This window comes from Pollicipes pollicipes, unplaced genomic scaffold (assembly GCF_011947565.3).
Source record: "Pollicipes pollicipes isolate AB1234 unplaced genomic scaffold, Ppol_2.1 Scaffold_4295;HRSCAF=5057_pilon_pilon_pilon, whole genome shotgun sequence".
Lineage (NCBI taxonomy): Eukaryota > Metazoa > Arthropoda > Thecostraca > Pollicipedomorpha > Pollicipedidae > Pollicipes > Pollicipes pollicipes.
Window position 1 is genome coordinate 36,584,303 of NW_023596461.1, and position 69,319 is coordinate 36,653,621.

The window sequence follows — 69,319 nt, forward strand, 5'->3', positions numbered from 1 at the left end:
AAAACATTACTAGCCCCATTTCCATCTACACTCAACGTGCACGGGGTCATGAATATCTCTGCAGAGCCCAGAAACCCCTTGAAAATACCCTGAGGTCTATCGCTTTGGAAACAACTCAACAACTGTAAAAGGAATAGCACCGGTGCGTTGTTTTTGATGTCATCTAACACCACCTCCCTTCTGTCAATTATTGCCTCCAACAAAATACAGAAATCATATTGCTTTCTGGTAGCTTTCCCGGCTGCTGCCCGAGTGAAGGAAGTTAAAAATGAAAACAACACACAAAATCATGCCGGTGGAAATCCATTGGGCCAAAGCCGGCGAATTTGTGTGTATAACGGCCCCTTTGTCAGCCTCTGCATCTCTCACTCGTTACCAAGACTCTGAAAGAAAGCCGCGCGGCGCAGACCACCGTGGGACAAGCATGAGGTTCTGCATGGCGTACCTTGCAAACAATATGACAAGTTCGGCGTTCGGCATCTGCCTTTCCTGGCATATACACACGTACACGCACGAACGCACGAATACTACACACACATGTATAATATATATATATATATATATATATATATATATATATATATATATATATGTGTGTGTGTGTGTGTGTGTGTGTGTGTGTGTGTGTGTGTGTGTGTGTGTGTGTGTGTGTGTGTGTGTGTGTGTGTGTGTGTGTGTGTGTGTGTGTGTGTGTGTGTGTGTGTGTGTGTGTGTGTGTGTGTGTGTGTGTGTGTGTCCCTAGACAACATGATCTCAATCAAGTACGCGCATGTGTCACTTCATTAATGCAAAAATGCACTATGCGTGGGCAAATGCATCATATTTTTCAATTTTTTGTGCGTTCGTTTGACTACTAAAATCATACATTTTCATACTTCAGCAAGTCATAGATAGTTTGCCAGTTCGCTCCGTTGAATACGCTCTGCCTTCTGTGAAGATCACATCACGATGTAATTCCCACGTATATCACATCACCGCTGCATCTACACAGAACTTGTCCTCTGCTTGAATCCACACGCGAGTGGATTACACAAAATGACTCTTCTGTGTATAGCACGTCATGGATAGATCTACACAGGGCGTCTTCTCTGCTTAAATCCACTCGCGAGTGGAATTACACGGATTGGCGCCTCTGTGTATATCACGTCATGAGTGCAACTACATAGAACAGCTCGTCTGCTTTAATCCACTCCGGAGTGTATATACACAAAATGGCGCTCCCGTGTAAATCCACTCAGATCTGAGCCGATTTACTCCTGAAGCCACACTTGTGTAGATGCACTAACAAGTAGATTTACACACAAGTGCGTTTCTGTGTAAAGAGAAACTCAGATCTGGGTCGATTTGCACAGGAGTGGCATTCTGTGCAAGTCCACTTCGTGGTTGATTCAAGCAGAGTAGCTATTCTGACTAGGTGTACTCATGAGTCCATTTACACGCGTCCGACGAAAAGTCTCGGCATCATCGTTGGCCGACGCATGACGTCACAGGTCACGTGATTTTGTGGTCATTAACGTCACGTAGGGCAGCTACTGGGCCATGATTGGTGCTTACAAACATGCTGACGACAGATCAAACGCGGCCCGTATTAAAATGCGCGGTAACTTGCTGCGAAATTATGACGCCATCATTAAGAAAGGAAACAGCAGCCAAGTGTTCATTACCTTTCGATCTAAGGTGTCCCTTTTACGTAAAAGCTGATGTATGAATTGAATTAAGCAATGACGTAGTTCCTCAAAACAATGGAGGGGAACCGAACAGGGGAACAATCCCTAAAACCACTCAAACACACGCTAAAAAAACGTACTTTGCCATGAACTTGCCCCACTTCTTTGTCAAAGTCGGGAAGTAAACCATCTTCCAAACCGAAAACGAAGGACACCGCTGAAACAAGAAGCAGCAGAAAAATTCACCTCGGTTTCGGCTAATATCGTTTGTTTCCCGAATCTTGCCAGTCGGCGCAAGTCCTAGCAAGATTTGGCAGCCTTTTGGCCTTTTGGGAGCTAATAGTCATGCGCCAAGGCCGTAAGCATTGCGAAGGCAACCAACTCAATCCAGAACGTTATACTCTTAAAAAAGCAAAGATTTATAGCACCAAAGTTTGTTTTCAACATATATATTTATAATTGGCTTGTAATACAATTGTTAAATATGTTAATTCTACGTATATACATGAAACTAGTTTCTTTCCAACGTCGTTTACTGTTCGTTATTGAAACCTTGGTTGACTCGGGCGTGACTCATTGCTCTGTCGTGTTATTGCGTAGTCTTGTTGGGGGTGTCGTCGTGAGGCGTAGGGTAATCATACAGAAAATTGTCTGCGTTTGGGTTCTTGTACCAGGTCGCGTCGAGATATCGCTGCACATTGCATTGTGCTAGTTTATTTCCTAGGAAAAGGGTTAAAGAATGAAGTGGCAGTATAAGGAAGAGCACCCATTTGAGAAGAGGCGCGCTGAAGGCGAGAAGATTCGGAAGAAGTACCCGGACAGGGTTCCAGTGAGTGGTTGTTGTGTTTGCGCGGTATCGATGGTGTCATCATAGTCGAAGCTAGCTCTCCCATGGTTGGAACGGAATTGGACAGACTTCGATTTATGGCGCTGCTGGTCAAGGTCAAATCCCGCTCACAGAGTTGTTGAAAACAAAGGAGTTGGGGTCCGGCACATACTCATCAAGGAGCTTAACTCCCCTTAAATGGGCTTGAACTGTGTTTTATCAAGTCATAATGTTGCAAGCTTTAATTGCATCATAGTAACTGTGCACTCCAAATTATAGTGTATGCCTCCCATTGGACTAGTCCCATTAATGCATGCATAAGCTCATTGGTACCTCCTGTTTGTAGTTGCACCTCCCCATTTAAAGCCCAAGATTTTGCAGAAAATTTGTGGTATTCAAAAGAGCTGCTGGTGAAAAAGTTGGATGAATTGTAATTAAAAGCTGTATGCTTGACCCGATTTAAGGAATTATTTTTTGACCAGGTGAACACTAGATGCATTCTAAGGCTAGCATAAGATTTAGGAGCTGTGACCATGGACTGGACTATGTAGCCACATGGCTTGGTACCACAGAAAGTGTGGGGTTACAGTAAATAAACCCTCATTCTTTGGTACACCATGACCTGTCATAAGCACCCTTCCCCTCTCTGTGTGATATAGGTTATGGATATCCTTTTACTACCCTAGGTCAGTTGTCTAGCTTTGTTGCATGATGGCAGGGCCTAAGGGCAAGGAATGGTAGTATGCTTGACATGAGACCAGCACATTAGTCCTGACAGGCTTTTAAACAAATACTGTTTGATGTTGGATAGGTTATTAGGTATGCATGCCCCTGCATATCCCATAGGGAGCATGCCTGTTTCCACATTATGTCAGGGGGAATGAAGTTAAGGTTATTAGTATTTGCTATCAGTATTTTTCTCTACTTTGTTTCAGCAACAAGTTTAAAGCCATCTCTAGGCAGCTTCATTTGCTATCTCATATATTGATGTTTCAAGAGTGTTTTCAGGATAGGTCATTGTTATGCAACTTGCATTGTGGCACGTTACAGATTCTGGCATGTATGAATATTTGACCTGGTTTAGGTCAGAGCATGTCACTATACAGTTGTGTGGTTCTCTATGGTATGCTGGTTCATGTCATACCATCAGACTGCAGAGCCCTGGATGTGTATGTTACCAGTATGCTGTCAAGGCATTTAGAGCATAGTTTTGAGTTTTCAAGGCATGAAATTGTCTTGCTATTCCTGTAGCAACCTGCAAGAGTTGGTGACAGCTAAGTTGCAGATATGGAGGTGTGTCCCCCATAAATTGCACTTATGCTCCATTAAATTGCTCCATGAAGTCGACTCACAATTAAAAGGTGTGTCTGATGCAAAGGCCATCATGTGTGACGTTAGTGTCATGTTGAAATGCTTTGATGAAACTTTGTCCTTTAACATGCTCCCAGGTGCCTGGCTAGATACCCTTCACTCAGGTAGGGGGTCAATTTGACTATCCCTGAGATCTTGGGAGCTAAGAAAGCTAGAGACACCAAATTGAAATGTGTTGTCCTGCATGATAACTCACTTAGGTTAAAGTTTGAGATTGGACAATGCCATGTTGTTGTCCAAGGTTCTTTAGGTTTTCCCATGCATCATATCAACTTGAAAGCAATGGCACATTTGCTAATAACTGCAAAAGCCTAGTTTTCCAACAATCTCACACCTGCAAGAGAGCAGTATTTGAAACAGTGGGGAGGTTTTCAGGACAAGTCTGCCATATTTCACGTAATTGTGTGTGTCATTGGGGCTTTACAATGCACTCAGCTGCTGAGGCTATATGGCGTCGCCTGCCTCTGACCCTGGCAGTAAGGACGGGCACCGCGGGGAATCGAACCCCGTACCTCTGGTTTCCCAGACGCGCAGTAGCCAACGCAGACGCGTTAACCACTACACTACCGGCACCCTATTTCACCTAATTGACATTTCAGGTCATTGTAGAGAAAGCACCAAAGGCCAGGATAGGCGACCTGGACAAGAAGAAATATTTGGTGCCCTCGGATCTGACGGTTGGGCAATTCTATTTCCTGATTAGAAAGCGGATCCACCTGCGTCCAGAAGACGCGCTGTTCTTCTTCGTGAACAACGTGATCCCTCCAACCTCGGCCACGATGGGGTCCCTGTATCAGGTAAGGAACGTGGCGAGAGCGGCGCGCGGGTTTGTATTCCGACAGATGACGGCGAGACCCGAACGCTCTGCGTAGCAGCCTCCGTTGGGTAACGGAATTTGCTTAGGCCTTGAGTCGGGATCGTTTATTATGCGTAAAGTGCCGCAAATTTTCCATACCGTCCTTGAGTCATTCAATATGCACACTTTAGGTGCCACAGGTCACTGGTTTAAACATGGTTTGCAGTTGATCAATCATCGCGAACTGTCAATGATATCTTGCGTGATACCGCAGTATGATACGATTTGAATTAAATTTGTTTACAGACGTGGGAACATCAGTTTACAAACATTCCACGGTCAGTTAACTTCAGCGAAAGTGCAAGCAACTGCTTATGCTTTTCAAAATGTCATTGTGATAGGTGCTGATTTGTTTCAGGAGCATCATGAGGAGGACTTTTTCCTATACATCGCTTACAGCGATGAGAGCGTCTATGGCCTGTAGGTGCGCTCTGTGTGCGTTGGCCCTGGCGTACGTGCTCAGGAACCACGAACATGGGCCGTTCGTGCTCGATGGTCGTGCGCGCGCGGACTTGAGTGTGCCAGATTGAGCAACGAGGGAAAGATGGCCGGAATGTTGTGTTTCTTTCGTCGGTAAGTTCCCAAACCGCGCATATAATGTAAGCTCCCGGACTGATGTTCGCGGCACTGTTCGCTGGTTTTGATTGACACTTCGGATTTCGTCTTTGGGTATCTTTGGAAACATTTGGTTCACATATGGAAGACAATTCATCGCCGTGTAAGAATCGAGGCATGTTTATTCCCGCACAGAGGTCAGCGTGGGCTGTGGTTGCTGATCGCGCTATTTTAGAAATGACTGCTTAATCCAGATGCGTGTTAGATTAGGATCGTGTACCATTTTAGTATACCAGTAGATCTGATAGATTGACGTTCGAATGATTCGAACATAACTTGGTTGGCGTCTTTCTGCGCGGTGTGATCATGGTGCATTTTGGGATGAATTGGCCCAATGTATATCCCGTGTTGCTTTCCTTCTGGACATATTTTCAGTGTCCGCATCGGCGGGCGTTTCTTTGCTTTCTTGTGCGTATGATTGGTGCGAGTTTCGAGGTCACTGTTGACTCGACATCAAATTGTGCTGGGTTGCTGAGTTAATGCGGCAAATACACATACAAAATCGCCTTCTAGTTCGAACTCGTATAAGGGTTGCTCAGAACTAGCGTCCGAAATGCGGTTTCAGTCCATGGAAGGCGGTGGTGGCAGCCAGAGGACCGTTTCATGACCAGAGCTCCAAGAAATTACACGATCCTGCTCAATGTACAGGGCAAGATGGGGCGGGCCTCGCAAATTCCTGGGATGTCAAAGCCGATCATCTGCCGAAGTCGAGGTCGCACATTACGACGTAGCAAGACGTCACAAGTTGTACATGACCGGTGCAAGTGGTCATGTAGGGCGTCCGTACGCCTTTGCGTACGGAGGAAGCCTTAACGACACTTGGTACGGAAGCGCAGTGTGTTCAAAACTTTAACGAACGTCCTTAACAAGTTGTCCGGTTCGAAATATGGTGGGTGGACAGTGCGGGTGCGCGGGGACTGGACGAGTTTACGATACTACTGAACGGTTAAAACAATAGTCTAGAAGGGAGAGGGGGCGATTAGGGCTGTCAATGATTCGACATGACAGAAATGTCTCCTCACTCTACGTTCGCAACGCCTAAAATTTTGCCAGTTTGCGATTTCTGTTCGACTGAAGAGACTAATGTGCTCCATGATAAATGTTCCGCTATGTACCGCGCGCAGAATTCAGAGTACTTTTCGAAGCTCTAAGACGTTGGGACACTGCCTTTCACGGAGTTGGACTAAATGGTGTGTATGTTTTGCTCTCAAATCAGTGGAAATTTTGTCAGAAGTTCGAACTGACCCATCGATTACTCCTGCATACATATGAGAATAGTGTTCCTAAAGCCCGCATCGATGTTGAAAATGGAGATAGTTGGAGAGGACTTTTAGCTTGCGAATGCGCTGGAAGTTATACAAAATTAATAATAAAAAGTTGGAAAGCATGGATTGTTGACCGATGATAAGGGTCGATTTCCTGGTATCGTGTAAGTGTGGCTACTTCGAGTGATACGCATGTCAGGAATTATGGGATGTTCTCAGGGTGGAAGTTGTGTTGGTGACGAAATCGTATTGCAGTGTACGCCTGTGTCCTTGGAAATATGAAGTACCTTTATGATTTGCGGCGATTGGTGTCGATTGTGCAATTCTGTATTTATGGTAGGATGCGAAATTACAACGGTGATCTTGACGTTGCTAAGTAACCGCCGCACAAATAGACGACTCCTGGCAACAAGAAGTATATGTGGTTCATCGGGCGAATATGTCCACATTTCGACACATTTAGCTGAAACGGACACGAATTCCGATAGCCCAAAGACAGTTAAAATTGAGAGGGTCACCTCCTTCCCTCCGCCCTCCTTGACGAATACCGCGGAGCCAAGCGTCCTGTCCCTAAGCGCAGTAAGTGGCGTCTTTCGGGATACGGAGCGCCATCTTACCAGGTCCACGTGCGGTGGTGGCGCCATCTGACATCAATAACTGCACCGCGGGCGTATCGCTTCCCGCCGACCGAAATTCAGAAGCTATGCGCCGAGGGCAACCAATAGAGAGATCATGTTCTTTTGTAACTAGTCGCGACACTTTCACATAAGTTTACTGGTAGTTAAATACATCCGGGGTATGAGGAAGAGGTATCATGGAGAGTGGACACGCAAACCAGCAACACCAGATACAACCACCAGAGTACGTGGGTGGAACTTTCATCTTTTTGTGGGGCCATGCCCCCACGCCATCGCAGCGGCGGGCTCCAATTGCACGTCAGTCTTGATCCCAGAAACAAACTTGAAGCGGTGGATTGTATTTGGGCCTCTCCATCACACGTATGGATCCCCTAATACCTGTTACGAATCCCCCCCCCAAAAAAAAACGTCTGCAAAGCGTCACGCCCAACCGACAAAGCAAAGTTCTCTAGGAACCCACTAAACATGATCGACCTGGCACCGGACGGTCGTGTCATTAGGACTGTATGACGTGCAATGATCTTGTGCAAACATTACTGGCTTTTTGACAGGAGGTATGATTGGCTGGTATTCTGCAGCAGCACAAATTTGCTAGTGCTTCATCATCCAAGCAACAAGCTCTGAGATTTGAACTTAAATCTAGGAGAAAAGTGTACATTTGGGCTGGAATTGGATTCCGATAGGCTTCACTCCATCGATTTACATGGTATGTTACAGAATCACAGCTGGTTCACTTCTGCACAGAAAACACCTGACTCCATATGATTCAGCAAAATCTCTTGAGTATTTACATGGTTGATGATGAGAGTCAATCTGCCCTGTTAGTATGGATGTGAAGGGTATGGTTAGGACTGGGAGACTACAGGTGTCAAGGCCCCAAAATTGCAACTTACTACCTGTGTTACACAGAAAAAAGTTGTCTTCTGGATAGTATTCATTAATATTAAATGTCCTGGATTCAGGAAGTAATTCAACTGCAATTTTCAACAACTGTGACCACTGAACCAAATTTGCATGCAGCCCCATTCACCTTTAACTTGATTCAGAAGTGATTCCACAATGGGCCTGATGCTAGCTTAGCACTCTGTATACCAAGGCATCTGTGCAAGCCATTTGGTCAATGAACAGCATGAAAAAAGGAAAGTGGGATGTCAGACATGACCCTCTATTGTCACTGTCTGCTTGAAAAAACATAACATACATACATACATGACACCCTAAGCTCTCAGCTTGCTTCAATCCCTGATGCAGGGAAACACTAAAACTGATAGCAAGCAAACCAATACCAGCCATGCTCTGCAAGCCCTTTCATAATGTTATTTGAACTTGTAGATTGTTTTGCCATTGTTATCAATCTATGATCTAGTACTCTTCATAGAAACTTGGGAAGGCAGAAGTTAAACTTAAGTTAGCTAAACAACAATTCCAGGCAGATTTGCCAGCATAGAGGCTTATCACATCAAGACCACCACAAGAATATGTTTGGACACACATTGGAGGCCACTTCATGCTACATTTGCATGCTATATATTGGACTGATACAACAAAGAGGAACAAACATACATTTGGTTACCAAGGGCCAAAAAGGCAACAACCACACATATATTGCCAATGGTAGGTACAGGGCCTCCTGCTAGGCTATGACAACAGTGTTATCATTTTAGCTGTTTAAAGATCATCCAGATCATTGAGTGACCTTCCACACAGTTTATGAGTCATAAGGTTCACAATTTTCAACCACATTTTACAATCCATTGATGGCCACAAGCCATAATCACAATGGTATGCACTCAAACAAAAATAAACAATATGAAACAGCAAAATGATGCATTTTGAACTCTACAGTTTTAAAGATGTAAAACTGGCTGGAAGCCTGGGAGGGTGTACACAATCACACAGAACTAATTCAAACTGAATCCTTATTAATGAAGTGATAGCTTCTCTGAAATTTTAATCATAAGCTTTGAGTTTGAGAAAATATCCACGATATTTTTAAGATCGTTGGGGTGATGCTGAATTCTGCATGATTCTGTGAGTTTCTTCCTCTATGACATTGGAATGTATTGCACCAGCATGTAGAAAAGACTATAAATTACAATGGAAGCACCACCTCCCTGAAAGATAAACAAACCGGAGGGTGCTTCCTGTGCTAATTTGAACATCTTCAGTGCGCAGTAAATGTCAAATCATCCAGCTGGGCAACAGCTGATGATGAAAACTATCATCAAGAGCTCTATTAAATAAAACAAATGTGCTTATTGAGTTCGCTTACTTCGGTGGCTTGTGGCGATGACTAAGTGTTATGACTGAACATTGCTACACTTACATTATACACCAGTGATATCACTAATATAATCACACACCCTAGAACCGACCACGCCATAAACGTGCGCGCGCAGTTGGCTCTCAGCCGACGATCGCCGTCACCCCACGCCTGCGCCCAATCCCCTCCCCGCCAGCCAGACTCCGCCCGGCTCGCGCCCAGGACAGGGCAGTTGTCATCGAACGGAGGGCAACGGGTCTGCCGCACGCTGTGCACCGAGTGCATCGGAATTTTTGCTCGGTCCTCAGCCTTCATTTGGTGCTGAGGCCGCAGAGGGTCGCACACTCGTCGGTGTCAGAAGTCGTCTGGCGGAAGTCCGACGCTGGAAGGCTGAGCAGATCGGGCATCGATCTGTCGCTGTCAGGGGCAGTTCGCCAATATCTGTGGGGGCGCCCGTGAGCAGTCAGCGCGGCTACCATGCAGGCGGCAGCAACGATTGTTCGGAGACTTGTCTCCACCAGGTGGGTCAAGGTGTTCAGGATGCGTGTTTTTACCCACCGTGCAGCGTCCACCAAGAAAGAATGTCCCCCCCCCCCCATTGAACGGAATTTACCGCGCTTTGGAGCGGCAGATACTCTTCCTCGTTGTCTTATAGTTCTGGAAGAGGTCTGGGCGGGCTGTGCACGCATTTGTGACCAGCCATGACAATGTACGATGTACGATGCGTCACAAAAACCGCGCGCGGGAAGTTGAAGCCCTGGGCAACTGGTTATCTCTCTTGACCGTGCAAGTCTTGGAAGGGGGCGGGGAAAGTGCTTTATAAAGGGTGAAAAGCCGACCCCAAAAAATAATGGGACCTGCTTCACGTTATTAAGCGCAGCCCCAATTTCTGTCGTGTTTTACCGAGTAACGCCGGGGGGCGTTGACATTGAGGCCTGCATGGATTGAGCACTGCGGAGGTCCTTTATCTCTCGCGCACTGGGTTATCTGTGTGTGAAATGATGTTGAGCCGTTGCATTTGCCGGTTATGGACTGTCGGGCGTTTCGTTCTAACCTGGGGTTCTCACCGACTACCGTTCTGCCGACACGGGGCCGCCCCCCCCCCCCCCCCTGATGCAGGAGGCCCTCTGATCGGAGCAGTTGGCACCGCGTCGACGCGGGTGCCCCCACTGACACAAAAAGATCTTGCCGTCACAGGCAACTTGACAATTTGCATAGGGACCCAGTTCGGTTTGTCAGGCTCCCTGGTCGAAGCGGGTTGAAGGGTCCTCCATGCGTCACGGGGTAAAAAAGCACGCTACCTGTCTGACCCGAGGCTCTGGTATGGTCCTATCGTGAACTCTCACTGTTATTTCTTACGTCTCCTGGTATTGTTGTAGGGCTCTGACCAACGAAAGAGGCCCTTTGACGAGAGGTTCCGTCACTGTCTGTCTTACAAACAAATACAAACCTGGCCGACTCGGGCCCTTTACCCACACATCCCCTCTCAAGGTTCTTCGAGCTCTTGAGTGACGTAGGGCTCTCATCTTATCGGGGTGGGGGTATCACTGTCTTAATTCGGTTGGGTGGAGGTGTGAGCAACCTTTTTGTGAAAAGCTTAGAATGGGGTGAAATTCACAGAAAAAAGCATTTTAGTAAATCTTGGTAAGGGATTACTTTGATAACCCCTGTTGCTGATTGTGTTTGTATTGTAACCACCATATCCACGGTTATGCGTTAAATACGCTAGGACTGTTGGAGAAGGCATGCATTAACATGCGCTCGGATGGGGGAGGGGGTCAAACTGACCCCCCCGAAGGTTTTTCCTGAATGGTTTCCGAACGGCGTGGCGCAGCCGCGCCAAATTTTGCATAGGTGCACGAAATTAAATAGCGGATCGTTTGACATTAGATGCACCTTGTAAGGTCGCTGACCCATGGCATGTCAAAGTCAGGCTATGGTCTCAGCGAAGTCCGTTCCAAGGGAATCGTTCAATCTGATGCAACAACGGAGTGTTAAACGAAGCCATACGTCTCTGAGATGCTTTGTTAGCCAACACAGCTATTGAATGAGCAAATTACGTTGACCTTAGGCCAGGTATGAAGGTCAGACCAAGGTCATAACCAACCTGTTTTATTACTCCAGGTCTTGCTGTATGGGGTAGTCTATGATGCTCATTTCGAATTTATTGATAGCAGGAGCCGCATTATACATCTTCCATGGACTTCGTAGAAGTCAGAATAGGTCATTGACCTAAAAGGACCCAGGCCAACATTTGGTTTTTAGAAACATATCACCTTGCATAATCTTTGTCGCTTATTCAAATGCAAAACTCAGAGCAGTCTTGTATGATTTTGGTCACCATGGCCTTCAAAAGGCCAAACAAGGTCACCGCCCCTAGATGAGCATGTGACCTTTTGCTTAGAAACAGCTATCTTGGTTCTAGGGGGGGGGAGGGCACTTTGGAGACCAACCTGAAATTTGGCCTTGTTTGACCTTATTTGACCCGAAGGTCATGACACGGAACCGTAAACTTTGACCTAAGCGAGTTCACGTACAGGCCAATACACCCTGTAAATTTGGTGTCTCTAGCATTTATGTTCCCGAGATCTCAGGCAGGGGTCAAATTGACGCCCCCCCCCCCCCCACCCGAGCGAAGGGTATCTAGCCGGCCACCCGGGCGCGTGTTAACTTTAATATGGACCACTCTGTACTTTTAAAAGCTGCTACGTGCTGCAGTCCTTTCTTGTTCGTATCAATCCAGATGTCATCACCTGACACAAAACTTGTCAAACATTTGCAGACTGGCCTGATATATGCAGGAGGTAACGCGACAAAAACATTACGTATATACAGATACCATTTGGTACAAAATTAGATGGTGCCAATAGAAATTTGCTTAGGTATCTGTTACCTAGTATACCAATGGTTCAGATAGTTTTTCTTTTTTATTTAGCACAGTATTCCGTCTGCTCACAAGCATCGAGGCGGCTCAGAGGAGATTTGGGCTCAAATCAGCATTTGGGGGGGGGGGGGCTGAACCCCCCCTCAAGTATGCAAAGTGACGCCCCTGTGTTGCACCAAGGGCCCGCCCTGTGCAAGAGATGCTCTGATGCTCTCGGGCTCCGCCCTGGAATCTGTTCTAGGGCCTTGGCCCTTGAGGGCCCGGCTCTGTTGGCCGGGCTGTGTCCCACTTGTCGGGCACGTTTCAAAAACATGCTGTAGTGAAACCTCAGGACCAGGTACGCCTAATAATAAAACACTGATTAGTGCTATTGCAGCACCATCATGACATGATAAAGACATGAATTCTAATTATTTTCCACCCAAAATACGCCGTCAACGTTTTACAATAGCACTACGCTTCTCCCCTGCAATCGCAACAGCCGTCGGCATGATAATGGCATAATCTGCTGGGGCGCTGTCGGCTGTTACTGAATGACGTTAGTACAAACGAATGTTTGGGATTGGCACAGCGGATGGCAAGGGCCCGTCACCGAGAAATGCATTTTTTGAAGGTTTGGGCCAGTGCGTCACTTTAGACCACTTTATTCGGTTTTTCTGATACTCTTTTTCCTGAGCCAGAGTGCGCTTTGAAAAGAGTCATTGTAATAAGCGGCAAGGAGAAGTAAAAGCCATGGTATAACGTTTTGTTGAATGTTCGAGATAATAGCTTCCTGTTCATATATATTTTTGTTCATGTATCCTCTTCTTCGTATATCTTTTGTGGCTCTTCATGTTCGCATATAGTTTTGTTTAAACAGTGCTTCAAGCTTTCGCAACATTTATCACACCAACAGTTCGACGCATTCGTGTGCTGCGAGCATAACAGAGCACACACGTTGGTAAAGCAAAGCAAATGAGGTGTATTTCCTTGATATTGGTGAGCAGGGAGTCCAGCGAGTTTTTTGCGCAGTAGCGGCTTCCTCAAATCGAAATTCTCAGCTATTCAGAAGTATTTCGAGAATACTGGCATTGCTGATAAATCGTACGTGTCGGATCTAAGAATAAGTGAAAGGTACAACAAATGTGGCATACTCGTTTAATACGGCCTCCAGTCAGCCATTCGGGGCCTTGATCTCGGTCCAGAGGGATTCTGAAGTCCCTTGGTATCTAAGGGAAAGGGCAGCAAGTACCTCGTGTACTCACAAACCTCACCCCTGCGTCCGCGTTCATTGTTATAAGCTAAGGTATTACATATTGTTACAACCAAAACCGCATTGCTGCCGTTCATATAGCGATCATAAAGCTGGCACGTAAGGACGTGTCCGGCGTTAGGTCTGTTTTGCGTCATACACGTCGTCCCACAGAGGAAGTTACTTATGCGGACCTGCAGCGAACTTGCAGGAACAAGGAAAACTCCAGGTTTTCACCGCGCTCTGGCATTGGCTTACAGTATCACCCGCTTGTAGATGGCGCTGCGGTCACGTGCATGTCAAGGTCGCCGATTCAAAGCTCCCGTCCGGTGGAAATCGACGGTCTTTTCATCCTCGCGTAAACCTAACACACAGCTTGCTAGCAGCTCCATAGCCACTAGCTGTGTGGACTTTCCATGTTTTCAGCACTTGTTCAGAGCAGGTCACCAAGGACTCAAATCTGAGCACGGAATTGCGTTGCCTCATGCGTTGTTTCGGTTTGGCCTTCTGCGACAACTCCCAAACTCATGTGTCCGTTTCAGTATCATTTCTATAGTCCTTTATTACCATTTGAAATCACGGCAAACCGAAGGATAACGTGTTGGCGTTAAGCTTGAACCTTTTAATGGTATTGATTTCTGACATCAAAGTTTGCACTAAGCAGTGCTTATTTGTAACCCGTGCCCACGTCATTCCACCGTGAAATTCCAACTCGACGGCATAATTTTGTGGCTATTATTGAACGTAGCGTAATGCACGCCACGGTTGAAAAAACACGCCGCGTATGCCAGATGGTATTGATTTCTGCAACCGCTCCTTAAGCGGCTCATATGATAACAAAGTTTCGATCCCCGGCATTACGTTTAAGACGCCACCGGGTTACATCATATATGTGAACCCCTCTCGTTATTCACTTGGAGCATCAGCTTTTGCTAAGCTGGAACTTTCGCAGTATTCCACGAGTGGTATAACCAGAACGTGCTTTGAAATCGCGAATGATGCACGTCGCCGTTGGTCATAGTTTCCCCTGATCCACGTCGCCGTTTGTCATAGTTTTCCCTTATCCGCGTTGCCGTTTATTACAGTTTCTCCTGATTCGCGTGGCCGTTTGTTATAGATTGCTTGATCCACGTCGCTGTTTGCTTGTTTCCCTGATTTATGAAGTCCAACGACGTGAAAAATTTTGTCGGCGTTGGCAGAAATATCATGAGCTCTAAGCCGGTCTTTATTTTTCTTTCTTCCTTTAGATATTACTATTGAATCTCTAAGACCGGGCCGGGTTTTGGTATGCGAGTGAGGGTACCGGCAGTGTAGTGGTTAATGCGTCTGCGTCAACCAATGCACGTCTGGGAAACCAGAGGTACGGGGTCCGATACCCCGCGGTGCCCGCCCTTCCTGCCAGGATGATAGGCTGGCGACGTCATATAGCCTCAGCAGCTGAGTGCGTCGTAAAGCTCCAAAGACATGGCATGCGAGTGAAATTGTTCCGTCACTTCCTTTATGCACGGAAAGCGAATAAAAGGTATTTTGAGCTGGATGAGATCCATGCATTTGAACAGCACTCGTGTTGAGGCTTAAGACTGTAAACTGTGTGGCCAATCGTAGTTGTTTTGCGATTAGATTATCAGTTTCGCACATTTTTGACATGCTGGGTTGGCACACGTATCGTACTGTTTGATAAGCGTCCCCATTCATTTGTAAGATTCTTCATCGCATTGCTTCACAATGTTTACGTCGCAGCTCTATGAATGATACAAATTTGTTCATCCGGCACTTTTGTAATACGTCTGAGCGCTCCGTCAGTATGTCGACATATTCATGTTAAAATGAATTATTATGTGCTTTACTCTCATAGGAAACCAAGGCGATGATAGGCGCCAAGCCCACCTAATACGAGCCATTTTTGTGTGTGAAATGTGTGTCGAGGAGCTCCAACGCATTTGTCAGTAACGGAGTGTGTGTTTGCTGAACAGGAGCTCGCGTGGAGCGCGCTGCATCACCTCTGTGGTGCAGGACCCAGGCATCCCCGACTTCGACGTCAAGAACGAGCCATTGCTGGGTAAGTCAGCGCGGTAGGCGGCTGCACGCGGCCAGCGTACAGAGCTCGCGCCCCAAGCCTGCCGTGGGGGTGGGGCAGTGACCGGAGCCCAATGGCAGTCGGCTGACCAAGCAAACCCTCCCCCGAAAGTCACAAATCTTATGCGGAAACGCGTCTTTTCACTTGTTGAATGACACTTTCCAGGAGCCACCAATCGCGGTGCGGTGGAGGTGCAGGCGTCACACAAGCTCGGAGAGCACTCTTGGTTTGAGGTCACCAGGAGCGAGGCCTGGGTAACGGTGCGAGCCGCCAACAGGTCTTGAAAAAACACAGCCGGGGGCGCAGTGAGAGGTGCGCAGCGGCCGTCGTACGGCCCGCCCACCGGGGCGTGGTCCACGCCCAGGCCGTCTGAGACCGGTCCCTATCATCAGCCAATCCGACAGCGCGCACATGACTTCCATTCGTGGCCACCGTCGACACGGCCCTGGGCATCGGCGTACTCTGATCAGACGACCTATGACGACCTGTTGGACCGGTTCGACGGACGGCTGATCCAGTATGCGAGGCGCTATGTTTGGAAAGTCCTGAGTACTGGATGATACGGGTTGCTTTGGGTGGAAAACAAGCCTGTGTGTATAACAGCAGTGTTTTCCAACTGTTTTGGTTTATGTTGCCCTGAAAATGTGTTGAATTCTGCCCTTCCCCCGATTAAAACAACTGGTATAAGTGATGCATATTTTTGCTTCTTATTCTGCACAGGGCCACAAAAGCTGATAGGTTCGGGGAATTATTCTCCACAGCAGTTGTATACGGGCAACGCTAATGGAACCATATAACTAAATTTTCAGTATCTCAAGTTTTATTTCATGTCATGTGAAACATTGTTGTTGTTTTTTTTGGTTACTCGAGCAGATATTTTTGGCTCACTGCATCTGATGCATGACAGTGCATGTAGCAATGCCATCTTCCAGTCACCGCCCATCGCCTGGCGCTGCTTGGGCGCTAATCGTGTTTGACACGGTTTGGCTACATCGCGACCCCCCGCCCCTCAGACACTCGTATTCTGCCGTTGGGGCATCCCGCCCGGTTGGGAACGCCTGCATTAAAGTATTGCCTATGTTTCGCTCATGTTTTCCTGCAGTTATTGTAAGGCGGCTAGAGTTCTCCTCTGCTGCCACTTTCTCATGGTAAGACATTACCAGTGCGTACTCAGGGCTCGCCCGCCCGGTAGTGCAGCACCATTTCCGAAGCCATCAGTGCGCGGCGGTAGGCACATAAAGCCTGGGCTGTTCGTGAGGCATGCATGTTCCGTATCGCTTCATACCTGTGCTGATGTTTGCGTTCCTGAGACCGTAATGCTCCATCGCAAGAGAACAGCCCAGGGTTGGTGTATCCCTGGAAAACGGTCACAATGCTCTAGCCCTAGAGAACGGCCGGGTGGGTCTACCCTTAGAGGACGGGTCCCGTGAGAACCATGATGTTTGGTTTTCGGAGTACGGTCGTGCACTTTGCACAACATGTGAGTCGACATGGCTGTGAAAAGCCATGGTCGATTGCCATTTTCCCCGCCCACAGGTGCACGAAAGACATATGGCTGTGTTGCTTTGTCTACAGTTGCCCGACCTTCAGTCAGCCGCTGCAGCCGTGCTGCTCCGTCAGCAGTGTAACAGTCAGCAGCTGCAGCCGTGCTGCTCCGTTAGTAGTGTAACAGTCAGCAGCTGCAGCCGTGCTGCTTGGTCAGCAGTGCAACAGTCAGCAGCTGCAGCCGTACTGCTCCGTAAGCAGCGTAACAGTCAGCAGCTGCAGCCGCACTGCTCCGTCAGTAGTGTAGCAGTGAGCAGCTGCAGCTGTATTGCTCCGTCAGCAGTGTAACAGTCGGCAGCTGCAACTGTGCTGCTCCGCTAGTAGTGTAACAGTCAGCAGCTCCAGCCGTGCTACTCCGTTAGTAGTGTAACAGTCAGCAGCTGCGGCCGTGCTGCTCCGTCCGCAGTGTAACAGTGAACCACTGCATCTGTATTGCCCCATCGGCAGGGTACCTGGCTGGCAGTCAGGAGCTGCAGCAGCTGGAGGCGGCGCTCCAGAAGCACGGCTCCGCGGTGGCCGACGTGCCGATCGTGATCGGGGATGAGGAGATCCGTACCGACCTGGTCCGGTACCAGCCCCGGCCGCACGACCACAAGAATCCCGTGGCCAAGTTCTACCACGCCACCCCAGTAAGGCCGCGCAGCGAACCAGCCAGCTACCAACAACCAGCCCCGATCAGCTGTCAGTGTTCTTATCGGGGCGGATTGGTCGCCGTGGTCGTTTGGTTAATTAGCCAGTTTCATGAGGCGAAAGTACGGTTCGCTTACGTCCTTTTCAAGTCGTACCCTGTTATCGTACGGGCCAGAGAATAGTGAGTTGCACCAATGCCGATTTGTCCAATTCGTAAATTATTTTCAACGGAAGCGGTGAGTCAAACGTTTTTTTTTGGGGGGGGGGACATGTGCCTGCACATTTCGAGTTATGCGTGGCCAACAGAAGCCAAGTTGCGGGTAAGTTAAGCTCAGCTGCACATCCGACATAAGTTGATATTTTACATACTGAAATTGGTTTCCGAAAGTTGGAAGATTGAATAAATACTTGTGATGCCATAATATGCATTTTATTGTTACATAAAAATAAGCAGTTCAAAGTTTGCAAGTTATGAACGTGGAAAAAAGTTATCACATAGGTATTTTTTTTTGTTCAGTAAGTCTTACAAACTTATAAGATAGCCGGGAGGTGATTTCGTTCGAAAAGCCTTCCTGGCCGGGTGTTGTATGAAGTGGCAGTTTTCAGTTGATGGTGCTTCAGGTCTTTCAAAAATGCGTATACTCCACGGTTTACAGTGAACTATTGGCAATTAACCCGTGTCTTAGCTGTTTATTAAAGATGTTCTAGATGTGCTAGATGCGATCCCGGCGTTACACGATCATGGGCATGCTTACCCCGTACTGGCGGGTGACAACCTTATCCCCTATTTTGGCTGCATTCCGGCAGGCGTCACAGGCGGTCGTGGCCTTCAGCTTCTGTAAGGTGTAAGGTTTGATGACGTACACCCGATCCTTCAGCTGACCCACATGAAGATACCCATTTGGCTGAGGCCCGGTGAGTTAGAGATTCATGGGACGCCAGTCTTGTGGCTGATGTGGCGGTTCGGAGAGTGGGCTTACAATCAGTCCTGCTAACCCTGAGCGGTGCGCAACATAGCACTGTCATGCTGCAGCCGTTGGTGATGAACGCTGAGGCCGCGGCTGGAGCCGAACTCAGTTTTTTCTTCAGAACTCAGAACAGCCACAATTATGCTAAACTCAGAACAGTTTAGCATAATTGTGGCTGGTGATCGAACTAGTCAGTCGCGCATTGACTCCGCTGTGGTTACGTCAAAGCTCTGTCTCTTTTCGGGCTTCTGCGAAGATAATCTCATAGCTATGGCATGAGGAGGAGGGGAGGTAAGAGACTGTGCCCCCCTCCCCGCCCCCGCAAGAGGCGGCAGTTTCTTGGCCACCGTTTACGGTTATCCCCAGCCCGACACGTGCCGCGTACTGGGATCCCACCGCCGGCTGATCGCCCGGCTCCCGTGCAGGAGACCGTACGGTCATGCGAGGCCGGCGGCGGTGGGCGCCGCGCCAGCCGTCAGTCAGCTGGTGACCCGGCGTGCAGGACGCAGGCGAGACGTCTGGTCAGCTGGCGGGGGGGGGGAGGGGGGGGGGGGACGCCGCGCCAGCCGTCAGTCAGCTGGTGACCCGGCGTGCAGGCCGCAGGCGGGACGTCTGGTCAGCTGGCGGGGGGGGGGGGGAGGGGGGGTGGGGGTGGCGGTGTCCGATGTCGACAGGAGATGCACTGGCGGGGACGCCTGAGATGGCGTGCGGGTCGTGCGTTACAGATGTGACGTCACACTCAGCTGCGTCCGCTACTGGGCTTTAGCTCGTACTTGTTTGATTATGGCATGACGTCGTACGTCATCTCTTGGCACGAGGTACTCCTAACGTTTAATAGCTCCTGCCTGACAGTGGCTATATGAAACCCAATGTGACGTGTCGACGGCGCTGGTGGGAAAAGAGGTTGTTCTGTTGCCGGGTAGAGAGAACGTGGATGCCCAGCATTGAAAACACATTTAGAACAGGGGGTCGTCCATATTTGCTCCTGAGAAGGGTATGTTCGACACCATGTCGCTTTAAGTGACAGAAAGTGTAGCGGCCACACCCATTCTCAGGCTTGCAACGCGGCGAAGAAGCAGCTCTTGGAATATGCGGGCACATGCAGCGGATCTAGCACTACGCAAAGTCATATTCATGCCCAGGATGTTCATGCATCATCGTGCTGGTTTCTGCAACAGTGAAGCAAATTATAAGCACAGATAAATAGCAGCCATTCCGCAGCCACATAATCCCAAGGCGTTTAAGTGCATCACGCATCATGCACAAGTACCACACTCAAGCTTAACTTAGATCCTTATACAAACCAAGTAGTGTCCACAATGGGCTCATGTGGCGCACTGCCGGTTGATTCCGCGGGGAAAGCTCACACAAATGAAACTATCAGGTGAAAACGGCTGGACAGAGACAAGCAGAAAAGGATGATGTGATAAGGTTAGGGGACTAAATTGAGGCTGCATGTCCGGAGCTTACAACACGTTTTATGTCAATTCTGCGGGGGGAACTGATGGCAATCTCTTGGAATTGAGACCACCATCGTCTTTGTCCGCAGCTGTATAGCTGTAAGCCTTTGTTTTCTTAAGATTTAGATATCATTTTGAAGTCAACACTGGCAGGGGTGCTGAGGTATGGTGTCATCCAGATGCATATATGTGTCCCTTAATGATATTTGGCATACTGTTCCAACTGGTCGGTATTTAAATCTGCTGGTTTAAGGGATAAATCCTGTTCGAACCAGTCGGAGGTTTATGGGTGGTTTTATGAAATAGATCTAAAAGCAGACAAATAAGGGACAGGAACATAAATGTCATGCATGTACGCAACATGGGCTGTTTATGTCATTTATATTTAGCATAACATCATGTATGTTCGATGTATGAGAGCGGATAGGGATGTATTGTTCGGGGCAGTATTCACATTGTCAGATTCGACCGACTTCAATTTGGGATATTAAATCGTCCCATCGGTGGGTGCAGGAGATTTCAAGTTTCTGAGCCGATTGCGTGAAGGTATGACAACTCAAAGCAGTGGAGCTCTCGCTCCCTTAACGCCGTCAGCATCGACGCCTCGACCGGTAGGTCTTCATTGCCGTGCCGTCGCGTACATACGGCGCTGTCGAGTGCTGTCGACCGGCCCGGCGCCGGCCGCCGGCAGGGTCGCGCGAGACGAGGGCCTCTCCAACTGCGCACCGCCGCGCCCCGTCCCCTCCGCCGGCGGACCGGCTCCCGGGGCTCGGGCGGCGCGGGACTATGGCAGGCATGGAGCGCCGCCCTTCGTGCCGCTTTGTTAATGCATGAGGACAGCCGAACGGACAGGCGAGCAGAACCATGAGCAGTTGTGCTGTTCCCTAAGAAGTACAGTGCAGTACTCTCCCCTCGATCTGACAGCCAGATATGTATCCCAGCTGCGACGTTGCAAGGGCATGAAACATGCATGATATGTCTGGCTCAGGGCGGCAGCGGTGTGCGCCAGCTCGGTGTCTGATGGTTGCCGGTTGACACCCGCGGAGCTTGATTCCCACTTCGCAACACGAAAGTATTCCGACAACACTGCTAGTACGTCCAGCTCTCAGTCGGAAGGTAACAGTCCTCCTGATATGCGGCCCCTCCCTGCCGTCCCGGCTCTGCCCCGTCGCTCCGCGCCGGTGTCCGGCCCTCGCCGTGGTCTCCAGCTCGACCCCTCCCTGCCGTCCCGGCTCTGCCCCGTCGCCCCACGCCGGTGTCCGGCTTTCCCCGTGGTCTCCAACTCGGGCGCTCTCCGTGCCTCGGCCGCCTCCCGTCCTGGCGCGGCCGATGGCCGGCCGGCCAGCGACGCCATATCCGTCTGGGTCACAGCCGGTGCGCTGTCCGTCACACTAGTGTAAACACGGCGCTGGCCAGGCCCTCCAGCTCATACACTGCCGCCAAAGCACGGCGGCTCACGGGCCGGGCCAGTGTCACCGCGAGTTAGGCGGCGCGGTTCGGGCAACACCACTCGACGCGAAGCCAATGGAAAACTTTGAGGTTCATAGGGCTGCTAAGTCCCACAGGAGATATTGATATTTGAATGATCGTGATGCGTTAATATACGGGAATGACATGCGCCGTGAGAGTTACTGACTCATTGAGAGAACTATTGAAATATTGTCATTTGATACCGGAACCAAGGCACCAAAATGGCTTGCGGCTGTTAGTTGCGGCAGATGTCCTGTATGCCACTCAACGTTGTGTGTTGGGTAGTGATGTTGAATGGCGAGCGTTACGTCAACGTGTGTATTTTAAGGCAACGACTCAGCATTAAATTATGTGCGTCCCGCACACTAATGCAGCGAGCCACATTACACACATCGCCGTGTATTAATGTACCTCGTTTGACCCATACCTCGTTTGACCACCATGTGAACAGGAGGTGGTCCAGAAGGCGATCGACAACAGCCTGTCGGTGCGTGAGACCTGGGAGAAGGTGCCTCTGGCTGAGAAGATCGCCATCTTCCATCGAGCAGCTGACCTGATGGCTACCAAGTACCGCATGGACCTGAACGCTACAACAATGCTCGGACAGGTGGGCGCTGGTCCGGCGTTCAATACGCCATGTGCTGAGCAGCCGAGAAGGAAATGACGTCACGCCACTGCTATAACCGTGGTTGTATCATGAACAGCTCATGCTTAACCTAAATGGCATGAGTAAAGCAGCTCACTTACGGATTGATCATTGTCCGCCCTTGGCTTGGTGATTTCCTGACACGTTTTCCTGCTGGAGCGGGATTCAAAGGGATTGTACGTACCACAAACGTGTTGTCACTTCATAGTTTTCTCGAACGAAACGAAAGTTATTATTCCCAGATGTTGATATTTTCGAAAAGCTTTTGCTCTAAAAATCTAAAGAACCTTTCAGCAAAAGGCTGAAAAGGGTTAATGAGCCTGTCGCAATATCGACCTGAACAAATGCTGAAGTATTCAACAATTATAACGTTTTGGTTTGTTCTGTTCACGGCGCAGTAACGCTACAAACGAAGTACTTCCAGACGGCGGTTGTCAGTATCACTTTCTGCCCTCCCATGTGGCCGGGTTAAAGCGGTAACTGGGCAGTGATATTGCAGCGCAAAGAATGAACGGGTTGCAGGGTGCAAGAGGCCATGTGAAGGAAGAAATGATGCGGTTCGTTTTGTGTGTAATTTTAACAAAACTGCGCTGACATTAATCCGTTTCGTGTTATTGTCGTCTACTTTGGTATTTGTGGTTTGTGCCTCTGAGAAATGTGCATCTAACGGACAGTTCTGCCACGCTGCGTTAGCAGGACTCCCATTGCCCGATCCGCACCCGAAAATATGCTTTTACCAATTTGCGACCCAGGAGCGACATAGACCGATGTGAAAGCTGCGCCCGAGACCCCGGCCCATGCTTGTCTTGCTATGTATTTCGTGTTTATGAGCTCCGTGCGGCCAAAAGCAGTACCGCTCACAAATACTTCTCCTCTCTGCAAGTCTACTCAAGACATCCTCATGCCTGTCATGACCGATCGGTCCTGTTTGGTCAGTTACCAGCTGACCTTTTCATTGCGGAAAAGAAGTAATATTTAGTCAACGGTCGAAATGGATCGATATCCATAGCACTGTCAAGCCCGTGGTAGAAGATACAAAATATGTCAGTTATAGATGTGAGTGATTTATTTTCTTTGCGGTGCTTATTAAAACGACATGATTTCAAGATTGCCAACAAATAATTTTTTAAAGGAAATCAGAGCGTCTGAAAAAATGGATAAAAACTGATTTTGGGCGTAAAAGCGGGCGAAAAAATAAACAAATCCAGACCTTCATTCTGCGGTTATACTCGTCTTACCAGTCCCCGGGCATGCTCCAGTCCAAGACGATCATCCAAGCCGAGATCGACGCTGCCGCGGAACTGGTGGACTTCCTGCGCTTCAACGCCTTCTTCGCCAAGGAGCTCTGCAAGTGGCAGCCCATCAGCGAGGACCGAAGCGTCACCAAGAACTCGATGCGCATGCGCGGCTTGGAGGGGTTCGTGGCGGCCGTGTCGCCGTTCAACTTCACCGCCATCGGTGGCAACCTGGCCTCGGCGCCGGCGCTCATGGTGCGTGAACGGCACCGCTTCCTGCTGCCAACTGGCGCCGCTCCCCGCTGCCCACTGGCGCCGCTCCCTGCTGCCCACTGGCGCCGTTCCCTACTGCCAACTGGCGCCGCTCCCTGCTGCCAACTGGCACCGCTCGCTCCCTCCTGCCCACTGGCGCCGCTCCCTGCTGTCCACTGGCGCCGCTCCCTGCTGCCAACTGGCGCCGCTCCCTGCTGTCCACTGGCGCCGCTTCCTGCTGCCAACTGGCGCCGCTCCCTGCTGCCAACTGGCGCCGCTCCCTGCTGTCCACTGGCGCCGCTTCCTGCTGCCAACTGGCGCCGCTCCCTGCTGCCCACTGGCGCCGTTCCCTACTGCCAACTGGCGTCGCTCCCTGCTGCCAACTGGCACCGCTCGCTCCCTCCTGCCCACTGGCGCCGCTCCCTGCTGTCCACTGGCGCCGCTCCCTGCTTCCCACTGGCGCCGCTCCCTGTTTTTCACTAGTGCCGCTCCCTGCTGTTCACTGGCACCGCTTCCTGCTTCCCACTGGCGCCGCTCCCTGTTTTTCACTGGCGCCGCCCCCTGCTGCCCACTAGCGCCGCTCCCTGCTGCCCACTGGCGCTGCTCCCTGCCGCCCATTGGTGCCGGTCCCTGCTGCCGACTGGCGCCGCTCCCTGCTGCCCGCTGGCGCCGCTCCCTGCTGCCCACTGGCGCCGCTCCCTGCCGCCCACTGGCGCCGCTCCTTGCTGCCCACTGGCGCCGCTCCTTGCTTCCCACTGGCGCCGCTCCCTGCTGTTCACTGGCACCGCTTCCTGCTTCGCACTGGCGCCGCTCCCTGTTGTTCACTGGCGCCGCTTCCTGCTGCCCACTGGCGCCGCTCCCTGCTTCCTACTGGCGCCGCTCCCTGTTGTTCACTGGCGCCGCTCCCTACTGCCCACGAGCGCCGCTCCCTGCTGCCTACTGGCGCCGCTTGTGCTGTGCCAGGTTTTGGAATGCGCATGCCTGCGCATGTGCGGCGTCCATGGTGTCCCTTGCCATTTGACAAGAGGCCTGGATCGTCTTTTGCTATCATGCTCCGTGATCTCCTTCACTCTCGCCCGTGCAGAGCGGCGCATCAGTTGTGCTGCATTTCATTAGCATGTTGCACGGTGTATGTTCTAGACACTGTGATGGCGAGGGACGTGGTGCGGCTAATTTTCCCCTTGCGCATCCTGGGCGCACGTGTCCACATTCTAGGCGCACGTGTCCGGGATTGTCCGGTTTGTTGCCATTTACTTAGCTAATGCCTTTTTCCGGGTCCTGAGTGTTAACGTATTTTCACGGGTTCATAGGGACGGCTGACAGACTGTCTTGTGATTCGTGCCAGCTCAGTGAAAGTCGTGCACTTTGTAACACGGTTTATGCTCTTGATCATGACTTTGTCAGAAGGCGCCAGCCTGCTGCGTTTCATCTGCCGGTTTTGGCATCGTCCGGTTTTTACCGGCCGTTTCTGGCCGTCTAGCCAAAGCGGAAAAAGCATGGACGTCCGAGCGGCGCGTGACGGGGCCGCCGCCAGCTGGCTGGTTTGTTTACGTCAGCGGCGCTGTTGCCAGGGCAACGTGGTGGTGTGGAAGCCGTCCGACACGGCCGTGCTGAGCAACTACACGGCTTACCGCATACTACGGGAGGCGGGCATGCCGCCGGGCGTGATCAACTTCGTGCCGGCCGACGGCCCGGTGTACGGCGACACAGTGACCGCCTCGCCCCACCTGGCCGTGGTCAACTTCACGGGATCAGTGCCGTGAGTGACGGCTTCCAGTGGCCATGGAGCGAGGGATGTGACGCCGTTGGCTGCCGTGGTGGTGGCTAGCTCACGACAATGACGTTTTGTGAGCTGTCTCATTCTGTTTGTGCACAAACTTGCCCGAAGTTCTCCGGGAGATCTGACCGACAAGGCTTTAGTTTCTCTGCCGCATGTCCTTAAGCGAACTGTATCTTCCCATGACAGACAGCCATGCCTGCCTTTGGTTGTCGGTACTCATTTCAGCGTCACTCTCTTACCAGAACGTTCCAGCACCTTTGGAAACAGGTGGGAAACAACATCGCCAGTTACCACAGCTTCCCCCGCCTCGTGGGCGAGTGTGGCGGCAAGAACTATCACTTCATCCACCCGTCGGCGGATGCCGCGACCGTCGCCCCTGCCACCATGCGCTCGGCCTTCGAGTTTGGTGGCCAGAAGTGCTCTGCCTGTAGCAGAATGTATGTCCCGAGGAGTCGCTGGGATGAGGTAGGTGCTACCACCTGTTTGAGGAGGTGGCGTGGTTAAGACGAATGCGTCGCCGCGAGGCACAGTAGGGCGGTTTGGTCCCCTTCAATGCTAGTATGAATCCAATAAATCAGGGGATGTTTGGGAAATCCGATGAAAAAATATGTGTATTGCGTTTTGCTGGTATTGTGTGATCTTTGTCCCATTCCCGCTTCTATAGTTTTTCCACGAAGTTTAAAAAAACCGTAGCGATAGCACTGTGTAAATGAGACATCAGCAAGCGAATGCAGGTGCTATGTAATTTGCTCCCTGAGCTCAAGTTTGCAGAGTTGTTAGGACAAACTAGATGCTACCATTTGTGCTGGGACGGCGATGTGAGGGCCGCTAGGACGATCTGGGTGCTGCCATCTGTTGGCACGCTTGTAAACCGGAAACACGTCGCTGTGCTGGTCGCCGGTCACAGGTTCACCATGGGAACTTGCACGACTTGCACCGGATGGCACGGCTTTCGGCGACGCGTTAGACATATGTGCTTTGTCTGCTGCGGGCTGAACGAGGCGCCCGTACAATGAGCTTGTGTAACACCTGGCATTGCATTCACATTCGCAGATTCGTAGTCGCATGCTAGATATCCACAAGGAAATCCGGGTGGGAGATCCCCTAAAGAAGGAAACCTTCTACGGAGCCGTGATTGACGAGAAGGCCTTCAAGCGGATCCAGTCGTACATCGAGCACGCCAAGAGCTCGCCAAACCTGGAGGTCATCGCCGGTGGCGGCTGCGACAGCAGGTCAGCCGATGTTAAAGGGCCGCAGGCGGAGGGCCTCACCTGGCCAGCGGAGCCGACGCGGAGAAGGTAGCTGTTCGACTCACCCCCTCTCTGGCAGCTGTTCGCTCACTGGCCAGGTCCGGCAGGGAGGGAACGCTCAAGGAGGGGACGCTCGCTCGCAGCTGTTCGATCACCCCGCCCCCCCCCCCCCCCCCACCCCCAGACCCACTCGTCCCATCATGACACCACCTAATTCAGGTGGACGTAAATCACTGATGTTGCAGTGCAACCGTGAGTCATATCACGCAGTTGGGTGACGCTGGCGGTGATTACCGTCTTCATGGATTGGTACAGGACGTTAAACGTCGCGTGTTCCCCTGTCCCCGGGGTCCCCTGCGTGGAATGGTCCCGCCGCTCACCGTCACCGCGGTGGCGTCGAGTTTCAGCGCGTGCGACGCCTGCCTGTCCCGGTCGAGATAGCTCATCGATCTGTGGTCTCGCCACATGGCTGGGCGGCACTGGCAGCTCACTGCCGCTGTGTGCGCGGTCTGGCGGGCGGCACCGGCGGCTCACTGTCGGCTGCGTGCGCGGTCTGGCGGGCGGCACCGGCGGTTCACTGCCGGCTGTGCGCGGTCTGGCGGGCGGCACCGGCGGCTCACTGTCGGCTGCGTGCGCGGTCTGGCGGGCGGCACCGGCGGTTCACTGCCGGCTGTGCGCGGTCTGGCGGGCGGCACCGGCGGCTCACTGCCGGCTGTGTGCGCGGTCTGGCGGGCGGCACCGGCTGTGTGCGCGGTCTGATGGGCGGCACCGGCGGCTCACTGCCGCTGTGTGCGCGGTCTGGCGGGCGGCACCGGCGGCTCGCTGCCGGCTGTGTGCGCGGTCTGGCGGGCGGCACCGGCGGCTCACTGCCGGCTGCGGGCGCGGCCTCGCCGACAGTGTGGGGTACTTCGTCGAGCCGACCATCGTGGTGAGCCGGGACCCGGACGAGCGGATCCTGCAGGAGGAGATCTTTGGTCCCGTGCTCAGCGTGTTCGTGTACGAGGACGGCCAGGAGGCGGCCACCCTGGAGATGATCGGCCGCTGCCCGTACGCCCTCACCGGCGCCGTCTTCAGCCAGGACCAGTGAGTGACCTTCGCTAAAGCGAGCCAGGCCCAGCTCGGCACGGGCCCAACCACTGGCCGAATGCGACATAACGTCATTGAACCCGACCTTCGCTTTGAACTGGACTTGCGTGCTCTCTGGTTGTAATGAATAGCTGGCCTCGTTCGTTTGGTTCGGATTAATCTTATTCCACATTGCCGAAAGGGACTAGGCTTAGTCTTACATAACACAGCTTACCTGTGGCTGCATTGTTGAAAACTAATGGCAAACCAAGGCGATCGGCATTATCATGGGGTTAGAATCCAGACCGATGAATGCACCCTTCATCAGGATCACGAATGTACCCCGCACAAGCAATCTGCACGGAACGCTTTACGTTGGGTACCATCCAACAGCGTTGGTGGCTGTCTCCCCACTCAACTAATTTCGGCCACATATTTCACTGTTTCCAGCGCTCAGAGCTCCCCGACTCCAATGTGTAGCATACGCATGCAAGTCTCATCTCAGAGCTCCCCGACTCCAATGTGTAGCATACGCATACACGTCTCATCTCAGAGATCCCCGACTCCAATGTGTAGCATACACATGCAAGTCTCATCTCAGAGCTCCTCGACTCCAATGTGTAGCATACGCATGCAAGTCTCATCTCAGAGCTCCCCGACTCCAATGTGTAGCACACGCATGCAAGTCTCATCTCAGAGCTCCCCGACTCCAATGTGTAGCGCACGCATGCAAGTCTCATCTCAGAGCTCCCCGACTCCAATGTGTAGCACATGCATGCAAGTCTCATCTTTGCACTGGTTATTTTCATATTGGTGTAGGTACACGATACGGAGTCAGAGATCTTTGTGAAGTTTGGAGCATTTAGCTTCGAGGGCTGCCAGTCAAGTGGTCTCCATAGTAGAGGGGTGCAACTTGGCACGAGTGTCCCGTACGCCGTAAAGGGGTGCAACTTGGCACGAGTGTCCCGTACGCCGTAAAGGGGTGCAACTTGGCACGAGTGTCCCGTACGCCGTAAAGGGGTGCAACTTGGCACGAGTGTCCCGTACGCCGTAGGTTGAAACCATCGGGTCAAAACAGCTACCCGTCGTCTGGCATTCGCGCCACAATCCTGCCTGCCAAATATCGCTGTCTTAGCTGTTATATGTTGGTGACAAGGGCGCGGGAATGCCAGTGTTTGGTCCCCCCTCCCCTCCCACGCGCAACGAACAGCCACGTATGGGCCGGATTTGATCGGAACCCATCAGCCAGTCTGTCCGTTTTAAAGCCCATTACCGCGCCAGACAGTGCCGTCGGAGCAGCTGCAATTGGGTTGCAAGGAAAAGGAGCGCAAATGTCGAGTGCGTGCATTGCGAGAGCATCCTAACACGGAACAAATTAAATAGGATGCCGTTCGATAGCCCCTGTGGTAGTTCGTCCACTCATCGAGTTTCGGTCGGTCAGCTCACTGATTCCGGCGTCCGACATCATTGACTCCGGCAATGAACCCGAGTCCAAATCTCTGCGCGCGCCGGCAGGTCACGCCGTTGACCACACGCAGCTGCTGACCGAAAGAACACGCCCCCGGTGATGGGGCCCCCTCCCCCATGCTATTACTCAGACTGGGACACTGGTGGCCGTCAGTTGACGTGTACCTCTGATTGTGTGGATTCTGCAGAGGGAGAGTTGGCAGGAACGCAGCACGTTCCGCTGGCCACCGAGCCATCAGAAGTGGCACCATGGTCTTTCCAGCTGCCAATTTTTTTTTCGTAATTTGCAATCTTTACTTTCCGGGGTTAATCGAGTGGACGTGCGGCAAATGAGCAAAACTGCGCCTGATTAAAAACTGCCTGGCAGCATCCGGGGGGATCCGGAGGGGAAGGGGGCACGGGGCCATGACCCCCTTGGGTCCCGAAGGGTCCCCATGGGCTCCAAGGGGCCCATAGCCGGTTGACCGGGTAGTTTTTTAAACAAAACAAAAAACGCAACAAATTGAACGCCTCTGGATTTTCAGGCGACCAAGAATAGTTGCAGGCGACAATGAAAGGCCCACAAGAAGTAAAACATTCTTCAATGATTAAAAAAGTTGTGAACTGGGAATTCTTAGCCTCATTACACTGTCTAGGGGCGGTATGCTGTTTCTAGGGGACATATATGGTCACTTGCTGGGTAATTCCAATCGTTACGGAGCCTTCGATGTCGCCCTTCATTTCTTTGCATTTGCTCGGAGGGCCCTGCGCTGTTGTTGGGGCCCTCCCTATTAGCGTGCCGGGTCATTGTCAATCAAGGACTCTTCCGCGAACTCTTTCGGTTCTCCAGGAAGGCTATGTGGGCTATAGCCTGGCCCCACATGTTAGCCTGCTGGAGTATTGTCGGCCGCTCAGAGGCCATTTACGTGGGTCTCGGTTAACCAACTGACACACTCACGTTATGCTCAGGGGTCCGCTACATTCGTCTATGGCGCATCCAATTCTCTGCCACTTGCTTAGGGCCTTATCTGAAGGGGGGGGGGGACCTACGCCCTTGTGGGGCCTATCTGATGACCTGTTTGGGTACATTCGACCGCTCGGGGGCTCTCTTCATTGGGTCTTAGGCATGTCCTATTTGAATAGGGGCCCTACGCACTTGTCTTAGGCCCCCTCTGTTCGCTTCCTCGGCCACACTAGATTGTTTGGGACCCTGTACATTGGGTCTCGGTTTTTGAATTTATGACCCTGCGCTTCTTTTGGTGTCATTTGATAACCTGCTCGGTTACACTCCATTTTTCGGGGACCCTCCGCACTGGATGTTGGGTACTTCTCGTTTGCCTTACACTTTTGTCGGGGCCCCTTTTGATAAGATGCTCGAGCCCATTCGATCGTTGGAGAAGCTCTGCATCTGGTTTTGGGTACTTTATATTTGAATGGAGGTCCTTCCGCTCTTTTTGGGGCCCCTTTGTTTACCTGCTCTGGCGCACTCGATTTTTCGGGCCCCCCTACATCATGTCGTGCATTTTTCATATTTGAGCGAAAGGCCCTACATTCTTGTCGGGGGCCCCATCCGTTAACTTACTCGGGCACACTCAATTATTCGGGGCCCTTCGCACTGTGTCCTGGGTACTTCCCATCCGAATGTAGGGCCTCACACACTTGTCGGGGACACTATCTTAACCTGCTCTGGCACACTCGATCATTCGGGGTCATTGGGTCCACATCGGGTCTTGGGTAATGCTCATTCGAATGGACTGCCCTACACTCTTGACGGGGCCCTATCTGTCAACCTGCTCGGACACACTCGACGGTTCGGAGCCATACACATTATGTCGTGAGTATTTCTTAGTTGGATGGGTGGCCCTGTGTTCTTGGCGGACCCCATCTGTTAGGCCGCGTGGGTCAGTGGCGGATGCAGACGGTGGCGGGAGGCACAGGATCATGTCCCCCCCCCCCCCATGGACCATGCCAAAAGGGCTTAAAGGCTCCGAAGTGGCCCATAACGGACCGCACGGAAGCAGTTTTCTAACAGCAAAACGCAATAAAATTGGATGCCTTTGGGCTTACAGACTAGCAAGAACAATTGGGAGTAGAAGTAAAGGGCTCACCAGCAGACAAAGTTAATTCTTCTCTGGTTGAGAAGATATTGCTTGGGGGAAAATCTGGGCTCATTGCGCTATGTAGAGGCATTACGCTGTGGATTGCCATGGCCGTATATGTCCATTTGCCTGGTTAATCTGATCGCTAAGGAGCTTTCCGCGGTTCCGCGGTTTTCTTGATCTCTTTGCATTTTCTCGTAGGGCCTAGCGCTCTCGTAAGGACGCTATCTGCTTCCATGCCTGGGTACTCTTGGTCGATGCAGGTTTTTCTCCATGATTTTTTTCCCATTCGCCCAAAAGGCCTTATACGCTCTTTTCCGGGGCCCACCTGCCAGGGTACACTCAGTTCCTCAGGGGTCCTTTATATCAGTCTCGGATTCTTCCGACTTGCGTGGAGACCTTGTGTTTTTGCTGGAGCACTTATAAGGTAAGTCACCGAAACACTTGATGCTCAGTGGCCCTGTGCTTTGATCAAGGGCTCTTTCCCTTTGATGATGCGGAGGACTCTTAACTCTTATCAAGGCTCTTTCTGTTAGCCTACCCGTGCACTCTTGATCGCACAAGGGTATCAACTCATGGTCTTGAATAATTCCGTTTGGTCAGAGGGCGCGGTGTTCTGGCTGGAACCTCATACGTCAGCCTGCCGGGGCACTACCGATCGTTTCGGGGCCATCACGTTACTCTTGGACTCTTTTTGCCTGCTCCGAGGACCCTATACTTGTTGACAGGCGTCAATGTGTTGGCCTCCTGCGGCACCCAGGATCGCTCAGGTTCCGTCCCTTTTGGTCGTGGTGCCTTCGCCCCAGAGCAGAAGTTGGATATGCGCCGATGATTTTTTTCGCTCAGCTGTCAAACATAATGTTACGTACCGTCGACATCGTATGTGTCATTTTCATTGGTTATTGAGTGTGTGACGCTCATAATACTAGTGCGTACGTTCTTAACGCATTTTGAATGCTAGGATATTTTTTTAGTTCTGTACAACAAAGGAAAAATTCTGCATTAGTCATCAGCCATCAGCTGATGACTAATGTTCTATTCATATGTTGATATATATATATATATATATATATATATATATATATATATATATATATATATTATAGCGCTGCTCGCAGTAAGACATGTTTCCGTATTTATTATGTATATATATATATATATATATATATATATATATATATATATATATATATATATATATTTATATATATGCTACATCCTATTTGTCTTAAAATGTGCTGGCCGGAATGCAAGTGTATTTTTTGGAAGGGGCCCTAAACTCCAAGGGAACCCCACGATGTTGCGTGCCCCCCTTGACGAGATCCTGGATCCGCCCCTGGCAACGTCCTGCGTGGGGTGTCCGCAAGAACACTGGCTGGTTAAGAGTGTGACGATGGGCGGAGCCGAGCCGTGCCGCTAGAGCTAAAACATCTGCGGGTCATGGAGGATTCTCGCGAATTGTGACCTCACTCGTTATAAATGCAAGGATCCATTTCGGTAACCATGTGAACGCTCCCCGCCATCTGGGTCTGTTTGCGTGTGCAACACCATTGGTGCATTCCTGCGATATCGTACATGATGTGCACTACAACACTGCTTAACTCGCATCCTCCAGCACTGCGTCACTCATCGTCTGTTAGTGATCGGAGGCCTTTGACCGGTACGACTTGACACGCACCAGGCGCCTTCGAATGTGGCGTCCCTGCCGTTGCTCGCATCACTCCGAGCGCAGTCCTGGCGCCTGACGCCGCCCGTGCGCTGCACCGCCAGGGCGTTCGCCGAGTTCGCCCTGGAGAAGATGAAGATGACGTGCGGCAACTTCTACATCAACGACAAGTCCACCGGCTCGGTGGTGGGCCAGCAGCCGTTCGGCGGCGGCCGCATCTCTGGTGAGCCTCCATGCTGATCGCTGCTACTGTTGGGCGGCGGCGGCGGTGGCGGCGGTGGTGGGGGCGGGGGGAGGGAGGGGCTGAAGAACTCAGATTTCAATTAGACGATGTTATAAAACCACCCGACACTTTGGGAGGGCATTCGTGGGCACGAGTCTCAGTGCTTGTTTAGTAATGTTATGGACGCCAATGTTTGTTTGATAGCTTCGTTTAACTGGTGCCCCGTGGAGTGTGGAGGGTCGATTAGTGCAACATAATGACTCATAGTGCAAAGAAACCAGGAGCTTTAAGGTTTACTTGCTTATATGGGAACATATAACTCAATGATTTTGTACGCCTGGAGTGTATGTCTGTCCGCACTTCTTTAACGGGCACACATTTATCACATCCGGCGATTTCAACTGTTGTTACGATTCAAGGCTTAGATACACGCCCGTCCGATGCGAGGGTCGGGCACATCGCGTGCCAGAGCTGGCGTTCTGGCACTTAGCAGGAAACCTTTGTCGTCGATGTGTGCAGGAGAATCGAGCTGGGCGAAGTTCAAATCGTCGAGTGCCTGCCACAAACACGGAACAGGGATGAATATGGCGGCACCACACACGGGGGCTGCCATTGGACATAGGCATTGAAAACTTAGAAAAAACTGACCAGTACACACCGTGCATCACTGCGGTGCGAATCCGCGCTATGTGGCTGGAGGCGGTGCTATACCGACGAGACGCCGGCGCGGCGGTGCCGTCCCGTCGAATATAGCAATCAAGGTGTGCTAAACGGCTTACAAATGTTAACTGAGATCCACTTCATGTTGTTAAGACACAAGTAAACATTGCGTCTTTGGTGGCGGAGCTACCGGCGCTAGCGGCGTTGCCCCTTCTCGCTGCGAAGCGAGCGGGGATCGCCTGTATATTCCTATATTTTGTTGTTTTCACTGTAGCCGTCTCTCTGGCTCTGCTTTTGCAACTGACTGATCAGGGTTCGATTAGTACGCGGCAGTCAATGTTCTTCGCTGCTCTGTTACACGTGAGACATCACGAAGCCGATGGTTTCAGCCTAGAAATGGCTCATTTCCAGCAAATTATGCGCACCAACTTACATCTCTGCGCGTATGTCATGGATGACACTGAATAACCTGATTCCTCCTCTAATGGTATGGATGGCGGACCAGTACTGCTTAGAGCTCGGAAAAATAAACGTAATGTTGTTATGTCTCCTGCAGCGAACCACGCCATCTAATACTGAACCGATGGAGCAGGTTTGGTCGCGTCACTTCACACAGCTTGGTCCGGTTTGAACCAATGTGTTATATAAACCCTCCCGGTCACGCCGAGTCAGACAATAGATGGTTTTCCACCAACGGTTGTCGAGTCCAGAACGACCAAACGGCAGTGTTTCTTTCCCCTGTATTACATAAAGCCGGCTGGGACGGCCGTTGACGTTCGGGCCATGACATAAGGTGTACTACAAAGTTACGAGTGAGTGGGTCTGTGTCGTATTTACAAATGATCTCGGGCGTGTTGTAGGTATTCGTTATTTTACTTATATTCGATCACTGAATGGTCTATGTATAAATGATTCACGCGAGCAATATAGTATAGAAGTATGCACCCCATGTGGTGCAGCTGCGACACGCAGGGCAGTGGCAGTCTGAGGGGAGGCGCAGTCGAAGGAGGAGCCGCAGGCGGAACGGTGCCGGACCGATGCCCAGCGCTGCTGGTGCTCCAGCGGGCTGCGTCATTCTGCGCCATATACTGATTCTCATGAGTCATGTCAGTCATCGCCAGGGCAGGGGGTCCCTGCTGCCTCCCCCAGCGTGTTTTGCGAATGTCCCTTGAACCGGTCAGTGGATGTTGATATGAAGGTTAGCAGCTGAGTTTGACTTATGTTGTGTTTGACAAACAAATTCAGTTTTACCGTGTCAGGCGGCCGAGGTAAAAGCCTGTGTTTGTAGGTATGCGCAATAGGAATTGAAAAATGGTCGTTCGACGCACTCTTGGTGCTGTTTGCAGCTTGCACCTAGAAGTGGTTCTGAAGGTGTGCAGTCATATGTCGAACATAGCAGGTGCCCTTGACCCAGGCGCCCGTGACCCAGGTGCCCGTGACCTTTCCGTTAGTTAACCGAAGTGAAGGGCAAACCAGGGCATGTGGTGTAATTTACATTAAATAAGCGCTAGAGGCCGTCATGAACTAAAACGTTTGACTTGCGTCACTGATGGAGAGGAGCTAGTCCAGATGGTGCTGACGTCATGCCGAAGTGTAGTGTGTAAATCGCCGAAATGAATGCTGGCATAAAATTTAGAACTTGTCGACGTCATTGTCCTCCATGAGGATGGCGAGAGCTAGGCTATCCTAGATCAAGATCATAGGTAGTGTAATAACGGATTATACCACAGAACTATTCGCAGGTCATTGTGAAGTTTCAACCAGCTTTTCCCTGTGCGTGTGTGCGAAAGTACTCAGGATGGCAAAACGTGGCATCATATAGTGTCGCTTCACCTGGCGTGTGGACTGCACAGTATAGTTGTAGGCAAGGTTGCAGAGCTCTCACGTCTCACAATGGTCCAGGTGAAGTTACGGAGCACGTGCCGCACCTCGTCGTATGGTATTCCCGGGCCGGATCTTTACTGTTGTTCTAGCACACTGGATGTTGAACGGACGTGGACGCAATACCCCTTCGCTCGCCATACGATGCGGAAGGCAGTGAAACCACTGAAACCGATCAGCGATGCTATTGTGTAGCGGTGCCCCTCCCCCCCCCCCCTCTCGAAGTCTGCTGGACACCATTGTCTAAGTTGATGTCGTCTTCTGTCAACAGGAACCAACGACAAGGCGGGCGGGCCGCACTACATGCTCAAGTACTGCTCGCCGCAGGCCGTCAAGGAGACATTCGTGCCGCTCACCGAGTGGAAGTACCCGTACATGGAGTGAAGCGCGCCCGTGCTGGCCCGGGCGCCGCGTCACGGGGGTCGCTGGCCGGACCCCCAATGAGCCAGGCGGCGCGAGCGGAGCTGGAGCTGGGCTCATGCTCTGTACAGCAACAGGGCGGGCCTGATGCCGATCCGTGACCGGAGGGCGTTGTGCAGGGAGGGGGAGGGGCGGGGGCTGGACGCCCCCGGTCGTTCGATGCGGGAGACTGCCTTTGAAATGCTGGTGTTGACGCCGGCGATGTCACCAGACAGTTTTTACATAGAGTGCTATGCATGAAAAAAGGAATGAGCAGCTCTCGGTGCAGGGTCATTGCGTTTGTGGGAAGCTCGCCACGTTTCCAGATACAAGTTGGGGTGAGACGTGCTCCTTTGGTATGGATAACATTCGCCACTGGTGACAAGTGTGTGTCCGGATATTTCGGGCGTAGGTCTTGTGCTCTCGATGCTCCGTGCGGTACGTAGCCTCTGCCTAGCGGAGACACTGAAGGCAGACAATACTCGCTAACAGTGTGCAATTCTTGCCGGGTATTTCCTAGCGTGTTCGGTGTCCGCGTTTGAATGATTAGCAGGTGTTGGACAGTCTCCTGGAAACCAAACTTCTGGCGATAATAATCACACAGCGCTGCTGCGTCGCTTTTGCGCTCCGCCGTCTGATGAGTATTTCGATGACCTCTGGCGGTGGGGTACGGGCGGCCTCCGACAGCGCGCTGCGATGACCTCTGGCGGTGGGATGTGGGCGGCCTCCGACAGCGCGCTGCGATGACCTCTGGCGGTGGGATGTGGGCGGCCTCCGACGGCGCGCTGCGATGACCTCTGGCGGTGGGAATGTGGGGCCGGCCTCCAGACGGGGCGCGCTGCGATGACCTCTGGCGGTGGGGTAACGGGCGGCCGCCGACGGTCGCGCTGGCGATTACCTTCTGGCGGTGGGATGTGGGCGGCCTCCGACGGCGCGCTGCGATGACCTCTGGCGGTGGGGTACGGGCGGCCTCCGACGGCGCGCTGCGATGACCTCTGGCGGTGGGATGTGGGCGGCCTCCGACGGCGCGCTGCGATGACCTCTGGCGGTGGGGTACGGGCGGCCTCCGACGGCACGCTGCCTTGGCCTGGACCGACCGCCGGGCTCCCGCGTCAGAGCGCCCGCCTGTCGGCACCCGTTCCTTGTGGACGCGTCTTTCGCTGGCGGCTCGCTGTCCCCACAGTTGGTAAAGCAGAGCCGCTGCTGCAGAGGTCCGTCTCACCCGGACGCCTGTCTACCATAGGACATGTGAACTGACGTGAGGAAAGGCTTTGCACCTGTTCGACGGAATACACGGCAGAATTTCCAGCTCACGTTTAGTCGGGGAAATCCACCGAAATGAACAGGCTGCGATGATGGGCATTGTCAAGACCCTGCATACCATTAGCTGGGCATTATTGTGTAGTGTGTGTGTGATGAGGCGCGATTGTCCGCGTGCCCCTGCGCGCCGGCTAGACCTGAAGAGGCGCGTTATACAGCGCGCCCCTGCACACCGGCTCGACCTGGTGGGGTGCGCTCGCCAGCGCGCCCTTGCACACCGGCTCGACCTGATGAGGCGCGCTCGTCAGCGCGCCCTGCACACCGGCTCGACCTGATGAGGCGCACTCGTCAGCGTGCCCCGCACACCGGCTCGACCTGATGAGGCGCACTCGTCAGCGTGCCCCGCACACCGGCTCGACCTGATGAGGCGCACTCGTCAGCGTGCCCCGCACACCGGCTCGACCTGATGAGGCGCACTCGTCAGCGTGCCCTGCACACCGGCTCGACCTGATGAGGCGCGCTCGTCAGCGTGCCCTGCACACCGGCTCGACCTGATGAGGCGCACTCGTCAGCGTGCCCCGCACACCGGCTCGACCTGATGAGGCGCACTCGTCAGCGTGCCCCGCACACCGGCTCACCTGATGAGGCGCGCTCGTCAGCGTGCCCCGCACACCGGCTCGACCTGATGAGGCGCACTCGTCAGCGTGCCCGCACACCGGCTCGACCTGATGAGGCGCACTCGTCAGCGTGCCCCGCACACCGGCTCGACCTGATGAGGCGCGCTCGTCAGCGTGCCCCGCACACCGGCTCGACCTGATGAGGCGCACTCGTCAGCGTGCCCCGCACACCGGCTCGACCTGATGAGGCGCGCTCGTCAGCGTGCCCCGCACACCGGCTCGACCTGAGAGCGCGCTCGTCAGCGTGCCCCGCACACCGGCTCGACCTGATGAGGCGCGCTCGTCAGCGTGCCCCGCACACCGGCTCGACCTGATGAGGCGCGCTCGCCAGCGCGCCCTTGCACACCGGCTCGACCTGATGAGGCGCACTCGTCAGCGTGCCCCGCACACCGGCTCGACCTGATGAGGCGCACTCGTCAGCGTGCCCTGCACACCGGCTCGACCTGATGAGGCGCGCTCGTCAGCGTGCCCCGCACACCGGCTCGACCTGATGAGGCGCACTCGTCAGCGTGCCCTGCACACCGGCTCGACCTGATGAGGCGCGCTCGTCAGCGTGCCCTGCACACCGGCTCGACCTGATGAGGCGCGCTCGTCAGCGCGCCCTGCGCGCCGGCCCGACCTTGACTGCACGGAACACAGTTTTTGTTACATGCATACGGTATAGATCACGTTGTCATACGTGCAACGAGAATTTGTTGTGGTGGAACTTACCGACCCAGCCAACACTTAGGTCTTATATTATCGCGATGCATCACGCTAACTGTTGCGGAGGGCGATGGATTTCTTGGCTGAGGCCATGCACATGTCCGGCCGGGGCCAACACATGCTGGATTTGTACGATTCAGGAGGAGCTTATGTCGTTGGAATCAGTACCATTTATTCGGAAATCCCCAATCAGCCCTTATTGGTTTGTGTGTATGTTTATATGATGTCCGAGCGGCGGCCGAACATGGTAAATCGCCGGCTGGTGTGCGGCGACGTTAGTCTAATGCGGTGTCCGACCTCGCTCAAACCAGCAAAAACACGTGCGCTCCATCACAAGGTAGCCTATGTGTTGAAGTCCCCGCGGTTGAACCTGAAACAAACCACCTTGACTTGTTCCCACCAATGTCTGTAATGGTGGAGATGAACGATATGTATGTCATCGTTTCCTTAGTTTCCTGTTAGTAACCCCACGTTTAACTGAACGAGTGTGAAGAACTGCTTTCATCGGCGAAGCTTGAGCATACCACAGGCGAGCGCGAGAAAACCCTTCTGCTCATTTTTGTGTCTCAGCGTATTGTTTTGGTAAGTTTTACAGCGTAAGTTTTGGTCAAAATAATGGTAGTACTCGTTGCAATTTTATGCGTGGCTGCTTCGTTTTTAATTAGCCCTTATAACGTAGGCAACAGGGTGGTCATCTAATGACAGGTTAAACTTACACTTCTGGGCATTGCGGCTCCTTACGCGTAAAAATCCTAACCGGACGTGAAAAACGTGCATTGCTTATCAAGATCAGCAGCGCACGTTTTTACTGCTAAGAAACCCCTGATGCTTCCGGTTGTCACAATAAATGGGATTAGCTTACCAATTGTTAGCAGTACTAAGCTTTTAAGAGTAACATTGTCCAGCGATATGAGTTGGTAGGTACATGTTGATGACATTGTTAAGAGGGGTTCGAAAGCTTTATATATGCTTTACGTTATAAAAAATTCCGTCCGCCATAAGATCAAATGACAAGAATTTACATCAAGTATGTTCGACCACTGCTTGAATACTCTGCGACTGTTTTTCATTCCGGGCTCACCGATCACCAAGCCCAACAAATTGAGCGAGTACAGAAGCGTGCTCTCAAAATCGTCGCCGGGTATGACAAGAGTTATCAACGGTTTCTACATATTCTGAAAATGGAAACACTTGCAGACAGGAGGGAGACGCTATGCTTACGGTTTTGACAGCAAATCCTGACATCTCCAGGGCATAGAAACATGCTCCCACGAACAAGAGGGTCATCTCCAGTGCATAGAGGCATACTCTCACCAACAAGAGAGACATCTCCAGGTCTTAGAGACATGCTCTCACCAACAAGAGAGGCATCTCCAGGGCATAGGGACATGCTCTGACCAACAAGAGAGGCATCTTCAGGGCATAGAGACATGCTCTCACCAACAAGAGAGGCACCTCCAGGGCATAGAGACATGCTCTCACCAACAATAGAGGCGATCCCTGAAAGGAACACGCCGCAGATATTTTGCTGCGGCGCAAGGCTGCGAAAATCAAGCGTACAGCTCTCAATATATCACAACTCTCATAAATATGAATATCATTGCATCTAGTTGAGGGGAAGGCCTTCCACCACACTCACCACTGCATTCGTATAGACGTTCAATGAATGCTGACAGGTTACTCTGTGCCGACATGCAATGCTTACCTACGTGTTATATGAGTTGATACTTGAAGCCGTGTTTTTTTATAATATACCGTTTCTTCTTCTCATCCTCCTCCATCATGCAGCATCGTTCATTAAGGTGTCTAAGGCCATCTTGCTCCTTTGCTCTGAACATCGCACTTTTTCGTCTGCATTTGACCAGGTATAGTCCTCGGTCCACGCGCGGGCGCCGCCACCGTACCGGAACCCTAAGCCTCGAATGACGTGATACGTGACTGTTACCGCGTGATCATCACCGCTGGTGGCGATGGACTCTGAGCTTGGACTGGTCACCACCGAGTCACCATGCATTCTAGCAAACGCCTGCTGCACCTTGACCCGTCGGTTTTCAACATCTGATGGCAGTGACCCAGAGAACTCCCGGCAACTGCCGCTCCGTACACGGAGCCGTCAGAGTGCTGGCCCAGAGAACTCCCGGCAACTGCCGCTCCGTACACGGAGCCGTCAGAGTGCTGGCCCAGAGAACTCCCGACAACTGCCGCTCCGTACACGGAGCCGTCAGAGTGCTGGCCCAGAGAACCCCCGGCAACTGCCGCTCCGTACACGGAGCCGTCAGAGTGCTGGCCCAGAGAACTCCCGACAACTGCCGCTCCGTACACGGAGCCGTCACGGTGCTGGACCGAGCAGTGGACATTGTCCTCTAGAGGCCAGTGATGCTCCTCGGTTTTCCTCCGTACCTCTCGAACGGCGAGCAGCCTGCTGGGCAGTTACCGCACGCTCTAGCGTTCCTGAAGCCCGGCCGCGCTGCCAAATCGTCGTGCAGTTTCGCCATAGGCGTTTGCAGAACTTTGCGATTCGGGGGGGGGGGGGGGAGGTGGCACCAGTCAGTCTTTTTACATACATCCCAGCTTAGCGCGTCTCAAACGCACGAAATATTTTGCCTGGCGCGAAACGGCATCACGTGTTTTTGATCAATTTCTCGCACGCATCTGCGCTCATTTCTAAGTGTTAAGAGTTCGGCTCCAATTTTTAGGGTTTTGTTTGATCAAACACTCATTCGTGCCTTAAATGTGATGGGGACGGGGCCACGCCGCCTCTCTCTCTCTCTCTCTCTCTCTCTCTCTCTCTCTCTCTCTCTCTCTCTCTCTCTCTCTCTCTCTCTCTCTCTCTCTCTCTCCCCATCGTCACGAGATTCTTCGCCGTCGCGTACGCTGGTTGGTGTGCGTTAATTCGGGGCGGTCTCCTCGCGCGCACCGCACCCGGCCGACTGCAGAGCGGCAGCTGACGCGCGTGTAACACGTTGGTCATCGCTGGCCTGCCCATCCCCGTTACTGGTATCGGGAGCCCGACGTTGCGTCACACACAGGCTGCGCGCGTCGGCTGCAGACTGCGTCGCAGGCAGGCTCGGTGATCCGCACTGCACAGCACAACGCAGCGCAGGAGTTTTTTTTTTTGTCTCGTGGCGATCATTCGTCAAGCCCTGCTCAGAAACTGACCGCTCAGTCATACCATTGCATTTTCCTGTTTGCACGCACTGTCCTTCATGCTTGCTACCTGACGGAAGCCAGGAAAGCCTAGTTCAGCGCAACGGATATAGCTATTGTGATGAAGTCATCAGCTGTTCAAGAAACACCAATCACCGCAGATGCACTGTTGACCGTGACCGAACGGCATGGCCACGGGGCGTTACACTCCGGCCAGGAAGCCTCCAATGTCGCCAGCTGACCGGCTGTGAGAGCTGACTTGGGAGCAGCAGGGCGCTGATAACACGGGTCGTAAAGCGCCGGAGCACCGCGGCGCCTGATCTACCGGCCGGTGCGCGCCGCCACCTGATAACCGGTCTGCAAACAGACGCGCCGCCGGCCCCCGCCCGAGTTCTCCACGGCCGGCGCGGTGCAAAGTCCTCAGAAAGGCCGGCGGTCCGGGCCGCTGGAGCAGGTCTCCCTGCCTGACCTCCAGGCACGGCGTTCCTGCTACGTCCGGCTCAGAGTTGACCATGGCGAGAAGCCGAGTGACGGGGCGGCTGCTGCCCGGCGGAAACATGCCCGGCCACAGCGGAAACATGCCTTGCTACAGCGGAAACGTGCCCGGCTACAGCGGAAACGTGTCCGGCTACAGAAGAAACATGCCCGGTTACAGAGGGAACATGCCCGGCTACAGGGGAAAATGCCCGGCTACAGAGGAAACGTGCCCTGCTACAGCGGAAGCATGCCCTGCTACAGCGGAAACATGCCCGGCTACAGCGGAAACATGCCCTGCTACGGCGGAAACATGCCCGGCTTCAAAGGAAACGTGCCCGGCTTCAGCGGAAACGTGCCCGGCTACAGTGGAAATCTGCCCGGCGGCAGCGAAAACATGCCTGGCTCACGTACCTGGCATGTGCTGGGGAGAGCCCGGGTGACGGCTTGCAGGCTGGTCTAGAACCCTGGAGTTGTTACGTCACATTTCGTGCAGGTATTGTGTGGAATTTGGCACACGGCTTGGCATAGGGTGGTAGTGACATTTAGGAGCGGAATTGGCACTGGCACGCCGTGGTACCGGCAGTGGCGCTTGGCACTGGGAGTTTTCTAAGCACGACGTGGGTTCGATACTCTATGATGGCACGACTATTTGAACCGTGCGGGATAGGCCAAACTGGGTCGCGGTGTAACACGAGAGGAAATCGCATAGTTGTCATCAATTGCACATCGAAATCGGGGTCTGCTCCCGTGCACAACGTAGTCAGGTTGAAAATAAATTTGTTCCCAAAATCCGAATATTTCCAACAATCTCAATGAATTATTTGGGCATTTTAAGTCTGATTAACTTGCGCACATCCATCTTTTTCATGAAGAGCTTCGTTTGGTGTGAAACCTTTTCGACCAGCAATGGTCATTTAAGGGCTACGGGATTAACGAGAGGCGAGAAGTGGAGCCATGCTACAGCTATGGTGGGAGGTCTCCGCCGCCGAGTCTTACCCCACACAGACGTTCTCTGAGATGTGCGCGAGCGCTCTGGTTGTGGCCCTGGCCCGCGCGGCCGCGAGGCTTGCTCAGGACTGACGGCTGCAGTCTGACCCAGTGAGGCCGGCGTTGCGGGAGCTTGGGGAAGGCAGCGAATGGGGATATGGGGTGCTTGGTAAAAAGCTTGAAACATCTTCGGAGAGCAATTGCTTTTGCATGCATTGTGTGAGTAGCCGTAGAGCAAACCACAATGCCAGAACGAAACACACCAGATGAATCAGGATGTTGTCACTGTTTTCAATCAATCAAGTTGCCACAGTTGTAAATATAGCTTTACGTATGTCAAGTATGTCAAGTTGTCACGCATGTAAATATAAAGGTAGTTTGAGTGGTGAGAGCCCTTTCGATTGGCACCTGTAATCACATACGCTAAGATTTTCAGGAGCATTTGAAACCAGGCGTGTTCATGGCTTCTTTGCTAATGAAATAAATTTTGAGTCCACGATGATATGCGATGCTCGTAGGTTGGCGATTCGTCGTTTGTTTGTGTCTCCAGCCGCTTCAACTACACAGCGGCATAGCATGCACGCTGGCGACAAGAAACCGGCTGCCATCAGTGACCGCGGCTATAGACCGGGATGAGCAGGCACGACTTCTAGCGAGGGGGCATTGCATTTGGTTTTAATGAATTGCCTGTCGTTATAAGTGAGTTTATCTGGGTGGAGCGTGGCGTACGCAACGAGTGCCTGAACACGAAAGCGTATTGCGGCAACCAAGCGAAACATTTTGGAGAGAAATCTGGCTTGCAAGGCTCGACGTGTATGAGCTCTGCTGCAGACTAAATTACGTCCTTAGATAATGTATTTCGAGCCCAAGCCACCGGGAAGCCAAGTGTACTCAGAGCGGGTTCGCGCAGGTGTTTGGCGACGGGAAAGCGACGAGAAAGTCAACTTACGTGCCCGACGGTGCTGCGCTGACTGAGAAGCGGGCAGCTACCGCATGGACTGGCACAGACCAGGTGGCTCAGGCGGGACAGGTCAGGTAGGTCAGCTGGGACAGGTCAGATAGGTCAGATGGGACAGGTCATGTCTTATCTATGGGCAATTCCTTTCACTATGAGAGCTTTTTTTGCCTGAAGGTCCAGTGCGGTTCGGCACGACCCTGCTGTTACTCTGTCTCGACACCGTTGTCCTTGCAACCACCCAATATAGGATCGTTCGGTCTTCGTAGGATCGTTCGGTCTAAAAAAGGCAGGAAACGGAATCGTTTTAAATATCCTGCCGTTTAAATTGCTAGGCTCCTGCGTGAAAGCTGTCTGATCGGGCATATTATTCCAGCAATATAAGGCAGTCTACAGTACCACTACAACTTTTTTCTCGTGATTTGGTTCGCATGGAAAATAAGAAGTTACAGAGTTTCAAGAGATGAAAAACGGTGATTGAAGCTTGGTCCAGAGGTTCTGCTCTCGACCAGCGGACATCACAGCGACACGACCATAGGCGCAGCCAGGGAAGGGCTAACCCCGCTCCACTTCCCACCCCCCCCCCCCCCCCCTATTCCCACCACTACCCTTACGCCCACATTTTTGGTTTTAAATCCATATATAGCTCCTGACAGAAAGCTAAATACAACCGTGAAAAAACCCCCACTGGCCTCCTCTCGCAGCCCCTCTCCCCGCCATAAGAAAATCCTGGCTGCGCCCTGGACACAAGGCTAACACATTTTGACGGAAACGGACAACCGCATGCACGCAAGCCTGGAATATTTATGTAGAAGGCTAAACGATCTCGTTGGCGAACCATGAAAATGCCCGATTTGGGTCGTCCGTAAGGGTTGGTGTCAAAAATCAGGAAACAGAGGAGATGGAGGTAAAGACGTGAAGCCTGTACCTACCTACAAACCTGAATACCTGCCCGGTGCAGGAAATTAGCTTGCTAACGGGTCACCAACGTCATATCCAAAAGATCATCGATAACATGGAAGGCGACTTTGATTTCTGGTTATGTGAGGTAGAGACGGGGTTAGACAAAGGTAACCTAGTTGCTAGGTCAGTGAACCTTAGCTGGAACTTCAGCAGGCTTTGTGGTGTGATTTCTCAGTGGGCCATACCGGGAGTGTCGCTTATTGACTGTTCGGGCCTCCTAATCTCCGATAAGTTGCATCATCACTGAAAGGTCATAAGCCGTCGAATCGAATGGCCAGGTGGTTTGTGCCTCGCGCAAAAGGGCCCAAAGCGGGGGAGGGGGGCGTCCTGCCCGTGTATGGCCTCCGATCGTTATGCAATAAGGGCATAGCGCCACTAAGGCTGATTTCTTTCAGTGCATAGAATATAGATCCCATATGCAGGATAGCAAAGGTAGTAGCAGCAAAGAAGTAGTCGGTGGGAGTGGGGCAGCACAGTATCATGTTGTCCGCATGATAATCATGATGTACAGATCATAGTGCAATGTAAGCTGCCGTTTATAATCTGGATGACCAAGTCCCAAAGTCTATAACGTAGCGCTGTAAGAAGATGGTAGTCATTTTCTTTGGTGTATAAATTACATTACGTTTCATTGGCCAGGGCTTATGACAGCAGACCTTCGCAACAGCGTAGGGGCGGCGCGCAGGTGACCGATGCACCTTCCACCAGGCCTGGGGTAGGGTGCGGACTGATGTGTATATATACCGCAGTACTACGCGTTACGGTACAGCGATAACCCAAGACCGAAATTCGGCACACCCCATGGCTGCTAAAAAGCAGTCCTTATATCACGAATGCAGGTATCTGACCTTTTGATCCCCAGCCTCGGAAGCGAAGCCGTCTTTAAAAAAAAAAAAACACTTCTTTGCTGTGATACCGGCTACCTGGAACACCCAGTGAAACCTGCGGCTGGTGCTACCCGTTCTCCATTTAACAATTCATCATGTTCGCGAAGACTTAGAGAGGTGAAACAAGCGATTTTTTCCAGGTGAAACTGCCGTTTGTGGTAGGCAATCTGGGCAAACATGTCCATCCTGCCCTGGTATCGACCTATTTCAACGTCCATACTAGTCCGATAAGCGTTCAGGACCAAGGCATATACAGCTGGGACTGGAACGTATCCAGCTGGGACTGGGGCGTATCCAGCTGGGACTGGGGCGTATCCAGCTGGGACTGGAACGTATCTAGCTGGGACCGGAGCGTATCCATCTGGGACTGGGGCGTATCCAGCTGGGACTGGGGCGTATCCAGCTGGGAGTGGGACGTATCCAGCTGGGAGTGGGGTTCCACATGTGCCAATCGACCAAAATGGGAACGCGCTCGGGAGCATGAATGAATCATGTCAATTCTCTTTTGTAGCGTCACCACGCACCACTGGGTGAGCACGTGGTAACATGATGAACAGCATGCGTCATTGCGCTACAAACACCAGCTTAAAGATATGATTTTTAGCGGCAGAAAACACAATGTGAATCCCAGGATATTATGAATGTTGTAAATTCACAATCTTCGTCCGAGGCTGAACACACAAACATACCTTGGGTCCTGATTTTTTAACGTTGTTTACGTTACGCACATTTAAAACAGTCCTGAAGTTGTTGTAAGCAGGCAATCCAAAAATTGTCATCACGGAAATGTCTGTGCCATCGAAACATTTCGGGTAAGCCTTCTACGTTTCAGGTTGTTACCGATACAACACAGCGGGTGTCAAAAGTGTCAAGACGTGAAGGCCTGAATGGCTGGTGGCTGGAATCGTGATGTCCGCGCAATATAATACAAGTGTGATGTTGGTGGTGAATGTTGATACGACCTTGTATTCGATGCATTATGAAAGCCGCGTAGCATGTAGTTTAAACCAAAATCCGTGCCAGGGGCATTTTTGCCCACCAGAAAAATCTAGTGCAGGTACACCATATTACCGATCACCAACTACCATATCGAGACGCTCACGACGCTGGTGGGACAAGGCCAGTCCGTCACGGTTAGGTTATTGCAATGCAATGCTAAGGGTTGCTCAGTACGAACAGCGTTCGGTTGCGCGGGTGGCCTTGGCTGGCGGCGCGCAGTTACGTGGCGCAGACCGTGGTGGTAAGAATGAAGGGGCGTCCGTGGGCTTAAGCTGATTTTGTCGTGTGCCTGTTGCAGCAATTCTCGTCTAATCGGCGGTACAGCCGATAGATGGCTTGCGGTATACACGATGTCTAAACGGTTTAGGGTCGGGGGGGGGGGGGGGGGGTAGAATAGGTCGTATATAACAATCCTTTTGAATGCAATGACCCCCGCCCCATTGAAATGGGACATTCAGAAGTGATCCCCATTTCAGACCAATGGCTGAGACTGCTACACACTGTTAAAATAATACATTTAAGTGATTGGCAAGGCAAATTCAGGCTGGGTATGCACAGATGATCACTTGTGAATGTGGTGATAGTGAATTTTAACCAATTAAATTAGGGCTAGTGCAGATATCATGATGTGATAATTGGATGAAGCTGAGGCAAGGTAATTAATATTGAAATATTAGAATATTTTACAGATTACTTGGGGTTTATGATCCACCATCCATTTTCTTATCCTGTTAACATGAGGATGAATGCTCCAAAGAGCTGTTTTAAGTAGTTGCAACTGCCCTTAATGGTGGCATAAGTTACAGAAGAGTTACTTGAATGTGGCATAGTTAGGTATTGGGCTCTGCTATTTGGTTCATTTGTACAAAACCATGTTTCATAATCAGTTTGGAGGTGACATGTCCCATAATTATTGATGGCAGTCATGATGCATAGGGTAAGTAGGTACAACCAGATATATAGTTTTGCAAAGTGAGTTGTAGGGGCTAAACAATGAAAATGATCTAAGTATGCCCCCAAAGTATGCCAAAAACAGGTTTCTCATTTTGACCACTTTCTTCCCAAAGTTGAGGCCAACTGAAAGCAAAACTAAACCCCTGGCTGCATTAGTCATTCATTATCATTTGGATGAATATATTTCATACAATTCTGTATGACACATCCATCAGTCTTCAAAAATATCCATCCACTGTGCACTACAGGACATTGGTGTGCTGAGCCTTGTGCTCTACTGCACTGATTTCAGGCCAGGCCAAATTGCAGTGGGTTTGTATGCATATTTGTATGGCAGGGGTTGTGAAGCATGTTTGCCTTGAAAGTACCTGTGTAACATAATTCCTTAAAACATTACCTCTCAGTTTGTTTTCTTTTGGCATGCATGCACTTGCACTGAAATTGCTGCAGGGATGTTGTTTCTCTGTGAGCATGTTTGACATATAATTTAGACTGATGTCAATAAGCAGCTGCATGTTGTATAATTGTGCTCTATTTAATAACAGTGAAGAGGGATGTCAGGTGGTCTGGGGCTGGGTCTCAGCTTTCTGTAAAATTCATCATAGGGCACCTACCTTCTGATCCATCCACTGGTGCCATGGGGGATAAGTTTAAGTTGCTTCAGACACAATTTTCCTATTTTCATTTGACAGGTATGGCCTGCTGCTAGTACCCCTGCTTAAAGGTCATGTGAAATCAGTGGGCAGGATGACCATGTCAAGCATTGCAGCACATTACATTCTTGCCACAAAATTCAGCTTTTTACCTCCAATTGCATGACCTAATGGTAGGGTGTAAGAGCTCACATAACACACACTGCTGGGAATGAACCCTGATCCCAGAAATCCATGTATTCAAATGGTCTGAATGCAATTGTCAGGTAAAACAGTAATGCTGATGGTATGAAGCTTTTCGTGCTGACAATCATTGTCATGCCATCAAGCTGCATTGAATGCTTGCTGCATTGTCTGAGGCTTAGGTGCCTTCAGAATATCATAGGCAAACCATTTCTAAAGCCCAGAATGAGCAAATTATTTGTTGTCACATAATCATGATAAGTCATGCTTGTGGCTTGATGTGCTAGCACACACCTTTTAAAACTGTTATGTCTCCCAAAGTGTCATACTACAAAATGAATCCAGCATACCCAAAATAAGAAAATATTGATGGTCTTTTATTGTAATCCAAAAGGGAACCTGCAAGCTCATTTTGCCTTTCCTGGAAATGGCACAGACATGGGTGTGACAGACACAAAACTGTCAAGTCTGCCCAAAAGTGACTGAGGTTGGGAACCTGTCGACTCCAGTGGTGCTGATGGCTATGACCACAGGCAGAGGCTCACTGGTTCAGCTTGACATGTTGGAATAAGCATTGCACATGGGGGCTTCCTGTCGAACCATTCCTCAATCGGGCTTCACTGAGCCCCACTCCTTTAGCTGGTCCCTTCTTCCACCCACTCAGCTTCAAGTCCATACCTCCCCTGCTGCTCCCCCCACCCATCATCTACCTAGCCAGGCCCAAAGCACCCACACCCCAACACTCGCGGCCCTCGCGGCCAATAGCCGGCGACCGGCGCGGAGGAAATGCCCATTGACGGCGATCGGGGGCGGGGCCGCCCTGTACTCTGGACCGGCGCCGCACCATCCGTCCTTCGCGCCCTGTACTCTGGCCGCCTGACGCCGAGGGGAGGGGAGGGGAGGGGAGGGGGAGCGACTCGACGTGCGACCGACGGCGCCGGTCACCGTCAGTCCGTGCGGGATAGACTCGGCGGCGGCGCGTGTCACAGTCACCTGGCGGCGAGGGCCGGCCGCGGACCAGCACATCACCACCAGAGCAGCGGTGGGTCTCAGACGGGTGTCGGCGGGCGACCAGAGCCGGCCGCGTGCGGCGGTGGCGCGTGGTGCTTGTGAGGCGGTCGGCCGGTAGCCATCACCGATCGAGCACGTGTGAACGTGTGCCGAGTGTCACCTGGCCAGCTCTGGTAGGTACTCGACGAGCGAGTGACGCCGCAACCGGTTCCGGCCAGAGCAATCCAGACTGAACAGGCCAAGTGTCAAGCGTGGACATTTAGATACGGTTTATGGATCGGTTAGTGATTGATGCGCACGTAAAATGTTACCGCCAAAGGAACTGAACTTTTATCTCAAAAGCTTTTCGCTGCCACGGCCCTGCAGAGAATTACGTTTTGACTGCAATATCTCGTGACTTTGTAAGGAAATACCGTCAAAGTTGGCCGAATGTTGCTATCAGGACAATGAACTGGGCCGTTGTGCTTCACGCGTTTACGTACACATGGGTTTGCCCCTGATGTTCATATCACTAACTGTATGTGGGCCAATGGTGAGCTCTTCAGCTAGGTGCAGTTAGGGGAAACCAGATTGGTCTGTTGATTCGAGAGCCGTGTAATTCAACCGAAGTGTTGATGTAAGAGCTAGCACCACAGCAGCTATCGTTTGGATCGATTCGCCGCTCGCTGCATGAATGTTCCATCAAAATGCGGTCTCCTACATGACGTTATAATCGGGTCGAAAACACTTCGTCTAGTGGAAAACACTTCGTTGCTGGTTCGCCGTTGTTCATGCAACAGAAAACACGGATGGGCTGGTGCGGGAACAAGAAAGTGCCGGGGTGTCCGCCCAGTGGTGGGGCCCCCTCCCTCGTGGTGGTCCCGTGGTGTCAGCGGTCAGCTGGCGTCGGTGACGCCCCGTGTGGGGTAACGCGCCGTCTACACCCGCTCCCTCCGAGTCCTGACGAAGTGAGGCGCTCGGGCGGCAGCTCATGACGTGTGCCAGGTCCAGGGCCGGCAGGCAGGTCCAGGAGAGAGGGTGGCTCGATAGCTCGGGGAACTGAGGATAAACCGTAGCTCAGGAGTGCTGACGGTGCCGTAGCTCAGAAGAGATAAGGATACCCCGTAGCTCAGGAGCACTGACCGCGCCGTAGTACCTCAGAACTGACAGTTAACTGTATCTCTTGCCAGCTGGCTGCAGTAATTTTGGACTGGTGACGGTGGATGGACCATCAACAAAAAGCCAGTGAGTTAGAGCTTAACTCTAACTCGGCTGACTAAAAAACTTACTCTGAGCTGGTTGTGCGGTAGCTGGGAATAGATGGCGTTGATCGCAAATCAGCGGGGCTTGTTTTGTGTTGTAGTTTAGGATAGCCGAGAAACGACGTTAGGACCCTTGAGTCACGGTGGTGAACTGCTGCGGAGGACATTAAACTGCATGCAGCGATTCGGCGAATGCGTTTCGAAGGTTTTAGCCCGCTGCCTGTCATTGGCTAGTTTATGGTTGTGTGTTTCTTGTACAGGTGTTCAGAGGTGTGTGTATAGGTGTAATTGCCTTATAAGCTATGCGGTATTTACCGATGTTATACGGAATACCGCATAACACACATATGGTTGTGTTTTACGGCATTCCTCTCCTTTAGTGGTAGGAGATCCGGGAGTGCATCAGCGTGCTGCATAGTTCTACTTCCTGGGGCAGTGAACGATATAAATAATGCAGCAGGCAGCTCAGCGACTTCGCGTCACCGGGCCTGTATCGATTTCATTTGCAGCCCGGATTACACAAACATTGCAAGGTTGGACTTTTTGATCCAAATATTTGTAGAAACCCCAGAAGAAATGAAATGTTATACCAGTCTCGGTCAGCAGTCTGTGATGCTCAGCGTCTCGCCTCGGACTTGCAGTGGACTGCGGCCTTCTGCTGACCATCAACGAACTGCGCCGTCTTTGGGTGCAACCGCGCCGTTTTCGGCTGCTGAGGCGAATGAGTTGCGGCCGACTTGCCGTACGCGTTTCATGTCAGTTTTCTGATTTCCAGCCCACGGTTGTCAGATGCAGCCGTGCGCTCGATGCAAGCTGTATACACATGCGTTTTAAATCACATGTAGTCAATTGCTGTCCCATGTTTTCCTCTTCGACGGGGCTATTTACAAAGGTGGATACGTTTCAGATGGTCTGGGGCTGAATGGTGTCGAATGGCCGTTTTTTTTAAAGATAAGCAACCATAAATGATCTCTGAATGGAATCTGCCGTCCAAAGGTAAACTCCATATGTTCGCCTATAGCTATTTTGCGTTTTTTTATGTCATCTGGTTTGTCTTCTCATGCTGCATTCGGATGTTTAAACCATTGGTTGAAATTTTCACAAGCTTTTAGCGAAAGGAGTAGGCTAAAAGCTTGTGAAAATCTCAACTGATTGTTTGAATAACCGAAATCAGCATGAGTGGACGAATCAGATGGCATAAGAAGCGCAACATGGCCAAAAAAGAACATTTGGAGTTCTACCTTCGGGCGGCAGCAATGTCGTGGAATGGTTAAACTAAAAAATGGTATGGAACAAAGCATTGAGTAAGACGTATAACGTGTAAAGGATAAAGCATTGTGGCAAAGATCATAACAGTACACCAATTTACATTATGTAACGTCCCCAGCGGGGTGTCCGGGAATTGACACTTGTCGCATAGTGTTATGTATCATACGGGACGTGACGCGCGCCAGGTGTGCGTTGTAGTGAGCCGCCCTGGCATGTGTGTAACCCGCACGCTCTGTTTCCCGCAGGCCGACATGATTGGTGACGTTCTGGCGACGATCGGGGTAGGCGCAGTGGCCAGCGTGGTGTTCGTGTACGATGTCGTCACTTTCCCCATCTACTGCCTCGTCCAGCAGCCGTGGACCCAGATCCGCAAGGCCAAAAAGATTCGGGTACGTTCCGTGCGAGAGTCGGTAATCGCGCGGCGTCGCGTGCCGTTGGCTCTGCCGACCGGCCCTCGTCGGCGTCGGGTCTGACGCGGGGAGGCCCCCCCCCCCCCGTCCGAGCGGAGGTGTGTCGCAATCACCGGACGAGCGGCCCTCCGCAACCGACCTATTCCTACGGGCTGCGCTCCCGTGCAGAGGCGCGTGCGCAGCGGCGGCGTTCCGGCAGCTGGCGTGTGTCTATTTACTCCATGCGGACTGATGATGGAGGCTCACCAGGTGTCTTGGGATATGGGGCGCCAGAACAGACGTAAGACGTAATGTGTGTTCCAGTGCCGAAGGGGCACCGCTCGCTGCTCTCGTACTAACGCCCACTGAGTATGCTAGTTATCCTGGGAATGCCTGAGCTCATTTTATGTGCACTGTTTATCTCTTCCGAACAACGCGGCGTGGGTGTCGTGCTTGGACGGTTTTTTCCTTCTTCGAAGAAGTGTCGCGACGCCGCGTACCGGTCTGAATTACACCATATGGTTCAGTTTTTCATTTGCTTGTCCTCGGACCGCGACTCGGCCCAGTCGGTGTCTCTGGCCGTCAGTCAATGGTCCCCCACCGCCAGTGGTGTCCTGTGCAGAGTTGCCTTCAGTTGGTATCAGGCACCCACTCCCCGGCAGAAGGCCGCGGTGGCGAAGAGAGAGCTTAGTATAAGCCCATTTTGATCACGTGTTGATATTGGCTGCCGGAGATGTGCCGAGTGGGCCGGGTAGCCGATAGCGAGGCCTCTCGCCGGACACGAGCGTCGGCCGGACGGATCTCGGACCTCGGCTGACCTCGGACACCGGTCACCAGCGGCTCAGGCTGCAGAGGCGCGCCGCTGGAGCCGGCGGCAAAAGGCGCCACTGTCGGCTAGGGCGTCCCGAGGTCGCTCGGCCGGCGGGGTCGGCGGATCAGCACAGGCGGCCGTCCGTCCACCTCGTGCGGCGCGTGACTCTGGCGTCCCCCGCACCCGCGGCTTTCCGGCGGCTGCCCTTACCGCACGGAGTTTGTTTGATTGGCAATCTCTGGGCGCCTGTTGATCTGGTCAGTAGTCTGAGAACGATATGAGGCGCCGAGTGCATGCGTCGATAAGATAGACGCCACTCATACGATCAATGAGGGAGGCCACATAAGATCTAGGACCGGCTAAAAAGAGATCGGTATGATGTTGAAGATATCTTGGAAAAGTGCTACTCACAGGCCGTTTGTGACCCGTGCCGTTTTCCCCCAAACGGGGATGGGGGCGTTCTGAGAAGACGCTTACCCGTTCGGCGCCGTTTTCACACACCACGCTCCCCAGCGCGGGAAGTCGGCCGTCCGGTACGCAGCACCGTTTCGAGCACCTGGCGCCACCAAAAACGCTCGTAATTAGTGCACAACTCCCTTGTCACGTGTGGAGATCAGCGCGGGCCGCACGGGGCAGACCTCCCGTGCCGCAGCAGGTGCTCTCCTCGGCCGGCAGCTGTGGGATGCGGTCGGGGGTGCGGCGCCGGCGCCATCTGTCGCCGCGGGTGGGGGTACGCCCGCTGACGTCTGACCCCGTTACTCTGCGGGCCTGCCTCCCGTTACAGGCCAGGCAGGTGCCGTCGGAGCCGGGCCGCTACCGCAACTACGATCCGCCAACCGACTTCCAGCTGACGATGAAGCGGCTGGGACTGGACACCGTGGAGAAGGTGACGTCCCGCACTCCGGGGCGCGCGCGCCCGCCCTCGCCTCCGGCCGTTTTGGCACCGTCCGCGGGTGCTACGGAAGCGGGGGTTACGCAGGCACTCCCCGTATGCCGCGTGGACTTCAGATCTGGATCGGCCCCCACTCCCTCACGCTATCTGAACCGTCAGTGCCAGAGTCTTGTCCGGTGTCCCCTAAGTCCGGTCTGGGTGCGTGGCTGTCGGTACTTTGAAGTCGCCGCCGGGGTTGATGAAGAGCATAGGCGTGGGCACGCTGTCGGTCGTCAGTTGAGCTACCATTCGGGTGACCCCGGCCGCCGTGAACGGCGTTCAGTCCGTTACATGTGGCCGGTGGTGCCACTGTGCGGTGGCAGTGGTGCACCGGTGTCACCCGGCGGAGCGCTAATCGCTGGGGCGCTCCCACAAGGCCACCAATGTCGGTCGCCACGTGCGTTAATGTGTGTTTTATCGAGCTACCTTTCGTTAACATGTACGATGTTCGCTCTGGCTGTGCGACGGCCTCGGTCAAGTGCTTTGCTCCAGGCCGGTGGGCCGCTTCCTGTGGCCTCTTGGTTTTCACTGGCGGCTTGGCACCCTCACCCCGCTCTTCAGCTATTGTCGCCGGTCGTGGTCTCGATCGCCGAGCATGGTCTTCGAGGTGGCTATTGTTGCTAATGTCGCGACGGCCCACCAATCGCCGCCCGGTGTCGTCGCTGCCAGGCTGTGCTGCACGTGAGCGCGTGGGCGGTCGGGTCCGGGCAGCGCGCCCCGACCTGTGGGTGACGCGTGACGCCGCTGTCGGCAGGTGGTGCGCTACGCCGTGAAGCAGCACGGCGACAAGCCGGGCTTCGGCACGCGCCAGGTCCTCTCCGAGGAGAACGAGCAGCAGCCGAGCGGCAAAGTCTTTAAAAAGGTGCGCCCCACCTGACCGGACATCCCATCCTTCCAACCTCGTGCGCCAGGCTCGCGCCGTCCCTGGTGCCGGCCAGTCGGGCGGGCGTGAGACGGCCGGGCATTGACCTGACCGGACATCCCATCCCTCCAACCTCGTGCGCCAGGCTCGCGCCGTCCCTGGTGCCGGCCAGTCGGGCGGGCGTGAGTCGGCCGGGATTGGTGATTTCCTGTGGCCCGTCCGCTGGCGGACAGGGCGCGACGAAACCGCCGGCCGCCGTCGCCGACCGGCCTGAGTCAACTGGACGCCCTGTGTGTCCAGTTGACTCTGTGTGTGTGTCGTGTCTGCCCAGTCGTTTTGTGGCTTAGATGAATGGGATATCTCCGGGAAAGTAATGTTGGACATCTTCCTGTGGGATTGAGAAGTGATTTGTGTGACGAATTGAAAGGATATGTCACAGCTGCCAACAAGATCTTTGGAACAAAATTTGTTTCGCTAGCTTCAATGTCCCCACGCCTTCAATGATTGCCTTCGCCCACTCTCGCGTCCTACCAAACGCGCAGGCCACCACATAATAAGTACTGTCCTTGCCTGCTGCACGTGACTGGGCTATAGACAGTCGGCAGTACGCCGTGAAAGACTCCGAAGACTCTGGCGGCCTGGACCACGCCGTGTCCCAGTGTCGTCTGCTTTGCTTCACCACCACGCCGTGTCCCAGTGTCGTCTGCTTGGCTTCACCACCACGACGTGTCCCGGTGTCGTCTGCTCGGCTTCACCGCCACGCCGTGTCCCAGTGTCGTCTGCTTGGCTCCACCACCACGCCGTGTCCCAGTGTCGTTCGGTTGGCCCCGAGGGACCCGCCGACCCGAACACAGGCCGTCATTCAACGCTGCCGGAGGCCAGTGCTGCGTCGACAACATGGGGGACACTCGCAGGGAGTCTGGCTGGCAGGTGGGCCGGACAGTGTCCACCTGTCGGTCGCTGTCGCGGTCCTGCGGGCCGTGCATGACCCGAACGGGCCGATGAGGCTCAGAGCCAGCCGGACCAGACCGTTAGCAGCGCCGCGGCGTGGTCTCAGGGCTGTTCGCCGGCCGTGGTGATGGGGGATCTCCAATAAGGGTCAGCCGGTGGCCGTGCGGAGGGCGGCGCCGGCGCCGGCGGAGAGCAGCTAACTCGAGCCTCCCCGCGGACGGCAGCTCCGCCGGCACCGGCGGAGAGCAGCTAACTCGAACCTCCCCGCGGACGGCAGCTCCGCTGGCGCCGGTGGAGAGCAGCTAACCCGAGCTTCCCCGCGGACGGCAGCTCCGTCGGCGGGGCTGCGACACTATTCCCCCCCCGTGCGGTGTGAGGTAGATGGCGCTGGTGGCGCGCGGACGGGGAGGGGCGTCTGCACCGGGCCTGTGCCGCACCGGACCGTGCTGGCGGAAGGAAGGGGCTCGCTGGGGTCGGAAATGCCGCTCTGCGTCGGATTAAGGAGGGTCGACTATACCCTTCCTTGGGAAGGAAGTGCCTGCGGTATCATGGATGAGATCGCTCCTTGCAATCAAGCTGTATATGTGCCGAAACTGGATGGTATGTGACCATTCGATAGTATGAAATATGTTTCTGATAAGCGTACTGCTTACAGTGAGCGTATTTTGCTTATCAGCCAGGTGTGGTAATCACATTTAAACTAGGCCATCGCGCGGTGCGAGTTTATCTTACATGTGGTATGAATTAGCCGGCCCCGTAGCGTTGCAGAGGAGCCTACGTATGCTAATCTTGCATTCCTTTTGAAGTGCACGTACAAACTTAGTTCTCATGGTCTTCGGTTAAATTTGTCGCAACAGCCCTGCGCAGCCTGGCGTGCCTTGGTTTGATGTATTTCCCGGATGCCTCTCAGCTTATCTGTGAGGTTGTGCATCCAGTAATCAGACTCCTTTAGTTTTAACTTCTTCTTTTTTATCTCAACGAACAAGAGCGTTGGTGTTAGGGTTGCTGCTTGTATTACGTGGTGCACGTGCAGCTGTTCCCGATGTAGTTAGTTACTGGCAACATTGTTCTGCATATTGGCCGGCTCCGACTTACAGCGCTCAGGCCACAGGCTGTCATGACCCAGCCCAGAACGCTGTATTCTCTGGTCCGGGTCAGGTCCACCCGCCTGACCTGACCTGACCTGACCTGGCCTGGCCTGGCCTGGCCTGGCCTATCCGGCAGTTCCTCCTGGGCGACTACAAGTGGACGAGCTATGTGGAGTTTGTACAGCTGGCCGAATGTTTCGGCCGGGCGCTCTGCGAGCGGGGCGTGCCTTCCGGCGGCCGAGTGGTCGTCTTCGCCGAGACGCGCTCGGAGTGGCTGGTGGCCGCCGTCGGCGCCTTCACACAGAACATCACCGGTGAGCGCCGCCGCCGAGAGCCGGGAACAGCCGACTGGATGGGGTCACCGGGGCAGCCCGGGGTCCCGCAGTCTGGAGGGACCGGAGCGGGCCCGGGATCCCGCAGTCTGGAGCGGTCCTGGGACCCCGCAGTCTAGAGGGGCCGGAGCGGCCCGGGATCCCGCAGTCTGGAGCGGTCCTGGGACCCCGCAGTCTAGAGGGGCCTGAGCGGCCCGGGATCCCGCAGTCTGGAGCGGTCCTGGGACCCCGCAGTCTAGAGGGGCCGGAGCGGCCCGGGGTTCCACAGTCCGGAGAGCTAGAGCTGCTAGAGCTGAGTCTTGAATTCGAAATGGTTGAAAATGCGTCTGGGTATTTGCGTATATTCGAATGCTCAGAAGTCAGGGAAGTATCCAAATATTTGAGTCGCCCAGCTGCCAGTATTACGTTCCGGAGGGGCCGGAGCGTTCCCACAATGCATACAGCCTTCGGTTCAGGAGGTCAGAATTCGCCCAAGGATGTAATACTCACTCGTTACCAAGACCGTGCGAAATATTTCCTTCCATCTGCAGCGTCACGCTGCGAACGGGGAAGTGCTTCCGGAGTTGACAGTTGAATGTCTGTAGGTGGCTTCCTGGCGAAGTAAGGAAACAAATACAACACTTTGGAGCTTTGAAGCTTGCTTTAGTTTCGTTGGATCACTGTTGGTCCGCTTCGCGATGCACGCGGTCATTTCTCCCTGCATGCGCACCTCCAGTGAAAACCTGTTAATCCCAAACTCGCCAGAGCAGTGGTCTGACATCATTGAGCTGGTCCAGTCTGAAATGGCTGCGACCTCGCCGGACCCTGATCGGACAGCGACAGCACGAATACTTTCACGATCAGAAAAATGCTTGATGGGCTGCCCCCGCCTGAGTTTTTATACCATCGCAAACAAACGCTCGCTGTGATGTGTATCATTTTGCCACACGTGCCACAAGCTTCCGAAGGTAACCGGCTGACCGTGTTTGGGACACAAGTGTGGGAGTGACACATGTGAGGCGGCGTAAGGCCAGGCGCCGGCTCGGAGGGACCCCGACGCGTCCCGGCGCCGTTCCAGTGGTGACGCTGTACGCCACGCTGAGCGAAGACGCCGTAGCCCACGGAATCAACGAGACGAAGGTGACGCACGTCATCACGTCACACGTGCTGTGCAAGAAGCTGCAGTCCGTGCTGGCGGGCTGCGACAAGGTCACTCACGTCATCTACATGGAGGACCAGGTCAGCGACGCGCCCAGTTTTGTTAAACGTTGATCCGTGACCTTGTGTGTACGCATGACGGGGCCAGTAAAACCACAGGGTGCCGGACCGGGTTATTACTGGCATTCTTTGCAACTTGAGACGGGCAGCTTTAGCGGACTGGCGCACCTACGCTGCGCTTGGCTGTTGGCATGTCGAGCGTCACGTACTGGACGCCTTGTTCTCGCTCCGTCCGTCGTACCCTGGCCGGTAATTTCCGACGCATGGACGTAACAATGGCACATCCACTGGTTTCAGTTAGAGAAAACGGACACATCCGCCACCAAGGGTGTCGAGATGATCCCGTTCTCCCGCATGCTGAAGGAGGGCGAACAGTCGACACTGGAGAGCCATCCTCCCACCAGCGAAGACATCGCCATCATCATGTAAGCGATGGGCTTGTGAGCGCCGTCCGTCCGATGGCGATGGATCGTGACAGTAGCGTCACGTTACGTCACGTGGCGTATGCGCTAGATGCTGTGCGACCCAAGCCCCACGCCTGGAAGTGTTTGGATCGGCGCCCATGTGACCGCCTCCGGCACCGCCCACGTGACCGCCCACGTGACCGCCCCGGCGCCGTCCTCTCAGGTATACGTCGGGCTCGACGGGCACGCCTAAGGGGGTGATGGTGTCCCACTACAACATGGTCTCCACCATGACCGGGTTCGCCGTGGCCATCGACATCACTCCAGAGGACGTCTACATCGGCTACCTGCCGCTGGCGCACGTGCTGGAGCTGATGGCAGGCTAGTGGGGCGACCTCTGGTGACCTCGGGCGGGCTCCGTCAGCGGCCGGCAGGCAACGGGCACCACTGATGCTATGGCAGAGACACATTTGGCCCTCGCGGAAGCTGACGTGTACACATGCAACCTGAGTCGGATGATCTCCATCCGTGGCGAGAGGGAACGACGTTTTGTTCATTTCCACTTGTGTTCTGGCTGGACAGCTCGGTAGACCTTGTCTGCTTTGACACCGTTCCCGTGCCTGCCTCGTGCGGCCGGCGCCCCTGACCGTCCCGGCGCCTTCCGTGCGGCCAGCGCCCCTGACCGTCCCCGCGCCTCGTGCGGCCGGCGCCCCTGACCGTCCCGGCGCCTTCCGTGTGGCCGGCGCCCCTGACCGTCCCGGCGCCTTCCGTGTGGCCGGCGCCCCTGACCGTCCCGGCGCCTTCCGTGTGGCCGGCGCCCCTGACCGTACCGGCGCCTCGTGCAGCCGGCGCCTCTGACCGTCCCGGCGCCTCTGTGTGGCAGAGATGTGCGCCGTCATGTTCGGCGTGCCGATCGGCTACAGTTCGCCGCTGACGCTGATGGACAAATCGAGCAAGGTGAAGCGCGGCTGCCGGGGCGACTGTTCGGTGCTGCGGCCTACGCTCATCGCCGCCGTGCCCATGATTCTGGACCGCGTGGCGCAGGTGAGAGAGGGGCACTCGCTGCTCTCGACGAGCTCCAAGAGGCCGTGGGCCCGAGCACTTCGGGAGATGGCTGCGTTTAGGGAGGGCGAGAGCGAGCCATTTACCAGGCCACCGGAAGACAGTGGAACCGGCCGCCCAGCGACGTTGGACCCGCCCACTAGTGACGACGGTGGAGCGACCCGTTCAGGGCGACGTCGGCCTGGTTGACTGACGGTTGGCTGCCGCCTGTTTGTTTGCAGGGCATCAAGGAGCAGATGCACGCCTCGGGCCGGGTTGTGCAGGCCCTGTTCCACTGGGCTGTACAGTATCGCAGCAGGTGGCGGAGGCGCGGCTTCTCCACACCCATCCTGCACCGGTCAGTTGGGCGCCCGCTCGTCCGTGGGTGACAGCGGCCCGGTCTTCACCGTCTGCCTAGACAGCACTGCCCACAGTCAGCTGACAGTCAGGGAGCACTGCTGTCGTTAATTTGAGCACCGATGAACATACCTGAGCAGCGGACGTAGCGTCCCGATAGCTTCTGTTTTGTCTACCAGAGGGGGTCGTGAGATGGCGGAGATGTGAGGCTCTTGTGAACTAGAGGGGGTCGTGAGATGGTGGAGATGTGAGGCTCTTGCTTGTGTTTTGGCGTCGCGGCGGGGCCCCGTCGGCGCCCGGGCCCCCCTCCGCGCCGCGCCGCTCTCAGTCCGGACCCCGCCCCCGCTCCAGGCTGCTCTTCAGTCGGATCGCCGCGCTACTGGGCGGCCGCGTCCGGGCCATGGTATCGGGCGGTGCCCCGCTCTCCGAGGTCACTCACGACCTCATCCGCTCCTGTATGGGCGCCAGCGTCATGCAGGGGTACGGCCTCACCGAGACCACCTCGTGCGCCACGCTGATGGACGGTGAGTGCTTCGGGCCGACTCCGCTGCTGCTGCGGCGGCCTGGCAGGACGGCAGACCAGTGAGCAGGAGTACAGAACGCCAGACGGTCGTGTGCAGCGCCGGTGTCGAATACCGGTTACTTCTTGGGATCTGGCTTCCTTCTTGAACAAGTCCGTAAGAACAGACTTGTCGGCCAGCTGTCCCCAGTGGCCTGTTCTGTGAGGGCGGAAGTTCGTGTAGTCGATGTTTTTGGGTGGCGATCTGGTGTCTTTGATCGTGTTTGCTGTGATGGAGCTTCCATAGCGCAAGTGCGCCGCTGAACACGTAAAACGGTCCGCAGTTTGTTGCACTCACCTGTTTTGACAGTCATAGGCTCAGTCACCCATTGTTTTTAGACAGCCAGTCGCCCTTTCTGTTATTTCAAATGGCATGTCTGGGGACGCGTTTTTGAACGCCCAAGGGTGACAAGTGGACTGTCCATTGTCGAGTGAGTTGAGCGGCTTCATCGACAGCTGGTCGCAGGCCGTCGGTGGCTTCGTAATCTTAGCTACCATCTGGGCTTTCGGGGTGGACCTCCTGCTGGCCACCGGCACCGACCGGCGGCCTGACCGTGCCCGATCGCCTGCGCGCAGAGTTCGACGTGGCCGTGGGCCGCGTGGGCCACCCGGTCAGCTGCTGCGACATCCGGCTCATCGACTGGGAGGAGGGTGGCTACCGGGTGCGCGACGAGCCGCACCCGCGCGGGGAGATCGTCATCGGTGAGGGCGCCGCGCGCCGGCCCACACCGGCCCCCGGCCGCATGGGCGGCGAGTCCGCTGTCCTGCGCGTCTCACCTTGTCGACGACCTAGATCAGTCGTGCGAGGCGTTGTCACTTGCGGGTGTTTTGGCACTGTCCTGTGCGGGTGTTCTGGCACGATTGCGTTCGGCGGCGCCTGTCTGACGTCGCGTGCTCACCGCCGTCCAATCGGTCTGCTCTGTCGTCCTGCTGCCTGCCCCGGGTCCTGGCTGGTCGCCGCGGGCGGCGCGGGCGGCAGCCAAGCGGCGCCACCGCCTCACCACGCCGTCTGCCATCCGCTGCAGGCGGCGACAACGTTACCATGGGCTACTTCGAGCAGCCGGAGAAGACGGCCGAGGAATTCAGCGAGGCCGACGGCCGCCGCTGGTTCCGTACCGGCGACATTGGCATGTTCTACCCCAACGGCACCCTCAAGATCATCGGTGAGCCACGCTGGACGCCGACCTGTGGTGCTCAAGGGGAACGCCTGCGCGTCTGTGGTAATGTCGAGGGTCACAGTCCCGCCTGGCGGTGATCTCACCTGACGTGTGAAATGCCGCTCTGTCTGCTCTGTGTGCTATTAGTCGGATACGAAAAGCTCAGAGTAGCCCGACTTTTTGTGACCTTTCGTGTCAATCCATCGTTTATTGTCTGGTTTTCGTTTTCACCAACGCGCACGCGCCCACTGCCTCCGTCCCACCGTGCCGCCCGACATCCGAGACGTGTGCCGCCGGGCGGCGCTGCCGTGCCGCAGACCGCAAGAAGGACCTGGTGAAGCTGCAGGCCGGCGAGTACGTCTCGCTGGGCCGCGTCGAGTCGATCCTGAGCACCAGCCCGCTGGTGGACAACATGTTCGTGTACGGCGAATCCTCCAAGAACTTCGTCATCGCCATCGTGCTGGCCAACGCTAAGCAGCTCAGCATGCTGGCCAAGGAGGTGCTGGGTGGCAACGCTGTCGGCAGGAGCTACGAGGAGCTCTGTGAGATGGAGCAGCTGGAGGAGGAGGTACAGAAGAGGCTGGCCAAGCATGCCAGGCACGGTGAGTTGGCCTGCCAGCCCACCACGTTACATGGCCGGAAGAGTACCCGGCCGGCTCACTGTACTCAGGGCTGGCAAAATGTCGTCGTCTACCAACGGTAGGCCTTGCTAGTGGTCCAGACCGGTCTGGCTATTTTAACTGGTTATGGTTGGTGTAGACTGATGAATAACTCCACCTCTGAACTATCCATGTGCCAAAAGATGGGCATGTGCTTCTTGCATTACCGAATAAACATTAAAATGGGAATTGACTAAAGTCGTCGTTTTGCTAGGCATTTCTGAAGACTGAGGAGGCAAGCCTGTTTTTCAATGGTGTGCAGTGGTTGCATGTAAACAATGGGAAGGGACAGCAAGACCTGGAAAACTCTATTTAATTTCGTGCTGCATCTGTCTTTCGAAATGAAGAAGAGTAGCAACGTAAAAGACGACTTGATGCTATTTTAACATCCTATGCAGGGAAGGTACTGGTGTGTTCTACTAAGTTGTATGTTCTTTTTGTTGCATTTAATTTCACAGTAGTATGTCTTCCTGGAATTGTAAAAAAAAATTGTGGTCATAAGTTTTTGACCCAGTCTCATTGAAACTGAGAGAAGAGGAGGAATATCCATTGTCAGTGTCAATGCATACATTGAAAGCAAAGCCATTGGGCACACATTGACTGGGTATTTATGCAAAACAGTCAACATAGTAAGCTTGGTTAGCTTGGTTATGATGAAGTCCGGCGTTGATTGCATCCCAACTTAAGCTTGACATCACTGACTGCCTGTGTTAGTGACACTCCCCTGAAATATCTGGCCGTGCCCTGCTTAAATTGATCCGTTCAGGTAAGGGGTGTGACGCTGACAGTAGCACCGCCCAGGTGGGCGGTGACCGCGCGCGCCGGTCAGTCGCGCCGTGCCGGACCGACTGATGTGTGCTCTGACCCCTGATCTCTGTCTGACCTGATCCCTGACCTCTGTACCGTATCTACTCTGACCCCTGATGTCTGTCTGGCCCGCCCATTAACCCCTGTCGGACCTAACCACTGACCCCTGACCTTTGTCTGATCTGATCCCTGACCTCTGGCCCATATCTTACCTGGCCGCTAACACCTGTCACACATAACCCCTGACCTCTGACCTGTATCTAACCCGACCGGACCTTCCTGGCGCCAGGTCGGCTGGAGAAGACTGAGATCCCGGCCCGCGTTGGTCTGACCAGCGTGGCCTGGACGCCGGACAACCACCTGGTCACGGCCGCCTACAAACTCAAGCGGAAAGAGCTCAGCAACTACTACAAGGACGCCATCCAGCGACTGTACAAGTAGATCGTGCGGCCGGTGGTGGCCGCACCCCACCACACGTGACCGGGGATCTAGAGTGCGTCCGGCCACAAGTGACCGGGGATCTAGCTGTCTCCTGTCACCCATCCTGCCACTGGCGACAGCGGGTCTTTACGCGCCCTGTCTTGCTCGGCCTGCCCTCTGCCAGTCGCATCTCCGGGCCAATGCGCACGCGCGCGTTCACCAGACGGGTGCGACTGGTGAACAGCGTGGGTCCAGCGGTCTGCCAGCTCCTTGCCGAGGACAGGCCTCGGGTGCCTGTCACCTCTGCCTGTTACGTCCATCGATGGGTCTATCGATCGGTTCTACGAATGCTTGCTCGCTGCTCGGGCTGGCCGCGGCTTGATTTGTTTTGTAATGACTGCGTGACGTGAGTTTGAGGACTAAACAATGATGTACAAGGTGTTTGCGGACATGCCCTATTGGGGAAGAAGTGAAGCGTTTGCTTGCCGCGATTTTCCGCCGGCTTTGTAGTGTTCTGAGACGGTTTAGTTGCCCCGGCTGGGACGACACTGGCGGGTGCGTCACGGCTTGTTACCATCGCATTTTCCCCACCTGCTTCCAGCTGCGTGCGACCCTGCGCGTGCGTGCCGTGTGGGACATCCGGCACTGCCCGGCGGGTACCGCTGCTCTTTCCCGTCGGTCAGGTGCGCGAAAATCATGTGGTAAAAGTGGGGCCCGTGGGCCCATTTATTTTACGTGTAAAACAGCGTGTCTTCCAGCAGCTCTCTGACGCATGCACACGGCAGCGGCGCCCTGTGAATATACACACGCGTCGATACAGTTACGACACGGGCGCCAGCAGCTCTCTGACGCACGCACACGGCAGCGGCGCCCCGTGAATATATACACGCGTCGATACAGTTACGGCACGCGGGAGCCAGCAGCTCTCTGACGCGTGCACACGGCAGCGGCGCCCTGTGAATATATACACGCGTCGATACAGTTACGGCACGGGCGCCAGCAGCTCTCTGACGCACGCACACGGCAGCGGCGCCCCGTGAATATATACACGCGTCGATACAGTTACGGCACGCGGGCGCCAGCAGCTCCCTGACTCATGCGCACGGCAGCGGCGCCCTGTGAATATATACACGCGTCGATACAGTTACGGCACGCGGGCGCCAGCGGCCTGGGGCGCCTAATACTGAGCAACATGACGGTACATATGTACAGATGATCATCTCACTGGTCGTCAAGGTCGCGCTAAAACATGGCGTCACTGGATTGAAACGCATCAATCATGCCTCGATGCGCGAGCCTTCGCGAGATTAGGCGTAAAACCTATCACATCGGACCTACGCTCCGAACGCCCGCCTGACGCCCGTGTAGAAACTGGGCGTTGTGGTGCACTGTCGCCACTCAGGTGACGCGCGATGTGACTGATGCACACGGCAACGGCGGCGGCGGCGGCTAGAAGTAGGTCTGCAGGAGGAACTTGGCGTGCGATGTTGGGAGTTTCTCGGGAGCGTGCACCGGATCCAACGTGCGCACGGCGATCAGCGGGGTAGTGTCCTCCGGCCCCGAGGCCATCACCGTCAGCAGTTCGGCGCGCGCCGACACCAAAGCCGCTGAAAGGACATGCGTCAGCAGGAAGAGACAATCACACCCATGCCAACGCGGCCAAATGTGCAGTTACATACATCCGACATACAGCCAGCATGAGCCACGAACACGTCGGCCAGTAAAAGGCAGTACGCTCGCGGTGAAGTCAGTGGCTTCCAAAGAGATGCCGCCCAATCAAATCGTGCCAGGCGAGCCCACGGTCCCGCTGGTTTGTGCGGTGCTCGTCCCACTGCTCGGCTCGATCAGCCAAGACTCACTAATTATCGGCATGAGCGCGTCGCCGCTGCCGTCAGACTTGAAGAAGAGCACGTTGCCGCCAAGAGTGACGCCAGACTCGAACCTGGCCCTGTCCAGCTGCACCAGGACCGACTGTTCACCCTGTAACTCGCCTGCCGACCACAGGAGGCGTCAACCGGGACTGCACCCGGACTGCACTGCACTGCACCGCTCCTTCCAAACAAAGACAGGCCTCACTACTGCATCCGCACCAGGCAGCAGTGCACTACGCCTGTCCACGGTCGTTACGACCGCACCTGCGCTCTAGTATACCTACCACGACTGAACCGCATCTGTCGGCCTCATGACCTCACGAGAGACCTCACGAGAGACCTCACGACACCTCCCGACCGGACTCTTGGTTCGCTGCACCTGCGCTCGCACGGTCATTCACACGAACCGCAAGACGACCGTACCGGCGCCAGGTCCAGCGCGCCCCCTAGCCCAGCAGCCCAGCCAGGAACACCGAGCACAAGACGGCCAGGAGCTGGCCGCTCGTGGCAGGTGGGAGGGCGCGCCCGCGGACCCGACGAGATGCTCACCGACCACGGAGTGCTCCTGGCCATCCAGCGTAATCCGAACACCGATGGTGTGTGCCGGCGTCGCGGCGCTGTCGCGTGTCACAGACACCCGGATGCCGGCCTCGTGCGCCAGCATCGGCGCGTTGATCAGGTTGACGCCGTTGGGAGTCATGCCGGCCATCAGGCCGACCAGCACGGAGGAGATGAGGAACGACTGCATGGCGTCCATGTCCGGACCTGGCGACACGGGCTCACCCGTGCCAGACAGAACAACGACGTCTGGACAGGCGCACCCCGCTGGACAAGGCTGTGCACATCTGAGGAGGTCCGCCTCGAAGCGATGGTAGCGGCCGCGCGTACAGGCCACCCAGTACAGGCCACCCAGTAAAAAAAGCGTCGCCGGGCGCTGCACGACGGGCGCTCTATGCACTGCCCAGCGACAAAGCAAAACAGAATGCTCAGTCATTCTTCCCCATGTGGGCAGCCCCCACCCCGGCTCCGCAGAGCGAGCCGGCAGGGCTGATAACGGCTGTTGTCACGGGGCGTTGCGGTGAAGGACAGCTCGTACCACACAAGTGGACGCTAGTGGATAGACGCACCATTAAGCGTGAGCTGCAGCTCGAACGGCTTGCCAGAGCCGACGCCAGCCAGCATGCCGGCCACAGTTCCCAGCGCCCGACTCAGCCAGAGCCAAGGACGGCTGGCGAACCGCATAGCGTCGTTCAGGTTCGGCGCGTTCACCAGACCGACCAGCGTGCCGCTCTGCCGGCAAACAGAGACACAGTGGGGGCGAGAGGCTCGCCAGACCGGTGTGCACGCCGCCTATCGGCAGGGCCGAAACCCAGTCGGGTGAAGTGGCCAACTGAAAAGGCCAGGACGCCTCTCAGCGGCCACACCACAAGCACAGTCAAACGGGGCATTCGGGGCTCCGAACCGGAGCTCAGCGACGGCCGACGTGATCGACTAGGCTCGCATATCACGAGGCTTCAGGGCTTTTCAGCCTACATGCTTTCACACTGACCGAAATTTCCTAACAGGCTGACGGGACGGTGAGAGCCTTCAACCGAAACGACTAAACTCACCAGCGGCGACGCAGCTCACTCTTTCGCTCCCGCTCTCACCCTTCCTGCGCACTCACCTGGGCGGCGCTGGCAACCTGTTCGGCCAGCTCACGAGCCACGCGCTGCTGGGCCTCGCGCGTGTTGGCGCCCAGATGGGGTGTGCAGATGGTGGCTGGGTGCTGCACCAGCGCCAGATTGGTCGGCGGCTCCTCGGCGAACACGTCGAGGCCGGCGCCACCGCACCGGCCAGTCTTGAGCGCATTCAACAGTGCCGCCTCGTCCACGATGCCGCCGCGCGCCACATTTATGATTCGCACGCCATGCTTGCACCGCGAGAGCGCGTCGGCGTTGATCAGGTCTGGCGACGAGGACGGGTGTTGGTCAGGTTTGGCGACGAGGACGGGTGTTGGTCAGGTCTGGCGACGAGGACGGGTGTTGGTCAGGTCTGGCGACGAGGACGGGTGTTGGTCAGGTCTGGCGACGAGGACGGGTGTTGGTCAGGTCTGGCGACGAGGACGGGCGTTAGGCTGGCGCAGGGTAGAAGCCATGGAGCGGCCAAGAGGACTGATCACTTGGACACGTACTCTGGTTGTGCGGAATGTCAGGACGGAGTCGCAGGCACATGGAGCCCGACAAATTTTACACGATATGTGACGCGCTATCATACATTGATGGTTAGTAGCCTATGAACGATATCCAGCATCGCTGCGAACCAAGTACGTCTTTTATCTCACAGAAAACTAGCGTGGCAGTCGATACCTCCTTACGGCGTGCTAAGATAGTACCGTATATAACCTCCATTTTTCGTGTAATTTCTTGCAGCACGTGGCATGCGTCACTCACTTTTGGTCTGGGGGATGAGTGGAGTGTGGACGGTGATATAGTCCGCCTCTGGCCAAATCTCGTCCAGCTCCCGCTTCTCCACGTGGAACTCCTGAGCGGCCTCAGCAGACACCATCGGGTCGAAGCCGATGACCTGCAGACAACGGATCGGCATGCGGAGAACGGAACCCCACGGAGATCCCCGCCTTTCTGTCGCATCCCTCTCAACTGCAGTCATTTCCTGTCCAACCGGAAAACGGAACCAAAGGTGCTGTAGCTTGCCATGGTTGGCAATCCAACAACACGTTGCCGCACGCAGCTGCAAAAATCCATACC

General features: G+C 54.0%; 4 protein-coding genes across 7 annotated transcripts in view; 3 read left to right on the top strand and 1 right to left on the bottom strand.

Moving 5' to 3' along the window:
* Window positions 1-2,240: 2,240 nt before the first annotated feature.
* Window positions 2,241-5,847, top strand: LOC119096453 (gamma-aminobutyric acid receptor-associated protein). The gene is made up of 3 exons (XM_037219360.1): window positions 2,241-2,496; window positions 4,464-4,661; window positions 5,079-5,847. Exons 1-3 carry the CDS (start codon window positions 2,407-2,409, stop codon window positions 5,142-5,144), a joined length of 354 nt encoding a protein of 117 aa, XP_037075255.1. The 5' UTR covers window positions 2,241-2,406; the 3' UTR covers window positions 5,145-5,847.
* Window positions 5,848-9,704: 3,857 nt separating this feature from the next.
* On the top strand, window positions 9,705-36,980 carry P5CDh1 (delta-1-Pyrroline-5-carboxylate dehydrogenase 1). Its single transcript, XM_037219174.1, has 11 exons — window positions 9,705-10,022; window positions 15,590-15,675; window positions 17,686-17,867; window positions 22,218-22,373; window positions 23,672-23,902; window positions 25,471-25,658; window positions 25,922-26,144; window positions 26,733-26,911; window positions 27,827-28,012; window positions 33,310-33,428; window positions 36,241-36,980. Exons 1-11 carry the CDS (start codon window positions 9,979-9,981, stop codon window positions 36,351-36,353), a joined length of 1,707 nt encoding a protein of 568 aa, XP_037075069.1. The 5' UTR covers window positions 9,705-9,978; the 3' UTR covers window positions 36,354-36,980.
* A 10,584-nt stretch (window positions 36,981-47,564) lies between these two features.
* Window positions 47,565-65,268, top strand: LOC119096375 (long-chain-fatty-acid--CoA ligase 4). 4 transcript variants are annotated; one of them, XM_037219244.1, is made up of 15 exons: window positions 47,565-47,666; window positions 52,982-53,125; window positions 54,721-54,822; window positions 55,622-55,729; window positions 57,905-58,082; window positions 59,158-59,318; window positions 59,595-59,722; window positions 59,925-60,082; window positions 60,585-60,745; window positions 60,985-61,100; window positions 61,451-61,623; window positions 62,235-62,360; window positions 62,684-62,821; window positions 63,133-63,417; window positions 64,571-65,268. In XM_037219244.1, exons 2-15 carry the CDS (start codon window positions 52,988-52,990, stop codon window positions 64,720-64,722), a joined length of 2,124 nt encoding a protein of 707 aa, XP_037075139.1. In that variant the 5' UTR covers window positions 47,565-47,666; window positions 52,982-52,987; the 3' UTR covers window positions 64,723-65,268. The 4 variants fall into 4 exon arrangements, with proteins under 4 accessions (XP_037075139.1, XP_037075141.1, XP_037075140.1 ...); XM_037219246.1 differs by lacking the exon at window positions 47,565-47,666 and adding an exon at window positions 47,894-48,687; XM_037219245.1 differs by lacking the exon at window positions 47,565-47,666 and adding an exon at window positions 50,178-50,257.
* Window positions 65,269-65,403: 135 nt separating this feature from the next.
* The window catches only part of LOC119096376 (D-3-phosphoglycerate dehydrogenase), a 9,935-nt gene continuing 6,019 nt past the window's right edge, over window positions 65,404-69,319 (bottom strand). Inside the window, exons 6-11 of the mRNA XM_037219248.1 lie at window positions 69,005-69,137; window positions 68,239-68,519; window positions 67,700-67,862; window positions 67,122-67,337; window positions 66,561-66,692; window positions 65,404-66,308 (exon numbers count right to left, since the gene is read on the bottom strand). Coding sequence (XP_037075143.1) covers window positions 66,151-66,308; window positions 66,561-66,692; window positions 67,122-67,337; window positions 67,700-67,862; window positions 68,239-68,519; window positions 69,005-69,137 — 1,083 coding nt within the window. The 3' untranslated portion in view covers window positions 65,404-66,150. The remainder of the gene's footprint in view (window positions 66,309-66,560; window positions 66,693-67,121; window positions 67,338-67,699; window positions 67,863-68,238; window positions 68,520-69,004; window positions 69,138-69,319) is intronic.

Bases quoted from the DNA above. Each gene is read 5' to 3' on its own strand.
- LOC119096453 (XM_037219360.1), top strand. From the start codon at position 2,407: ATGAAGTGGCAGTATAAGGAAGAGCACCCATTTGAGAAGAGGCGCGCT. The intron at 2,497-4,463 runs GTGAGTGGTTGT...TTGACATTTCAG, and splicing joins AGTACCCGGACAGGGTTCCA to GTCATTGTAGAGAAAGCACC. The intron at 4,662-5,078 runs GTAAGGAACGTG...GATTTGTTTCAG, and splicing joins CGATGGGGTCCCTGTATCAG to GAGCATCATGAGGAGGACTT.
- P5CDh1 (XM_037219174.1), top strand. From the start codon at position 9,979: ATGCAGGCGGCAGCAACGATTGTTCGGAGACTTGTCTCCACCAG. The intron at 17,868-22,217 runs GTAAGGCCGCGC...CCATGTGAACAG, and splicing joins AGTTCTACCACGCCACCCCA to GAGGTGGTCCAGAAGGCGAT. The intron at 26,912-27,826 runs GTCAGCCGATGT...CCTCGCCGACAG, and splicing joins GGTGGCGGCTGCGACAGCAG to TGTGGGGTACTTCGTCGAGC.
- LOC119096375 (XM_037219244.1), top strand. From the start codon at position 52,988: ATGATTGGTGACGTTCTGGCGACGATCGGGGTAGGCGCAGTGGCCAGC. The intron at 61,101-61,450 runs GTCAGTTGGGCG...CCCCCGCTCCAG, and splicing joins TCCACACCCATCCTGCACCG to GCTGCTCTTCAGTCGGATCG. The intron at 61,624-62,234 runs GTGAGTGCTTCG...GCCTGCGCGCAG, and splicing joins GTGCGCCACGCTGATGGACG to AGTTCGACGTGGCCGTGGGC.